The sequence below is a fragment of the Misgurnus anguillicaudatus genome, chromosome 22, assembly GCF_027580225.2.
Source record: "Misgurnus anguillicaudatus chromosome 22, ASM2758022v2, whole genome shotgun sequence".
Taxonomy (NCBI): Eukaryota; Metazoa; Chordata; class Actinopteri; order Cypriniformes; family Cobitidae; genus Misgurnus; species Misgurnus anguillicaudatus.
Genome location: NC_073358.2, coordinates 18,998,370 through 19,070,458, shown reverse-complemented (window position 1 = coordinate 19,070,458; position 72,089 = coordinate 18,998,370). Strand labels below are relative to the sequence as shown.

The window sequence follows — 72,089 nt, the reverse complement described above, 5'->3', positions numbered from 1 at the left end:
CGGAGGCTGCAAGCCGACCTGCGAGCCTGTTCTCTGTGCTTCCCCTAACGAGGAAAGAACACGAGAGGAGACAGGCTCGACACGAACACTGTAAAATCTAATGAACGTATTAGGTGTCGCCCAACCAGCAGCTCTGCAGATGTCTGTTAGCGAGGAACCACGAGCGAATGCCCAAAAAATGAGGCAACACTTCTAGTAGAGTGAGCTCTCAAACTAAATGGACAAGGAATGCCCTGCAGATTATAAGCAAGGGCGATAGTATCAACTATCCAATGAGACATCCTCTGCTTAGTGACAGCTTTCCCTCTCTGCTGACCACCGTAACAAACAAAGAGCTGATCTGAGGTCCTAAGGCTTTGTGTGCGATCCACGTAGATGCGTAACGCTTGTACGGGGCATAATAAAGCCATGGTTGGGTCTGCTTCCTCCGGGGGGCAGCGCTTGCAAGCTCACCACCTTATCTCTGAAGGGAGTGGTGGGAACTTTGGGCACGTAGCCTGGTCTGGGTCTCAGTGAGACAGCAGGACCAAACTGAAGGCACGAATCGTCAACAGAGAATGCATGTAAATTCCTTACTCTTCACGGAGACCAATGCTAGTAGGGTCAGAGTTTTCATTGACAAAAACTTCAGACTCGCAGACTGCAAAGGCTCAAACGCGGAACCTGTAGTAGGGCTTCAGCACCATGGACAGGTCTCAGGAGGAATAGAGGGAGGGCGCGAGGGGTTTAGCCTGCGAGCGCCTCTTAAAATCTAATAACCAAATCATGCTGGCCAACTGATCTGCCGTTAATAAGCGAGTGATGAGCAGAAATAGCGGCGATATCAACTTTAATAGTGGAGGGTGACAGCCTACCATCTAACCCATGTTGAAGATATATAAAAGCACAATGTTAAGCATTCTCTGGGGTCCTCGCGTTGCGAAGAGCACCAGGTGACGAAAAAGGGTTTCATTTAAGCGCGTAAGCCCGTCCTGTGGACGGTGCTCGTACCGCGTCGATGGTGTTAGATACCGCTTGCGATAAATCACCTAAACCTTGCGCGCACTCAACGACCATACATGGAGATTCCACAGGTCGGGGCGCCGGTGCCATAATGTGCCCCTTCCTTGAGAAAGAAAGTCCTTCCTAGGGGAATTCGGCTGTCGTGAGGAGCATTAACTCTGAAAACCAATTCCTGGTCGTCCAGTATGGGGCGACTAATAAAAGGCTCTCCTCGTCCTGCCTGATTTTGCACAGTGTCTGTGCGATTAAGCTCACTGGAGTGAATGCATATTTTCGCGTCCCCCGCGGCCAGCTGTGTGCCAACGCATCCACGCCGAGGCTGCCCTCGGTTAGTGAATAAAAACCCGCGACAGTGGGTATCGTCCGGCGACGCAAACAGATATATCTGCGCACGACCGAACTTCTTCCAAATTAGCTGGACCGTCTGGGGGTGGAGTCGCCATTCTCCGGGGCGCGCAGCTCGGGAAAGCGCATCTGCCGCTGTATTGAGCGAACCCGGGATGTAAATGGCACGAAGGGACCTCAGATGCTTCTGACTCCAAAGGAGGAGATGACGGGCGAGATGTGACAGGTGATGAGAGCGCAAAAAACGCCTTAACGGTAAAAAACGCAACAGTCGCAATGTTGTCGGCTAATATATCCTTCCCTCGCATCTCCATAGCGGAGCGTACAAGTCCCAGATATACAGTGCACCGGTCGCGGCAGTTGGGGTGCTATGCACACCCCTGAGACTGCAAGGCCGTCATACGTGGCTGCTCATCCCGTGCTGGGGGCATCGTATGTGCTACAGAATACCAGGAGACCCGACTCAGGGGCATATCTTGCTATCAGAAATGCTGGGTCTGACACGGGGTAAAATTGAAATGACACGCAGGTGTAATGGTTACACAGTGTATGCCGTTGCGCCACGCTCTCCTCAAGACTCGATCGTAAAACCAATGCTGAAGCGGTCTCATATGAATCAGCTCGAGCAGTGTCACAGCCGCAGCATGCTGTCATATGTCCAGGAGCTTCTGAAATTGTTTCAGAGGGACCGCGTACTTCCCTCGAATTAAACCGAGGCAAGTCAGAACTGACTGGTTGCGCGTTCTTGGAAAACACACCAATAAATCGATCGAGTCTATTTCCATACTGAGAAAGGATCCTCTGCACGGGGCAAAGTTGCTCTTTCCCAGCTGACCTGATGACTTAAACGAGCGAGATCTGAAGCATTAAATCTCTGTTTTCGCGCACGTCTGCCAAGAACGAGCCATTATAGTTGACGTAAATATAAGCAGAATGCGAACAACGCTCTCTCTCTCTCTGAGATTTTAATGCCGTGACTAGCACTTTCATGGAGACACAGGGAGAGAGAGACAGCTCGAATGGTGTACTTAGTATTAATATGCCCACCCTACGAAGGCAGAGCGAAAAACGGTCTAAGGCGAGGGGAGATGGACACATAAAGTACACGTCTACAGGTCTAAGGCTGCAAACCGATCTGAATATTGAAATACGAGCCTCGGCGTATCATCCTAAAGGATCACATTTGTAGAGCCGGTGCGTAAATAAATCGGTCGTAACCCACCGCGTATTTTGGGTAATATGAGATAAAGGCTGGAAAAACCTTATCATCATTCTCGGTAAGAGGGACCGGCTCGAAATGTCCTTCGCCAGCAGGACATCGACTTTTGCACGCAGTACATGTGCATCGGACGCTTTCACTATAGTGAAACGAATGCCCGAGAATTTGGGGGAGTGCCGGTAATTGTATTTCGTAACCGAGGCGGATAGTGCGTAAAACCCAACGAGACGGGCTGAGAACTGAAGCGAAGCGTCCAGGGACCGTACAAGGAGAATTAACGACACTACCGAAGTACCCGCGGTGGGGCAGCGAAGCGAGACAGGTAGGACTGCCGGTGCGTTTGCTGTGACAGCATAAACATCTACAGTATGTGTGTGTGTGACACTGACCTGAGCCCGCTGAGGGTGACGGTCGTCTGGTCTCCTGCGCGGAGAGCGCAGACTCCGGAAAAACACCCGCTGGCGATAGAGGAGAGGTAGGGTGAGCTGGTGTGCCCGCTCACGGCTCTCTCGATCCTCTGGAGACCTGGAGAGGGAAGAGGAATGCACTCTTATGTGTGGTTAAGTGGGTACCGGCTGGACAGCCGGTAGAACAGATGCAAACCAAGGATTTTCCACCCGACCGTCTCCGGAAGAGTGATCCTCTGCCACTCCGGGTCGCCCGTCTCTGGCCACAAACTCCCGATTTTCACGGGAAGCGGCTAAGCGAGTGGGGCGAGCTGCTGACGACCGGTTCCCAAGCGCTGCCGAGATGGGGTCCGAGGAGGGGAACAGAGGTGGCCGCCGCAGGACGCTGACGGCGAGAGGCAGACTGAGGAGCCGGCGTGGTGGACCAAGGGCAGCTCTCTTTCACCGGGGCATGACCTAGGAGATCGCCTCAGTCTGCGCAGCGGAGCTGTACGACTCCACGGGCTCGCCGAGGAGGCCGGTCTGTGAGACAGGAGCATTCAAGAAGTTGTTCTCGTCTGCGTCCGTCATGTAAGCCAGACATAGCCAAAGGTGGCGATCTTGAACACTGTGGTGGACATCGCACGACTGAAGGTCGCGGCCTCCCTCGTAAACCTCTAAAGCCTTCGCTTGGTGAACCTGCAGTAACGTTATTGCGTGCAGGGCTGAAGCCGCGTCTCTGCATGCCTGATGGGCAGCGCCCGTAACCGGACGACTGTCTATACAAACACGGGAGGGAAGGGTTGGGTGGTCCCTCCAGGAACGCAGCTGCATTGCAACCCCCCGCTCCACTGAAGGGATCCCCCCCTTAGCGGCTCCGTTGGTGAGGGAGGTGAGGGGTGAAAGCTGCAAATCACGTCAGCTCTTCGTGCCATCGGGAAAGGCAGGCACAGGAGGTGAGGACCGTAGAGGCCCGGGCAGCTCCGAAATACCAATCATATGGGTGGGACGGTTCGGGCGGAGAGGGATTAACCCCTCCAACTCTACCGTTTCCGCCGCTCGAGCAGGCACAGCCGCCATCTCCGGGACGACTCCGCCTCGGAGGGAAAAGATGGACACCCCTCTGATGCTGCAGAAGTGACGGGACCAGAAGGAGGTCCAATGGATTCGGCAGAAATCGCAGAACACGACTCTGCAGTCTCCACCGGAGCCTCAACCGGCTGAGGATGAGAAGGCCGGTAGGTGAAGGACGCATCCTCCGTCCTACTCAGCGTAGTGATGCGAAGAGCGTCCTGCGAGCGCTTGACAGCCGCACCATGGCGGCGTTCAGCATTGCAAAGGCGCGGACGTCGTTCCCATAGAAACGACAGTCGTCTCCGCAATCCAAGAGAGTTATGCTCTCTCAGAGAGAACAAAAGCTCTCCACGAACGCAGCCTCGGAGTGCTCGATGCGCAAGCACGAAGACAGCGCTCGCCGTCACTGGAATCCCTGTACTTCTCGCACCCAAGATCGCACGGAGGAAAAGCTATCCTGAAAAGGACGCTGATCTCCGAATATACAAGAGAGTGGCTGTCTTTAAAAAGACACAGAGCTCTCACGTATCACTCTTTAGGGAAATCACTCTTTTGGTGCTCAGCTGATGATGCGCACAGGGAGAGGCAACGAACACACTAAACTCAAAACAAAAAATATGCAGAGCAGTGGAATACTGCGAGCGTCCGCTGTGTCAGTACTGCTTGTCAATCAACATCAGCAACAGTTCCCAGAAGAGCAGAGAGTAGCTTCTTAGCAGATAATCCGGCTTTCGAAGCGAAAAAGCTAATTTCCATATTTGCACCTGTGGCTTATTTGCGCACCTGGCGGGGCGGCGCCAGCATTATGCAAATATCTCAATGCCAAGTTCATTGGCGTTTTAGTAGAGTACAAAGCAGATTGGTCTCTCTAAGCGAGTTCCCAATTCGTCGGTCACAACGTGACGTCGTAGTGACCGACTGAAAGGGAACAGGTGATAATCATGAAACAGTAATAGGATATTTAACGAGGAAACAAGGGGGCGGGTCAGGAAATGAGACAGAAAGCACATGGCAGGCAAAAACACAAACAATAGCCAGTGCTTCCATACAAAACATGTGGGGCTGTCATAATCCTGGCACTAGACTAGGGACACAACAACAAGAAATCCAGAACCATGACAATACCAAGCAATACCATGTCAAAAAGGGCAGTAGATAAGAAACTCAGGAATGAACAGGCAGGATTCCGCAAAGGGAGGGGGTGTATTGATCAAATATTTGCACTTAGAAACATCATAGAACAATGCACAGAATTGTCACGGGGTGACTCAAGAGCGGAACCAAAAGTGGCAACCGATGGGATGAATCGATGAAGAGGTGGGGTATAAAAAGAACATTGGAGGAAGAGGCTATTGTTATTCTTCAGCACCGTTGCAAAACTGACTAGAAATAAAGAACAATCAGAAACCAATAGTAAACTTCAACACAATAGTAACGACTTCATGAACTTCTTTTCTAACAAAATTACGGCTATAAGGGAAAACATCGTAGCTACCCAGGCAGCCACCACTCTACCCGTTAGTTCACTTAACACTAGACTACCATACGAACATCTTGATTCATTTAAACCTACTACAATAGATGAGCTCTCTAGACTAGTGACATCATCCAAATCATCGTCCTGTATATTAGACCTTGTTCCCACAAAACTACTTAAAGAGGTATTCCCTGTAGTGTCAACCCCGGTTCTAAATACCTTTAACTCATCGCTAGCAATAGGATACGTTCCAACAGCTTTCAAAATAGCAGTTATTAAACCGCTGATTAAAAAAACACAGCTTGATCAGGGAGAGCTTAATAACTTTAGACCAATCTCAAATCTCCCTTTTCTTTCAAAAATATTAGAAAAGGTAGTGGCAAGCCAGTTACGCACATTCTTGACAAATAATAGTACATATGAAAAGTTCCAATCAGGATTCAGGCCCCACCATAGCACAGAGACAGCGTTGCTTAGAGTTACAAATGACCTCCTATTAAAGGGATACTTCACCGATTTAGCATTCAGCTTTGTATCTGTAGAAACCCGGCAGTATTACTGAATGACCATGTTTCCCTCCATCATTTCCCCCTAAGAGGAGAGATATCTGCATTTTGGTTCTGCAAAAAAGTCCTCCGATGATGCAAAAATCGTCATATTACATCATCGGAGGACTTTTTTGCAGAACCAAAATGCAGATATCTCTCCTCTCAGGGGGAAATGAGGGAGGGAAACATGGTCATTCAGTAATACTGCCGGGTTTCTACAGATACAAAGCTGAATGCTAAATCGGTGAAGTATCCCTTTAACATCCGATCGTGGTGAAATCTCAATTCTTATATTATTAGACCTTAGTGCAGCCTTTGACACAATAGATCATACAATCTTACTCAATAGACTAGAAAACTATGTTGGTATCAGTGGTCAGGCGCTAGCCTGGTTTAGGTCGTATCTAACCAATCGCTATCACTTTGTTTATGTAAACGAGGAAGAGTCATATCACTCCCTGGTTAAATACGGTGTACCGCAGGGATCGGTTTTAGGTCCTATCCTGTTCTCGTTATACATGTTACCTCTAGGAGACATTATCAGGAAACATAACATAAGTTTTCACTGCTATGCGGATGATACCCAGCTTTACATCTCCTCACATCCCAGCGAAACACACACGTTTTCTAAGCTAACAGACTGCCTTAGCGATGTTAGTGACTGGATGGCACATAACTTTCTTACGCTGAACTCCAATAAGACAGAGATACTTATTATTGAACCGAATCGCTACAAACATAATATGTCAGATTACAAGTTGCACATAGATGGCTGCACTGTGGTGCCATCTTCCACGGTTAGGAACTTAGGTGTGATGTTCGACAGCAACTTATCCTTCGATAGTCATATCGGCAACGTCTGCCGCACAGCATTCTTCCATCTTAGAAATATCTCGAAAATACGCCATATACTGTCTACATCTGACACAGAGAAGCTTATCCATGCTTTTATGACCTCTAGAATAGACTATTGTAACTCGCTACTCGGGGGATGCCATGCAAATCAAGTAAACAAGCTTCAGCTAGTTCAAAACGCTTCCGCAAGGGTACTTACTCGATCTAAAAAGTACGACCACATAAGCCCAATTCTGGCATCTTTACACTGGCTACCAGTTAAATATCGCATACAATTTAAAATATCACTAATCACCTACAAAGCTTTAAATGGCCTAGCACCCTCATATCTTAGAGAATTACTATCAGAATACAATCCATCACGCACACTGCGGTCGCAAAATTCTGGTCTCTTGATTATCCCTAGACTATCAAAAGTGTCTAAAAGTGGAAGGTCATTTTCCTACTTAGCCCCTAAGCTCTGGAATGATTTACCAACCGATGTCCGAGAATCAGACACAGTCGATGATTTTAAATCTAGACTTAAAACTTTTCTCTTCAACAAAGCATTCGCATAATTTGTCTAGTAAAAGTACTTAACTCGAAATAGTTATCTGTACGGAACAAAGCACTCGCGGTCATAACACAGACCAACCAAATAAATAAATAAAAACCTTATCTTAACCTATAGTCGGATTGCGATTGTGGAACTTTCGTGTTTTTGTGAATAGTATGCTATACAAACCCGTTTGCCACTGAACCTGCATTAATGACGACAGTGGGGCCTCCAGCCTTAGTCAAACGGGTTGGCACGTATGGTTGGGTTGTGATTTTGGCGCTTTCTGTGTCATGTGAATAGTATGCCATACAAACCCGTTTGCCACTGAACCTGCATTAACGACGACAGTGGGGCCTCCAGCCTTAGTCAAACGGGTTGGCACGTATGGTTGGGTTGTGATTTTGGCGCTTTCTTTGTACTGCGAATAGTATGCCATACAGACCCGTTTGCCACTGAACCTGCATTAACGACGACAGTGGGGCTTCTGGCCTTAGTCAAACGGGTTGGCACGTATGGTTGGGTTGTGATTTTGGCGCTTTCTTTATATTGCGAATAGTATGCCATATAGACCCGTTTGCCACTGAACCTGCATTAACGACGACAGTGGGGCTTCCGGCCTTAGTCAAATGGGTTGGCACGTATGGTCGGGTTGCGATTTTGGCGCGTTCTTGTGTCTTGTGAATAGTATGCCATACAGACCCGTTTGCCACTGAACCTGCATTAACGACGACAGTGGGGCCTCCAGCCTTAGTCAAACGGGTTGACACGTATGGTCAGGTTGCGATGTTGGCGTTTTCTCGTGATCTTGTAAATAGTATGCAATATAGACCCGTTTGCCACTGAACCTGCTTTAACGACGACAGTGGGGTTACAGGCCTTAGTCAAACGGGTCGACAGGTTTCATTTTCTCTTAAAAATCGGAAGGTGACCCTTAGTTACCATATATACCGTCGCAGTGGGCCCCCAATTTGCAAAATCCTCAACTGTGGATAATATAATTATGCCGCAATAGTTAGTCTGTCTGAAACTAAGCTGATTAAACCACATCACTGCGTGACACTTGCATTACATGTGAACGGCCCCTACGCTAATATGATTTTTTTTTTCTCTCCCGGTCTCGTCCCTGGGTCCCATTGACCCTGAGGACAATGGGACAAACAGACCCAGTTCCGGTAGATGTGAAAGTCGGCACACCTCTGATCTACTGGTCATCCTTCAATGTGATGCCCAGCTGATGCCTGACCAACGACCACCGGCAGGACCCGCTTAATATCCGCTTAATCTCTGCTTAATCTCCGCTTAAGCTCCTTATCCGTTTATATGTGTGTGTATACATGTATATCTCCCAAGGGTTTTTCCCTCCTAGGACTTTTTATTTTTATTTCCTCGGCTAAACAACCCGGGGTTTTTTTTTTTCTCCTAGGGGGTTTTTTACCCCGGGGAGGTAGCCTGCTTGGGCTTAACTTAGCTTCTTCTCCTAGACGTTACATTAGTAATACGCTCGCTCATAATGTCGCGTCATAGCCGCAGCAAATTTGACTGCTTATGCTATTGTGTATTTTGTTGTGCTATCTGTCGTTTTTCCTGTGCTTTTACTGCTTCTATTAATGTAAAGCTGCTTTGAAACAATTGAGTATTGTGAAAAGCGCTATATAAATAAAATTGAATTGAATTGAATTATTCCGGTCGAGACTGGAGGTAAGACGAAGCGACGAGTGGGCTGAGGGAGAGAGACGTAGCAAGGACATTGTGGATTTGGTAGCACACACGAAGGGGAATCGATGGAGTAGTGAGTTGAGTATTGAAGAAGTTTCCATTGTGGCCTTGTGTTTACATGCACTGCTTGCTCTACAATCTCCTGTATTGATCGACGGCGTCACTGAAGGATGCGTTGGGGAGGATAAGGAGTGTGTCTCACCTGTCTGGTGCTTTGTGGATATCGAACAGGAGAAGGAAATTGTCGTGTGCCGACGAACCCGTGAGTACGCATTGTTACAGCTCTTTGAATGCTTTGTATGAACGGTGTGTGCCAGCATGACCTGATAAGGAAAAGCAGTGTGGATTATGGCCGCGGGGTGACGCCCATCTAGCCGTCCTTCGTGTCAGCCTTTCTGTCTGCCATCCCGGGCTTACTCCTAGCCCATGTGGTGGTGCGGCCTTAAATCACAGTGAGTGTGTGGATTGCTGTGGGTGAGTCTTGTCATTGCTGTGTTTACACTTGAAGATTTGAGTGCGGTGGTGTGTAAATGTTGTCAGCACTCGCCCCCGAGGCTGAAGAGGAAACTCTGGATATAGGAGAGTGAGCTGGTGTCGTTGGATGACCGATACCTTTATACATACTCGGACGGTGACTGGTAATCCTGGTAAGCTGTCTGCATCAGATGCAGAAAAGCTTATCCATGCTTTTATGACCTCTAGAATAGACTATTGTAACTCGTTACTCGGGGGATGCCATTCAAATCAGGCAAACAAGCCACAGCCGGCTCAAAACGCCGCCGCAAGAGTGCTTACTCGATCTAAAAAGTATGACCACATTAGTCCAATTCTGGCATCTTTACAATGGCTACCAGTTAAATATCGCATACAATTTAAAATATTACTAATCACCTACAAAGCCTTAAATGGCCTACCGCCCAAGGAACTACTATCAGAATACAATCCACCACGTAAACTGCGCTCACAAAATTCTGGTCACTTAATTATCCCTAGAATACCAAAAATGTCTAAAGGTGGTAGATCCTTTTCCTACTTGGCCCCTAAGCTCTGGAATGATTTACCAAATAATGTTTGAGTATCAGACACAGTCGATCAATTTAAATCTAAACTTAAGACATTCTTCTTTAACAAAGCATTCACATAAAATGTCCAGTAAATGTACTTTTCCTGCAGTAGTTATTTTGTCTAGAACAAAGCACACACATACCTCATATGGGTAATATACTGTTGCCGCAATAGTTAAGCCTGTCTGGAACTGAGCTGACTTAAACCACTATAATGTATGACACCTGCATTACATGCGAACGGCCCCTATGATAATAGAACTTTGTCTTTGTCTCCCTGTCTCGTCCTCGACCCCGAGGACAATGAGACAAACAGACCCAGTTCCTGTTGCTGTGAAGGTCATCGCACCACTGATCTACTGGCTGTCCTTCAACTTGATGCCTAGCCGATGCGCGACCAACGACCACCGGCTGAACCAGTTTAATCCGCTTACCCGCTTCCTATCCCTACCGTATCTACATATATGAATATATTAATTTCTCCCAAGGGTTTTGTCCTTCTAGGAGTTTTTCCCACCGGGTTTTCTCCTAGGGGGTTTTTTCGTCCCAGGGAGAGTCAGCCAACTTTGGCTTAACTTAGCACTTTACTGTATACGTTACATTATTAATACTTATTATTGCTTGTACGGTTTAACCTTAGCCGCTATATTCTATTTCCTATATTATCTATTGATTTTCTGTGTTCTCATTACATTAAACTGTGATTTAAATGTCATTAAGTGTTAATACTATGTCAAATATTATTAATACTCGATCAAATAAACATTATGAACTGAAGAATATTCATGACACTGTTAAAACTATTTAACAGAGTATTAACACTTAATGACATTTTAATGACAAATTCAATTTGTAACACTGGTAAAAAGTGGTCAGTTATGTTGTCTTGGTTAATCTAAAGTTTTCATGACAAGTTATAATGTATGGGTTAATGTCAAGTTGTCATAACAAAGACATCTCAAGCAATGTCATCTTTGCAATAAAAATGACATAACTGAACAAATGACACTTAATGACCCATAAAATCTCCTTCATATTCATGACACGTGTCATGTCATGATTATGAATGTTATGTCAGCCTTATGAACACCCATTCAAGTAAAGGGATGTTTTATAAAAACATCATAAAAACTTTTTCATGTGTCGTCGACCCACAACCTAAACAGTTTATATGTGAACAAATCCACGTATTTACTTCTCACGAGACGAGTGTTTGACAAATTATTTGTAAGTTTTGTATGTTTTGGTATGTGTTCTGGTTGTGTTTTGGACTTTTATTTTGACATCCTGTTCTGTTCTCGCTTTTATTTTGATATTCATCATGCCATGTCACGCTTCACACTTCCTGTCTGTTTTGTACTTAAGCACTTCCTGTATACCTGTTCACTGCTGATTATTACATTCGTAAGCCCAGCCTGTTATCTGTAACCTGTTATCTGTAACCTGTTATCTGTAACCTGTTATCTGTTTACCTGTTTCCTGTTACCTGTTTCTGTATCTACCTGTATTTGACCTGTGCCTGTTATTTGGATTTTGCCTGTTTTGCCGCCTTCCCTGACACATTGCCTGTATTTGGATTACATTTTGTGGATTTGCCCTTTGGATTTGTTTGCTGGGTCTTTTGGGATTTACTATATTAAACCCTTTAGCACATGGATTAATTTCTCATTCGCTTTCTTTAAGCAACACCCGTTACAGAATAATCAGCCCATACCGGAATCCAGCGGAGGTTAGTAATTTTCCCACCAGCATCATGAATCCGATATTTGCTTTGCTTGGACTTCGCCAGAACCACCGCCCCATTTAGGATTACGTGAAGGATTTCTTGGACTTGAGTTACCAGGTACACTATGACGATGAAATGCTTAAACCAATTTTTTATAATGCCCTGTATGAACATTTGCGTCTGTGTATATGTCAGTTTGGTCCCTGGAACAGTATATTGATTTTGCTTTGTTGTTATGTGGCTCTCCCTTCACTGTGGGTTTTGTGGATAGCAAACCAGAGACTATCCATAATATACCAAACCCTGTCATGCCTGTTCTGCCCAAGCCTGTCCAAGCCACGCCTGTTCCTAAAATGGCCGCCACCATGCCTGTTCCCAAAATGGCCACCACCATGCCTGTTTCTGCACCTGTTTTTGAGAGAGCTACCATCATTCCTGCACCTTTGTTTCAGCAAGCCATCGTCACCACCACACCTGCACTAATGAGGGATGTTATTAACCCTGCACCTGCCATCAAGATGGCCATCCCACTTGAACCCAATGCTACCGAGGTATGTCTCATCCATTTTATACTTCCTGAATTTGCCATGGCCCTGTGGTGTGTGTGGTCTGCCTTCTGTTCTCTTGTTCCCTGTGTTCCTCAAGACCCTGAATTCCCTGGCTTACCTGAGTCGCCTGAATCCCCTGGTTCACCTGAGTCGCCTGAATCCCCTGGTTCACCTGAGTCGCCTGAATCCCCTGGTTCACCTGAGTCGCCTGATTCGCCGGGTTCACCTGAGTCGCCTGATTCGCCGGGTTCACCTGAGTCGCCTGATTCGCCGGGTTCACCTGAGTCGCCTGATTCGCCGGGTTCACCTGAGTCGCCTGATTCGCCGGGTTCACCTGAGTCGCCCGATTCGCCGGGTTCACCTGAGTCGCCCGATTCGCCGGGTTCACCTGAGTCGCCCGATTCGCCGGGTTCACCTGAGTCGCCCGATTCGCCGGGTTCACCTGAGTCGCCCGATTCGCCGGGTTCACCTGAGTCGCCCGATTCGCCGGGTTCACCTGAGTCGCCCGATTCGCCGGGTTCACCTGAGTCGCCCGATTCGCCGGGTTCACCTGAGTCGCCCGATTCGCCGGGTTCACCTGAGTCGCCCGATTCGCCGGGTTCACCTGAGTCGCCCGATTCGCCGGGTTCACCTGAGTCGCCCGATTCGCCGGGTTCACCTGAGTCGCCCGATTCGCCGGGTTCACCTGAGTCGCCCGATTCGCCGGGTTCACCTGAGTCGCCCGATTCGCCGGGTTCACCTGAGTCGCCCGATTCGCCGGGTTCGTCTGAGTCGCCTGGTTTGTCTGATTCGGCTGGTTTGTCTGATTCGCCTGGTTCGTCTGGTTCAACTGATTCGTGTGGTTCATCTGATTTGCCTGGTTCATCTGATTCGCATGATTCACCTGACTCGTCATTGCCTGTATTTGGATTACGTTTTGTGGATTTGCCCTTTGAATTTGTTTGCTGGGTCTTTTGGGATTTACTATAGTAAAACCTTTAGCACATGGATTCATTTCTCATTCGCTTTCTTTAAGCAACACCCACCCAAGTCTCGTAGGTTTACTGAGGAACCTGCAGGTTCAGCGGGTTCACGCCGTAGAGTAGAGCCATCCGAATTGCAAAAGTGTAAACAAGGCTTCAGCTGCACAAAGCTAAAAAGAATCAGCAGCTGTGTGCTGATTCCACCACTTGCCGCGTCACATGTGAAAGGGCCTTTAAAGGAAAACATCACATTTTTTTCTATATTTTACTATGTTCTTACCTCAACTTAGATGAATGAATACATGCCTATCTTTTTTCAATATGTGCACTTAATCTTTGCACAGCGTGTCATGAATGTGTTAGCATTTAGCACTAGTCCCATTTATTCCTTAGGATCCAAACAGGGATGAACCCAGAAGCCACCAAACACTCCCATGTTTTCCCTATTTAAAGACTGTTACATGAGTAGTTACACGAGTAAGTATGGTGGCACAAAATAAAACTTGATTTTTAAGTGAATAAAAAATGAGAACTACATTGTATGGCGAAAGAGCACTTAGTTTGCTGCACTTCAACCTCTGGCGCAGTAACATCATCACTCCTGTGAAAATGTTACTGCGGGCTGAGGTCAAAATGCTGCAAACTAAGTGCTCTTCCTCCATGCATTGAAAATAGATAGTTATGTATTAATTTGTCAAAGTTGAGATAAGAACATAGTAAAATATATTAAAAAAAATTGGTTTTCCTTTAAGTCAAAAGTGTAGGCCTATTTGTCAGCGTTCCACACTCTGTCTCAGTCGTGCAAGTGCAATTGCAACGTGCAACTGCCTGCCAACGTGCAAGTGTGAATTTGAATTTCCTTTTGCAACAGTTATAATAACACAAATCACATCACACCCAATAATTCAATCGCACTTGCTTTTTTCCAACTCCAACATTTCAATTATTGCCCACTAAAAGCTGCACAGATATATTTGCTTACCTGAACTCTGGTGTCTGGTCTGAACGCATGAAAACAGCACCCTGACTGGTTGACTGGCTCAAAGTATTTTGAGTATTTTAAAAATACATAAATACTCATCTTAAATGTATTTAAATACAAATTACATTTCATTTTTTTCAAAGGCTTTAAAATACAAAATACAATTTTGTATTTTAAATACGTATATTAAATACATGTATTTGAAATACTGCCCATCCCTGCTTATAGTTATAGCGCCACCAGCTGGCAACAGGAAGTGACATGTTTACAATGATTATGCAATGTCTGATTTGTCCCAAATTTTACATGATTGACAAGAGTCCTGGGGCCTCATTTATCAAGCGTGCATACAAACAGAAGTGTGTGTAAAGTGTGCGTAGGAACAGTTTTACGCAAAGTGTGGAATTTATCCAATTACACTTATACATAGAAATGTGTGTAAATATACGCACACCTCGGAGTATGCGTACGCAGAGCATCTAGTGGTAGAATAGCGATACTACACAGGACCGTCCATCCCCAGCGTCAAAAGAACAGCTTTGTCTATTTATTATCCACCCCCAGGTTTTAAAATTATTACTGTTAATAAAGTAACTGCAAATCAGTGTTGACGTTAATTAATTAAATTATTGTCTAACCCTATATAAGAAACCTCTGTCAAATGCATATATAGATCAGTGGATCTGCCTTACATTTTACATGATCAATAAGAGTCCTGGACTGAACACATCTACGTGCCAATAATTACATGTAGTCACTCACACTCACTCACTCACTCTCACACTCACTCACTCACTCACTCACACACACTCACTTACTCACTCACTCACTCACTCACATTCTCTCTCTCTCTCTCTCTTATGCTATCTTACACGATGCTACCTCGCTGTCATTTGTAATTAGCAACAGGAAATGTGGCACATTATACTACACTTTTAAATGGTTTACCTATGTTTACATGCTTATGCCTATTTAGGGGTCAAGCCCAGAATGGGCGAAGACCCCTATTGTATCTGTTAGTTTTCTTTTTCTTCCTCCGCCATTGCGGTCTATGGCAGCCTATAGAACCGTACGTGGGAAAGTTATGAATTTGGCACACTGATAGAGGACTGTCCAAAAAGTCTCCACAGCAAATTTAAAGTCTGTATCTCTAACCCGCTAGCGCCACCAACAGTCCAAATTTGCACTTATGTATTTGCTTATAACTTCTGACCCGTAAGTCCTAAAAACTAAATTCTCTGATTCCTTGGCTCAAGACGATTCGATTGGACCCTATGACGTCATTTTCCGTCATAAAAATTTTTCCGCCATTTTGATTTATTCATAAAACCTACTTTTGCGAACTTGTCCTAGAGATTTTGCCTAATTGCCACGAAAAATGGTATGTAGCATCTAGAGACACTCAGGGCAAAAAGTTATTGAAAGAATTTTGATAAACCATTCCGTTTTAGTATAGCGCGTCAACAAATTTTATAAAGAGCGCAAAAAAACTGGTTTTAGGGCTCAGTCACACCAAAAGCGTTTATGGCAGTTGCAGGCGCCTTTTTTGAATGATATTCTATGGGCAGGGCGCGTTTGCGCGCTGTTTATGCGCGCCGAGCGCCTTGCGGTTTTCTGCCGCCTGCCGCGCACGCGTTTTTGAAGGAGCGCTGAGAGCGGAGGAGCGCCTGACGTCATTCGCGTCTTCCATTGTCCAATCGAATGAGGGGAGAGGCGGGCCTTACGTTGTGGCGAGGGAAGTTTACAGTTGCTTTGAAGAACCGGACTCCACTCGCTCACTCTCTCCTGCGTGTTTGTGCTCCTCTTATCCTCAATCAAGGTCAGAGCAAGCGCCCTCTTTTTAAAGTTTCTGCTAATATGACAGTTAACAGCAAAAGAGCGTTCACGCTTCAATTTTGATTGACAAGACAGCTGACTCGGTGGTTGCTTAGCAATATTAAAAGCCGCGCTGCACTGCTCTTTTTTAAAAAAGGCAGTGCGTCGCGCCTTGCGTTTGCAAGCGTTTAAAGCGCTTTTGGTGTGACTGAGCCCTTAGTGTGTATCTTCGCCAATCTATTGTCTCTTGACGCCATACTTGGTAGTTGTGATGCCAGTGAGGATCTGAGGGGGCATGCAGAGTTTTGTCACAGCGCCACCTAGTGGTCATACGAATGTTGTACATGCTTATAACTTTGGCTGTGATCAACGTATTTTCACAGGACTTGATTTTTTGGAGTCCTGAATAGTTGCCAAGTCCAACGATACCAAACATGCCAGAATTCGCCTTATGGTTAACCCTACGCAGCAAAATAGCACTTAAAAAACACGCGTGAATATCTCCGCGACCGTTATTCAGGTCGACTCGAAAACACCATAGTAAGAAACTAACCTTACCTTCTGAACAAAAAGTTATATTGGCATTATATTAAAACTTTCATCAGAAATGCCCGAAAATTGCAAAAAACGAAAAATTACCTTCAAATTTTGTGTTTTTTACACATAAATGGTTGTAACTTCGTAACGAAAATAGATTTTTTTCACCATATTTAATACGCTGATGTATGAGCACATTCTGAGGCCACACAAAAAATTGTATGCTTTCACCACTAGATGGCCTTATAATTGAACAAAACCTTTGATAAAAAGCCAGCCTTATGGTCATACAACTGTTTCTTAACTAAACTAAATTGTATAGTCATAAAACTAGCTAGATGTAACAAAATCATGACCTGATGTTGCATGCACAATTTTGTCATTGCGCCACCTACTGGTTTTGAGATAGAATATGGCATTTTTTGCCTAAAACTACTGCAACAACACATCTAAAACCATGAGTCATCATGGATTATTCCTTTCATGGCTTTGACTATAATCACTGGTGGTTGCCAATTCACTCCCTAGCAACCATTGAGAATACCTTATCAACCGTTTTTGCAAAAGCTATATCTCTGCATCAGAACATCGTAGAGACACGGGGATGGTCTCTTTTGACTAATTAAACTTGTTGTAACATGATGTTTTGCCACTGCAAACACCACTCACATGTCCTTCAGTGCTCTAATGTTCCATGATTGTCAATAACAGAATGACAATTGCAGTAGACAAGAACATAGATTATTTTTATTGATAACTTTTTTGTTTTTTCATCTAAAATTATTAGGTTTACCTAGGTTCTTCAATCTGCTTATCCAATCTCAATTCTACATCCTTCTGTGCCCTTTTCGGCTTGACCCCGGCATTGCTGCTTGGAGCTATATTTACTAATGTTCCCTTTAAATCTTATGACACGGCGTGGCGTGGCCCAGGTAGAGAAGAGAAAAATGGTATCTGAACATCTCTACTTTGCTGACAGACATCTGCAGAGTTCACTAGGTTTTATAGTGTTCGTGTCGAGCCGGCTCGCATGTCGGCTTGCAGCCCCGTACCGACGCTACACTGTATTGCCAGTATGGAAGGCCATATGGTCAAAAAGCGCAAATGTTTTCTTTGACCATCCTCAACTGCCCTGGCAGCTGTGACCGACTGAAAGGGAATGTCTCGGTTACGTATGTAACTCTCGTTCCCTGAAGAAAGGGAACAGAGATGTCACGTCCCGTCGCCAAGGTTCGCTCTTCCATGGCTGATTACCGGCCAGGCACTAATGCTCGGCTTTCTCAGCGGAAATAGCTAATTTTGGTATTCTGCACCTGCTGCTTATATATGCACCTGGCGGGGAGGCGCCGGCATTATGCAATGCTAAGTCAATTGCCGTTTTAGTAGTTGTCGAAGTAGATTGGTCTCTCTAGCGAGTTCCCAATTCATCAGTCACAACGTGACATCTCCGTTCCCTTTCTTCAGGGAACGAGGGTTACATACGTAACCAAGACGTTATTACACTACAAGCAAAACATTTTATCTTTAAGTCTCCTCAAATTCATTTTAGCACAACATTCCTCATTGAGGTCCTCAGGTGTGAATCACATAAATAGTATTGGCCATCGACCCTTCATTGCATATTACCTGTACACAACAGAACGTGTCTTAGAAAAGTATATTATATTGTTTGTATTGAGTGGGTTAAATGGTTTTTACATCTTTTTGTAGCAAATTCCAGGGGGTTAACGTTAGTTGTTAAACAAATCAGAATCGTTGCTGAGGAAGACAAAATGAAGTCAACATAATTAACAAATGGCAACAGCAACTATTTATACAAATCAGTTAATTAAGAACGAGTGTGGATAATTAGATATTGTCATGGAGATATTATCAGTAGTCCGGAGATGTTGATCTCTGCTGATGAACTTGTTACATAAACCCATTTGCAACAGTAACCCAACTCACTACACAACATTCTATAACACACAAACAATTTTATCATTCAGCCAAACTGATGAACAGCCAACTTCAGGCATGTTTACTATGTGTTTTTTATCCACCTGAATGCTTAATTACCTAAATGAACTAATTAAGTGCTTCATTGGACAAATCCAACACTTTTGGCCAAGGTCAAATCTGACAAAGATTTAATGTGACCCTATAAAACCAGTGAGACAGTGAAGTTTGTGCACCGTGCCACTGGTTGTTATACCCGAACATGAAGGCCAGTCTCAAATGACAGAAGACAGCAAAAATAGACCAAACTTGGTAGAAAGAGCCATATAAGTAGGTTATATGGTTAAAGAAATGTAGTGTAAACATTTTAATTAATCTTTTCTTTTTTCCTTTTAAAAGATTTTGAAAGGGTTTGAACATCTTGCAAGAAATGTTGAAAGTTTAAGTGATCCATGTGATCTATTTATGTGTTCTGTGTATCTGCCTAAACAAAGAAGATGTGTACACAACATGTTATTTTTGTAGAAAAAAAGAACAAGATATTTTTATATCATAGCTGCTATGAATACTTTGTAAAAGAAGAGTCAATACCTGGTTGCCCCGTGAAATGGTAAAATAATGGGACTATTTAACATATTAGCTGATTTAAAATGAAAACTCAACCAGGTAAAGCCAAAACCACAAAACAGCTGTTTCCTTAATCACAGCTTGCTAACCCTCACATTAAATTCTGTGACAGTTATGTCTCAGACAAAATCAAGTCTGAAATGTAGGGCACTCTGTGTTTTATGCCCAGCCCTGATGTACCTCTCTTCCCAAATCTGGTCTGGAGCCGTACTACTGTTCCCGGGGACTATGGGGAAGGACAAGTCCTGGCTGTCCTGGCTCTTGACAGGGGAAATAAATCACCACGCACACCGGAGGATAGCCTTCTAGGCTGCAAGCTGGGAACTTCATTATCCCGCCCCTGCTTCTTATTACTATGCATATCGGCTCTGATTGGTCCTGGGCTCTGACACACTGCAGCCTACTTCTGTCAGCTTTCGAGGAGCAGGGGATCAATCTTCTGCCATAGGCAGTTAAAAAGCATGAGTGGGGGAGATGAGTGCAACTTTGAATGCACCAGGAAACACTGGGAAAGATGGCGTACATGAAAGTAAAGACCAACAGAGGGATAAAAGTGATTGATAGTCATGAAGGAGTAAACATTACACTTATGGCAGACACTCTTACCAAAGGTGAGTTGTAGTTCTTTAAAGGCAATGTAATCAATCAGTTGTGTTCCCCAGGGATTCAAAGCCATGATTTTGGCATGTCATGTCACCAGCTGAACCAGTGAAAAAGGAAAGAGAAAGGAAGATTCAAAAGTATAAGATAAGAAAATAAAAACTTAAGAAAAGACATGAATTCTTTAGGAAGCTGCTGACTTTGAATTAGTTGGAACTGTATTTTCATATTTGTTTGAAAAAAAAACTACCCAGCAAACACAAAAACGTTATAAAAACGTTTTTTTTCACGTTGTGAAAAGATTGTGATAACGTTATTTTCCAACGCACCCAACACGACCAAATGTCGGGGTTTTTGAACGTTATAAATACGTATTTTCACAACGTTGCAAAAACGTTTTGATAACGTAATCTAAACGCTTTTGCAATGTTGTAAAAATACGTATTTATAACGTTCAAAAAACCCGACATTTGGTCGTATTAAGTACGTCGGAAAATAACGTTATCACAACCTTTTCACAACGTGAAAAAACGTTATTAATACCTCTCATGTTGCACGTGCCGAAACACGCTGGGCGTTAACAGAAAGAACGCATAAATCATCAAACCTGTGAGCTCTTAATCCTTCTGGAGGTAGACTTGAACTGTAGGTTCCACAAAACCTGTCTTCCATTATTTTATTGAAAATGTAGTAGATTTCCAGTAGGCTTTGAACTCATTCTTAACAATTCTTCTTAGGGCCCGTTAGCTACACTGACAAATCATTGGAGAAAATATCTTACGGTAAGAACAACAAGGATTTAATTTAATGCAACCCAATATGACAAAACGTCTAACTGACATATACTAATAAATATTATAAACAATGAAATAATGTAAAAAAAAATAACGTTTAATAGCTTGTCAAAGACGCCATAACATACATATCAAGTCAAAATAAATGTATACAAACACTGGAAACGTTTACTAAAAACAAAACTAAACAAAATGCCAACACTTTACATGGTAATTAAAAGTATTGTAACGTGTTAAACCATATATTTAATAATACCACTTATCTCAGTTCTCAATAATGATATATTTATTTGTCAAACAAGTATGAGGATTTTAATTAAGCAATATCGCTCGAGTAGGAGTGTGATATAGCTCTATATCATCACGGCTGTGATTAGGCCAGAGGCACGAGGCCGCAGGCTGCTTTGAAGCTCATAACAACTCAATGGACGGAAAAGCCGTTACTTTATATTACCGTTTCTTGGTCACAAAGTGTAGTTTTAAGATTAGTTCAGTAGAGAATGTATCTGTGTTATATTTAAATCTGCAGTCGATTAGTAAAGATAGCGCCTGTTTGAACGTTTTGCTTAGTGAGATTCGGTACGAATGAGAACCAAAGCATGAGCGGACGTCAGTGTTCACTCGCCCCGCTGACCACCGCCCTCTCTGGGCTACATCTCTGAAAGGGATTCCCTGGCTCTCATGTTGGCCTTGTTTGTTTATGATCGTCAAAATGAGATCAAATCAGCAGTATTTGGTGTCATGATCAAACTAGTACTTGTTTTTTTATTCATATTTAGTGTCTTTTGTGTTGTTATTGTTTTGGCGCGAGGTAAAAGTAAATAAAACTATACTTGTGTAACGTTACTATTGCTTTCTCATTTATTCTTAACGCGATACGAGCACTCGATTATTATTATTAAACTTTGTTCTTGTCAGTACTATACAAAACGGTTTTTTATAAGTGTCAGAGAGATGTTTTTGCATGCTGCTTATAAATATACCAGTGGCGATATCTCATAACATGTATTAATAGTCACGTCACGATAAAGTAAATGATCACTGTCCACATTTAAAAGCTGCGGGGCTTACCTGCAGTTCCACAGTGTTTTCGCGTTCTGATAAAAGATATAGCTCCAGAAAAAAACGAGTGTTTATATTCCTCTTTCCAAGTGTTAATCGTCCACACGACGTGACAAGACATTTCTCCTATTAACTTTAACGTAACATCCAAGAGCGCTGATCTTTGACGGAATAATAACTTCTGATTGGGGATTCACAGAATGATATATGAGCTAGTAAACTAATGAGACACACGGAGAGTGATTCAAACAGCGCGTCTGTGTTTTTCCATTCAGAGATGAGCCTGCTTAGGACCTCCATTCACTAGGTGGCGGAATAATACGAAAGGTGAAGCGGTTACAGTGCCGTTATCAGCACAATATCGCATAGCTCTTAGCCAATCAGATTCGAGAACCAGAAAGAACTGTTGTATAATAATTATTAAATTCATACAATAGTCAAGCAAACTGTAATTTTATGCATTTGGTTTATTTTCTGGGCTAATCTGCTTGGTATGTTTTACCGCCCCTCTGTGCTACCTGATCCCTCCCACCGGGAAACGACCTGAACAACGTCACTCATTCAAGCTGTGATCACTGGTAGTAAACATCAGAACAGAGATTTACCAAGCAGTAAACACATAAAGGCTTGAAGGAATGAACAATTACAATTATGATTGTAATTGACGTTATTTACTTTCACAACAACGTTTGGCATACGTTTCCCCTCATGAGCTTCAAGAAATGACTTTATAAATATAATTACTTTGACCCGTGATACGCGATACTAAACGGCTAACATTCCAATGCCGACCGGCAGCATGGGCATGTTGTCAGACTGATAATATCATATTTATGTAACACCTCACACAATCTTTGTAAATATAATAACTTTGACCCGTGATACGCGATGCTAAACGGCTACCATTCCGATGCCGACCGGCAGCATCAGCATGTAGTCAGATTATAATACTATTTATGTAACACCTCACACAATCTTTGTAAATATAATTATTTTGACCCGTGATACGCGATGCTAAACGGCTAACATTCCAATGCCGACCGGCAGCATCAGCATGTAGTCAGATTATAATACTATTTATGTAACACCTCACACAATCTTAGTAAATATAATTACTTTGACCCGTGATACGCGATGCTAAACGGCTAACATTCCGATGCCGAACGACAGCATGTACTCATAAAAAGATATTTATGTAACACCTCACACAATAAAAGTATAAATAAGTGCGTACCTGTTCAACAAAAGTCTGCCGTGTCGGCGTCGGTTTTCAGCCCCAAATCTCCCTGAAGCTTCAACGGTCAATGGCGGACCATATATTGATTCTACTTAGAGTCCAGCGTTTTTCAAATTTTTTTTAACCTCTGCTCTTTCTTCAACAGACTTCCTTTTTCTTCCAACCTTTACTGTAGGGACAAGCAGGGGCTGCTTGCTGCTGTCGTTTAGTTTTTTTTCCATTAGTGAGATGTTGCTGCTTCACTAGCTACCATACACTGACACAAATTTCATGTCGCAGGCAGGAGAGGGGCGGGTGGTGTGCGATGGGGTGGAGACGCGAGCACGAGGTGGATTTTCAAATGTAGCAGGGATTGGATGAGAGCAGTTAACCAATGTAAGCTGTCCGGCCGGACAGTTTACATTGGTCAACTTATCTGCTACCATACACCCAATAGACTGAATGGATTTTTTAAATTCTTTTTTCTCTTCATATTGTTAGGATGTTACTGTAGAACCATAACCAGCATCTAAACGAGGTTATTAATAATGAACAATCTTTGAAATCGTAGACCATAGCTTTAACTAAGAATTGTTGATACATCCCTCTATCATCTGTGTGCGTGCACGTAAGCGTTGGATTTAAAAGAGGAACTATATTTTATGGCGTAATAGCACTTTTGGGAGTACTTCGACTCAGCGGAGTAACACCCTCCCTCTCCCATTATGAGAGTGAGAAGGGGAGCGGACTTTTCAGGCGAGTCGAAGTACTCCCAAAAGTGCTATTACGCCATAAAATATAGTTCCTCTTTTAAATCCGCTTAGAAAAGCGCTACATTTTATTTTGTACCACCAAACTTGCTCGTATAACTACTCGTCTTAAATAGGAAAAACGTTGATGTGTTTGGTCACTTCTAACTTTATCTCTAAATGGTACCATTGAATGAATGGGGCTAAGCTAAATGCTATCGAAGCGTCGCAGCGCGTTCCAGCGCTTACGTGCACGCACACAGATGATAGAGGGATGTATCAACAATTCTTAGTTAAGGTAATAACATATTTTAATATTGAAAACGAGTAGACTATTCCTTTAATGCATTAAGAAAATACATAAAGGCCTGGTTTCACAGACAAGGCTTAGCTAAAGCTAGACTATGCCTTAGTTAAATTAAGATGTTTAACTCATTCAACGCCAGCCTTTTTGAGAAAAGTTGCCCACCGGCATTTTGGTGATTTTAACAAAAGTTTCACAAAATTCCTTGCAGGAAAAATTATCTTCTATAAATATATAAACATACAAATTATATCAAATTAAAGAACACACCCTCTGCTTTCAAACAAACAATAAACAAATAAACAAACAAAAAAAATGGGGAAAAAACGTTTCATTATATATTTACTTTTTCCACTTAATTTAACCACTGAAATATGGATATTTCTCTTCAAAAATACAACATTTTGAGCAAAAAGCTTAAAAAATTGCGTTTTCGTAAAGGAATTTATGTTAGAGATCAGACTCAGAATGACTATTAAACATAAAGGCAGTTAAAATAATAATTTTAACTTCCGTTTTTGATAAATTCGGTTTGGCGCCATCCAGTGGATAAAAGCGGTATTACACTTTCACTTTGAAATTCGTCCAGAAAGGCATATTTATTAGTTAAATATTAACTCGTCAATGGCGGTGAATGAGTTAAGTATCTTTAATAAACATGCCTTAGAAAAAAATCTTTAGAAAATCACTGGCACTGGCTTATTTTAAAATCTCGCATTGAAAGTTCTTTTCTATTGAGACAGCTCAAACATGTGTCTTAGTCTAGGACTATAGTCAAGGACTATAGGCTTAAGCCTTGTCTGTGAAACTAGGGATAAGCATTTATCTCATTAAGTAACAAAGTAATGTTCATATAGCAATCATATAGCTCTAAGATAATACAAGTCATGTGTTTCACGTCATGCTCAGTTAAACAGACAATTATGATTATAGAGGAAGTTTACAGATTTCCAACCCACTTTGTAATGTTACAATGTCTGTAATATATGTAATCTGTCATTTGACAGAGTATTGTCAAGAACTAATTGGGAATTTAAGTTTAACTCAAGAAAAAAAAGCGTAAACATTGTCCGTTCAAATACCCCAATTTATTGTAAAAATATAAAGTGAGTTGAAAATCTGCAAACTTATGCTTTGAGGCAGTGATTGCAATATATATATATATATAATGTTTGGCAGTTTTGTATGTCCATCCAGTTGCCATCATCTGAAGTCTCTGAGAGTGCAGGCATCATCTGATGTCTTTACAAGTGAGGCTGGATCCATACTGGAGCTTCTGTAACCTGTATGGATCTGTTTCGACCTCACTCTGACCGTCACTACGGTCTAAAAAGGAATGATCACCTTCGTTCTGCCTATCACCGAGACCATATGTCAACAAAGTCATGTCCATGACCTCCGGAAGCAGAACGACCCGCGTCTATAAATAGCAGAGAATGCTCCCGGTTCAGTCTCTCACCTTGATCGCCTCATACGAGACCGTGAGTAAGAGACTACGTATTCAGGTAAGAAATTCCTGACTATTTTCTTGTTGCATTCCACTAATTCGCTACCTAAACGGTGCGGGTGCCTTGTGCCCCCGAGAATTGTTGTGGTTTGTCTATTGACTTATTATTTTTAGGTATATACCTTTCATTTGAACTTATATGCACTAGATATCCGGGTAATTTAAGTTGTTTATCCGTGTGCCTCTACTGCTGTTCGCAGCCGTGGGCTTTGTGCGAGCCCACTAAGTGCGTTCGCGCGCTGGTGTGGGCCGCCATTTTACCTGTGTTTGTATTTACTGCTGTTTTCAGCTGGTATATTGTGTCTGCTGCTAGTGCTATTTTTTGTTGAATTATTTGGCTGGGGGCTGTTTTTTCCAGTACATTATAACAGCCCTGTTATTATTGTGTTTCCTGTTCACTATTTCAGTCTGTTAGGTGCGTTTACGTGCTGGTGCGGGCTGTGGCAGTATTTCCCCACACCCTATACCCCTGTTCACAGCTGGTAAGGGGTTAGTGTGTGCCTGCTAAGTGCATTCGTGCGCCGGTGCGGGCCATCATAATACTGTGTGCTGTGCTTTTCTGCTCTTAGGTACTTTTTTTCGCCTTGAGTGGCGGCTACAATCACACTTTTTCCTGCAATTCTCCCCTCTGACACACCCTATACCCCTGTTTGCAGCTGGTGGGGCTAGTGTGCGACCGCTAAGTGCATTCGTGCGCTGGTGCGGCCCACCGTATTACCTTGGCGGATTGCTGGAGGAGGACTCCAGGCATTATATTGGGATTCTGTGTTGCTTCAATGGCTTCCCACTACTGCAGGATCTGCAACGCCTCCATGAGTTCTAGGGATGGGCACAGGGAGTGCCCCACATGCCTTGGAGCTGCCCACGTGCTGGAAGACGTGGACAATCCCTGTAGTGCAGCCTGCGATCTCTCCAGGGACGAGCGACGGCGCCGGGCCGGCCAGGTGCGCGGCCATGTGCGTGAGGAAGGGAGCGGGAAGCGGCGCTCCCCTGACCAGCCGTCCCTCTCCAGTAGGCATGGGCATAAACACAAGCGCAAGCGTTCACGTTCGCATGATCGACAGCGGGATTTCCCCCATGGAGTTACCCAGGTTGAGCCACCCAAATCTGTTAAGCCCCCTGCCTCAGCTACGGTGGCAGAAAGCAGCAACACGGGGTCACTCGAGATCCTTGCGGCTCTCCAGGCTCTGTCACGGAGGTTGGACAAGTTAGAAGGTAACCAACAGCACTTATTACATGAGGATCCCCTCTCAGTCAGGCCCGAGAGCTTCGGCGAGGAGGAACATCAAGACAATGTAGATGTGTTATCCCTATGCGCTTCACACACAGTGGTGGACGACACCACAGGTGGCGACGACCTCGAAGGGGAGCTACTTTCTAGCTCTGCTGAGCCAGCTGACGGCTCCACGGAGCCAGGAGAGGCCCCTGTCAGTTCCCTGATGTCACGGGTACTGAGCGCTGCCAAGGTGTTGGGCCTTCAGGGGCCTACATCTGCCCCGGCTCCCGCTGGAGGTGTTTGGGAGGGCATCTCCCGACCTGAACCACGGCCCTCTATACCTGTAGCAGATGACTATACTGCAATGCTGAGGTAACCATGGGGTACAAATTCGAAACGGCCCCAGTTTAATGCAGGTTGTCGCCAGCTGGCAAATGCTAGTTATCCGGTTGAAACTGGACTGGGGAACATGCCACCAGTTGAGTCGCCTATGGCTGCATTGACGTCTCTGGGGTTTTCCCGTGTATCCTCCGATCCACGGTGCCCTCGCAAGGAGTGTGCCAAGACGGACCGTCTGGTCACTAATTCCTTTAACGCATCAGCTCGAGCGGCCCGTATGGGTAACGCTCTAGCCATCACCCTGGCGGCTCTACGGAAGACACTGGGCCCAGACGATCATGATTCCAGGGCCCTGGTCGACGCGGCTCTGTCTTCCCACTCCCAGCTGACACGTGACGTGGGGGATGCTATGGCCTCTGCAGTGCTGTGTCGCAGACAAGTTTGGCTGGCACAAACCTCCCTGCCAGATGCCATCAGACAGGAGTTACTCAACCTCCCTGTGGTACCAGGACACGTCTTTCACCCTGGATTCCAGGAGGTGCTTGATCGGATTGAACGGACTGCAGCATCTAGGGAAGCTGTCCAGAGGGTTTGCTCTAGGTCTGCTTCAACTGCCGGCCGCCCACCTGTCAGTAGGTATAGGCTGCGGCAGCCTACCCGGCCTCCATCAGCAGGTGACAACCCAGAGGCACGGGACTGGCGATTTCGTGCACCTGACCGACGTACAGCCTCAAATTCCAGAATTAAGGGACGACGAGGACCACAGCGGGGCACAGGCAGGGGTGCAGGCCGCGGTGGCGGTCCTGCATAGGAGTCCCGGGTCGCCCGTCGATTGTCCTTCCCAGCTGTCACGGACCTCCTGGGAAGACATTGTGCCAGACCCTTGGGTCGTGGCTACGGTGGCTCGCGGCTACCGATTACAATTTCGGCGGCGACCCCCAACGTTTTCAGGGATCAAGATAACGTCCGTAAAAGACCCTGTTTTAATGTCCGTCCTCGTCAAAGATGTCCAGGAGTTACTTCTGAAAGGGGCCATCTCAGAAGTACCGCCCAGCGCACAGCTCACTGGGTTTTACTCCAAATACTTTATTGTTCCAAAAAAAGACGGCGGTCATCGGCCTGTTCTCGACCTCAGGCCCTTGAACCGATATCTCAAGGTGCTACCCTTCAAAATGGTCCACACAAGGGTGGTGATGCAGTCTATCCAGCAGGGGGAGTGGTTCACGTCCCTGGATCTGAAAGACGCCTACTTCCACGTCCCAATCTGTCCAGAACACCGGCCCTTCCTGCGCTTTGCCTTTCAAGGCAGGGTATTCCAGTTTCAGGTCCTTCCCTTTGGTCTTTCTCTGGCCCCAAGGGTCTTTACTCGCGTGGTGTCAGCTGCGCTGTCCCCCCTCCAGGCTCGAGGGTTGAAGATCTTGCCCTACCTGGACGATTGGCTCATGTGCGCCCCCTCTCAGGAGCAGGTAGTACGAGACACGAGCACAGTTCTGGCCCACATTCAAATGCTAGGCTTCACGGTCAACCACAGAAAGAGCAACCTGCAACCCCGCCAACAGGCAGAGTTCCTCGGCATCTTTCTGGACTCGGTAAGCATGACTGCATCTCTCACTTCACAAAGAGCAGACAGCTTGATCAACATGACGAAGCAGTTCCACTTGGGCAGCCTTGTCACAGCTCACAGAGTTCAAAAGCTACTGGGCTTGGTGGCCGCAGCAGCAGCAGTGATTCCTCTGGGCCTGCTGAGGGCACGCCCCCTGCAGTGCTGGTTCAATGCTTTCCATCTTCACCCCAGAGACGACAGGCAGATGAAACTGCGTATATCTCAAACCTTCATCAAAGCCCTACGCCCTTGGAGCAACCGGGAGTTCATTTTACAAGGTGTCCCACTGGGGGGCCTTCCCCACAGGAGACAGGTCATCTCAACGGACGCGTCCCTGACAGGCTGGGGGGCTGTCTGGGAAGGAAGGGCAGTGAGGGGCACATGGCAGCCGCTGTGGATGAAGGAGCACATAAATGTCCTCGAGTTGAAGGCCATTCATCTTGCTCTTCAGAAATTCCTGCCAGAGTTGCAAGGCCAACATGTTCTGGTGAGGACAGACAGCACTTCGGCAGTGTATTATATCAATCACCAGGGAGGCACGAGGTCCCAGCGATGCCTCCAGGTGGCAGAGGAGTTGCTGATATGGGCATGGCCTCGATTTTCCTCACTGAGGGCAGTGCACATCCCAGGTGTGGAGAACAGAGCGGCCGACATTCTCTCCAGGACAGGGCCACTCCCGGGAGAGTGGAGGTTGAACACCGACGTAATTGTTCAGATCTGGATGCGTTACGGTGCGGCCCAGATGGATCTCTTTGCTTCAGCGGAGACAACACACTGCCCAGAATGGTACTCCCTCATGGGGCAGGAGGGCAGTTCGGGCCTGGATGCTCTGTCGCAAGACTGGCCAACAGGCTTGTTATACGCTTTTCCTCCACTCCCTCTCATAGCTCAGGTTCTCCGACGGATCAGAGAGGGCCAACACTCAGTCCTGTTGGTCACGCCACGGTGGCCGGCGAGGCCATGGTTCCCAGAACTCCTCCGGATGCTGCAGGGTCAGCCATGGCAGTTGCCGTGCAGAGCAGATCTCCTGACGCAAGCAGACGGGCGGATTTGGCATCCGAACCCGGGAGCCCTGCGTCTATGGGTTTGGCCCCTGCAGAGCCCATCGATGGACAGCTAGATATGGCTGTACAGGAGACACTTAATAATGCCAGGGCCCCATCTACCAGAGCTGGCTACGCACTCAGATGGAGGATCTTTTCAGAGTGGTGTTTTGGCTTGGGCATCGAGCCAACGGTTTGTCCTGTGCCACAAGTATTATGCTTCTTGCAGTCCCATTTTGATCTGGGCAAAGCAGCCAGTACGATTAAAGTCTATGCTTCGGCCATTTCAGCTTTTCACCAGGGGGCAGATAACACATCCTTGGGTAGGCACCCTCTGATTAGCCGGTTCTTAAGGGGAGCCCGCCGGTTACGTCCAGGTCGCACTTTGCGTGCACCAAGCTGGGACCTGCCTACAGTTCTGACATCTCTCACTGAAGGTCCTTATGAGCCTATTGCAGACGCAGATCTACGGTCTTTGTCTCTTAAGACAGCATTTCTCTTGGCTCTCTGTTCAACCAAACGAGTCGGGGAGCTGTGTGCTCTCTCCGTTAGTGATGACTGTTTGAGGTGGCAGGCAGGGGGCACTGGTGTGTCACTCTGGCCGAATCCAGCTTTCCTGCCAAAAGTGCTTGATCAGCAGTCCATGAACAAGGTGTTGGAGCTGGCCCAATTCCAGCCTTCCGCTGCCTCACAGGCAGAGCATGACAAGCTTAGCACATTGTGTCCAGTCAGGGCCTTGAAAGCCTATCTGATCCGTACACAGGCTTTAAGAAGAACGCACTCTCAACTGTTTGTCTGTTATGGGGCGGCAAGGCAGGGACTGCCGCTTTCCAAACAGAGGCTATCCCATTGGCTGGTGGAGGTTATTTCCCATGCCTATAAGGCTCAGGGGATACCGGTCCCAACAGGTACAAGGGCTCATTCTACTAGGAGTATGGCTACATCTTGGGCTGCCCTCAAGGGTGTGGCAGCAAGCGACATCTGTGCAGCGGCTTCATGGTCTACGCCATGCACTTTTACAAGATTTTACCGGGTGGATGTGACTCGACCAGCTCCGGTCGGCGACGCTGCCCTCATGTCTGTGACTGAGCGAGGTTCTAATTGATCCTGGGTTCCTCGCGACTCTGTTGGTATGTGTCATCCCTTTTTAGACCGTAGTGACGGTCAGAGTGAGGTCGAAACAGATCGTAGGTTACGCATGTAACCATGGATCTGTGAGACCGAGGGATGACCGTCACTATCCTTGTCGCTCTGACCATTCTGAGGCGCTCAAGGTAGGAGACTGAACCGGGAGCATTCTCTGCTATTTATAGACGCGGGTCGTTCTGCTTCCGGAGGTCATGGACATGACTTTGTTGACATATGGTCTCGGTGATAGGCAGAACGAAGGTGATCATTCCTTTTTAGACCGTAGTGACGGTCATCCCTCGGTCTCACAGATCCATGGTTACATGCGTAACCTACGGTATCCTGATAGATAGAAACAGGAAAACAAAAGGATTACCATAGCTGCTGTTCATATTATTTTTTACACCAAAAGATGATTATGTGCACTTGATTAATACTTTTCATTACTTGAGAACAAGGTTATAAAATCTGTTATGTGAATGCTTGGCTAAAAAGGTAGGACTTTTTCTAGATTTACACTGGAAGAGTTTGGGAGTAAAATGTGAAAAAGCTCTGCCTCCTTTTGTGGACTTTGACATCCTGGGTACTACCAAGAATTTTGTGACCTTATTAAGCAATTATCTGGTTCAAAATCACAATCTGATTTTTTCTGGATCCCTTAGTAAATTTGTCCTCATTATTTCGGGAACCTCTATGGAACAAACTACATTTAGTAATCATTAAGTTGGAGGAACAAGCCATCATAATTATAATTTACAATACCTTAAAAGGTTTATGTTCAGATTTTTTTTTACATCTTTTATTATATGAATATATTGTAAGTTGTAATTTATTCCTGTGATTAATGTTGAATTTTTAGCATCATTACTCCAGTCTTCAGTGTCTCATAATCAATCAGTGTTCATTCTAATACGCTGATTTGCTGCTCAAGAAACATTTTCAATTATTATCAAAGTTGATTGTTGTGTTAACAAATACTTTAGTGTTACCTTAAAATGGTAAAGAAAACAGCTCATCTACATTGTGAGATAATTTCACAACATTTCTGTTTTCAAATAAATAAATCACAGTCAGCCTTTTGAACAGTAGTGTTTAAGTTTGAGGTCTTACTTACTAGCCATATGGTTCATACATAGCCCCTTAGAGATGTCTTCTGACAGGTTTGCTTGAACTCTGCTGCATGGCCATCAGCATGGACAAATCTACAAACATAACATGCAACTTGTCACAGAGCAAACAATATTTAGGATGCAGTGCAAAAGGACACAAGCAAGAGTAGAGTTGAAACGTTAAAAATAGAATAGAATATACAAAAATAGCTGAATTTTAGGTTTTAGGTTTACTTATTCATTTAATATTGTGCAGTGTCACTCACGTTTGTCAAAACCCTCTTTAAATAACTGTAATACAATTTTTAAAGGAAAATAACAAGATGCAAGTTTACGTTGTGACGTGCATATGAAGTGATTGAATGAGCTTTTTCAACTCACCTGAGTTTTCAACATCTCTGTCAGCAGCTCCCTTCGAAAATGCTGAAATTTTGAGCTTCTTTTTTATTATAGAGGGGTTATTTTGTCACTCCTGAAATCAGAGAACAACTTTTATCTATATTGGTTTACGATAAAACATTGTTTGTAATACTTTCAGCTAATTTTGACGTCCCATGTTAAGCTGCTACGGTTGTCTAACATAACAGTACATCCACCCTGCTGAAAAAACCAGCATACCAGCAAGACCAGCATATGTGTTTTGGTGCTGGTTTGCTAGTGAACACCAGCTAAACCAGCATCAGCACCAGCATTAGCACCAGCTAAACCAGCATCAGCACCAGCATTAGCACCAGCTAAACCAGCATTAGCACCAGCTAAACCAGCATTAGCACCAGCATCCCATGCTGGTCATACCAGCATATGTTGTGTTTTGGTGCTGGTATGCTGTGACCACCAGCTAAACCAGCATAGACCAGCATAATTCCCATGCTGGTCCATGTTGGTTTGATGCTGTTTTTTTCAGCAGGGCACTGTGAGTACATCGCATGTTTTTAGGATAAACAAATTAACTTACTTCCAATAATGCATTGACACCCTTTACAACACTTTTAAAACCTCCCAATGACACATTTAGATGTTCTCAATCGCCCAAACTTTCATAAACAAGCGCTTAAACTATAGCGCTAGCACCATGCTAACGGATATGCTAACAGACTTTTCTCGAAGACACAAGCCATTTCAATGAGGTATATTCAACAAAAGCGTATCAATTAGGTGTCAACCACAGTTGTGTGTATTATTTTTGTAGTTGGAGGGACGAAACTTACCTGAAAAAGTGAAGAAAACCATAAGACACACGGAGCTTCACCGCTTTCTGTTGTTCCTTTGAGCCTCGTTTCCATGGTAACTGATGTCACTTCAACGGATTTAAAGGGGCAGCACCCGCAGCACACACCCACACACACACAGCATTTACATAAATAAACATCTTAGGAGACTACATAAACAATTTAAATCGCATTAAATTATTATTAAATTGTTAATTTAAAACTTTTGGTTGTTCTTTGTCATATAGGATAATTTAATCTTTCTATTTAATCTTTTTATTTAACTTTTTTTAGCTATTACGCTAGTATTTTATTCTTATCCTAAGATTCTAAACCTGTATAAATGTATTTGCTCTAATGAACATGAATTTGAGGATGTTCGTAATTTAACCGTTCGGGAGCCACATTTACTTACATAGTATACTTTTGTCCTACTATGGAAGTGAATGGGGCTTATTAACAGTTAAATTACAAACATTCCTCAAAATATCTTAAATTTTGTTCATCAGAACAAATACATTTATACCGGGTTGTAGCAACATGAGAGTGAGTAAATGATGACAGAATTTTCATTTTTGGGTGAACTATTCCTTTACTGCTCAACGTGTTATGGAGGCATATGCACATGTTGTTTTTCCATTTCTGAGTTGGGTGTGTAAGTCACCAAATCCAACTTTATAGCACAATTTTGTTCTTTTAAAAAAATCCTACAACTACCCAACTTGAAAACGTTTCTTTAAAAAGAAAAGTTAAAGTAACACAGTGTTACAACTAATCCATCAGTTTACAAGATAATGAAAGAAAACAATGTAAATTTCATTAATTAAAATTAACTGTAAATACAATATCACATAATTAACAATTATGAATTTTTTTTTGTGTGTGTGGCCCTTTCAAAAATACTTAAGCTATTCATATGCAGTGATCCAAGGATGCTTATGAGGGAGACATCAGTATGTGGATCGCTACAGTATGTGGATATCTGTTATAAACAAAAAAATCATTCACATCTAGCATGTAGATAGAATAGTACTTCATTATTTTTAAATAGAATATCCAGCAAGTGTTACAACCATTTTAATTATCTGTAATGTTTGCACTTCTGTCAGTTTAGCTAAATAAAAATATATCTGGACTTTATAAGGACTAAGTATAAGTATAAGCAACCACACGCAAAATCTGAGCTGAGCCAGTTCAGAGTTGTATCTGCTTATCGAGATTTGTGTGAGAGTGAAGGAAATCCCACTGCACCCTGCTGAAAAAATCAGCATAGACCCGCATAATTTCCATGCTGGTTTGGTGCTGGTTTAGCTGGTGGTCACCAGCATATATCAGCACCAAAACACAACATATGCTGGTCTTGCTGTATTTTTAGCAGGGTATGCCATCGCGTATTAAAGTTGCTTTATTGCATCAATAATGCGCCCACGGCATTAAAATAACACAAATGAACTCTAAAGAAGAGAAGTATGTTATGTTATATCTAAAAGCTGCGAATGGGAACTGTGCAGCTTTTTAGCACCACCTTTGCGCTTTGGTCTGCCCATTTTGAGAGAGAGGGGTGGATAGAGAGGGTAAAGCGATATTTTAAGCGGAGCAGCTATTGCGTCTGTGGCGGGTTTAGTGATCAACAGAAGGCAAGCCACTGGCCCTGCATGATGGAGCAGTCTTTGGCAAAAATCAATGCCGTATCGGCCCCCAAAGTGCGTCGGCCCACCAGCAAAATGCCTACCTACCCAGTCATGCCTAAAACAAAACGTTGCAAAAAAACATTGCTTTTTGATTTGGTTTTGTTTGCGTAGTAAACAGACGTTATGTTTACGTTTTATTCCAACGTTATGATAACGTTATTTTGACACCTAAATAAAACATCTCACAAATGGTTTATTTTGGTCTGGTTTTATTTTCGTAGTTAACGGACGTGGTATTTACGTTTTATTCCAACATTATAATTACGTTATTTTAACACCTAAATAAAACGTCCTACAAATGGTTTATTTTGGTCTGGTTTTATTTTCGTAGTAAACGGACGTGATATTTACGTTTTATTCCAACGTTATGATTACGTTATTTTAACACCTAAATAAAACGTCTCAAAAATGGTTTATTTTGGTTTGGTTTTATTTTCATAGTAAACAGACGTGATATTTACGTTTTATTCCAACGTTATAATAACGTTATTTTAACACCTAAATAAAACATCTAAAAAATGGTTCATTTTGGTCTGGTTTTGTTTTCGTAGTAAACGGACGTGATATTTACGTTTTATTCCAACATTATGATTAAGTTATTTTAACACCTAAATAAAACGTCTCAAAAATGGTTCATTTTGGTCTGGTTTTGTTTTCGTAGTAAACAGACGTGATATTTACGTTTTATTCCAACGTTATAATTACGTTATTTTAACACCTAAATAAAATGTCTCAAAAATGGTTCATTTTGGTCTGGTTTTGTTTTCGTAGTAAACAGACGTGATATTTAAGTTTTTTTACTACCTAAAAAAAACGTACTTATTAGGTGCCTTTACAACGTATTAAAAATGTATTTTTTTGGTTACATTGTTTTTTAAAATTTAGGGTGATGTTTTTAAAACGTTGTGCTGCAACATTACCTAATTACATCCAAAATACAACGTTGTGAAACGTTGTAAAAACGTTTTGTGTTTGCTGGGTAGGTAGCACAATGAGGAAATTCTTAGTGATTGCTGCTTTGGGTTTGTGGTGAGAGTTTAAACACAACTCTAACACTTCATTTGAACACTATAGACATTAAAATGACACAATGCATTGATTTGCATAATAATTTTGTAATTGGCACCAATAGTGATTTTGAGCAACGTCTAAAAAACAACTGTAATTTATGATTCATATTGGTTTTATTGATTCCTTTTTTTTCATGAGCATAGGGGTTTGTGTGAAGAACTTACATATAAAATGCAGTATTGTTGTTTGCCTGTCTCAATTTTGATACAAGTAGGATAATATTATTTAGTCTGAGCAGAGGTAAAAAACATGTTTACACAAGGACAATATCAGGCTGATAAAGTGTTGCTGGACATACATTTGGGACAGTCAAATCTGAGATTGGTGGAGAACAATACATTGGGCCCAATCATACACCTGGTGCAATGCAGCGCAATGCGCAACGCAAGTGTATTTTGCTAGTTTCAACCCGCCGCAATTAGCATTTTTACTTTTAGCACCATGTTGTTTAAATAGCAAATGCATTTGCACCCAATTTTGGACCCATGGGCGTTCTGGTCTGAAAACAAGCAGGCGCACTGTTGGCACATTGCAGGGCTGATTGAAGGAATTTGGGGGCTCCAAGCAAAATGGAAAGCCTACAGCAGTGGTTCCCAACCATTTTAGCCCTAAGTACCCCCACAGCCCTATCAGTAAGGCTCGAGTACCCCTTCCTTAAAACTAAACCAAAGTTGTGTTTTGAAGACAAATAATTAGTAATATTAATTAAATTAAAAACCACTGACTAATGAAGCATAATTATTTCAACAAACCACGATCATTGTGATCAGTGTTTGCATTTTTATCAGCTCATTTGCATTTTTAAAGGACACACCCAAAACAGCAAATTTTTCTCAGGCCTACAAAATGGCAATTTTGACATGCTAATTAATTATCTGTAGGGTGTTTTGAGATAAAACTTCACATACGGACTCTGGGAACTCCAATGACTTATTTTACAAATAAAAAAAATTCATCATATGACCCTTTCTTGAGTTGGACATCGCCAGTCGCATAGCTATGGGTGGGCCACCTGTCAGCTAGGCCCATCCACCTGCCTATCCAGTAAAGCCTATTAGTTATCCTAATGAGTAAATTATGTTGCAATTATCACTATACTTGACCTATAAAATAAATCTTTTTTAAACTCTTGTTTGCTATTATAATAAGGAATAAGTTAATTTTGTAAATAGTAGTGCAATAAATAGCGCATTTCGAACAGCCTCCTCGCCCCTCCTAGACCCCACATCATAGAAATGAACACCCCGTTTAAGGCTGCCACATGAGAGCTGCGCTGCTTCATTGTCTTAGAATGAAGGTCACGAAGACCTTCGGTGAGAAGACTTTATTACAGCTTGATGGTGCACCCTTTAATATTACCGTTGAGGATTCTGAACATGAGGTGTTGGTTCAGCACCTTAAAAAAAGAAAAGTCTTTGCCCCCACTTTTGCGCCCATGAGCCTTCTGGTCTGAAAACGAGGTGTGTTCAGGCGCATTGTTGGTGCGTAGCTATTTTGAAGCAAATAAAATAGACTATGTCACTGACCAACTAAAACCTGCTCTTAAGTCAATGGAGCAATATTGCTTTTGTTATTTAATGAGCGCGTTAGTAATATGCGCCTACGGGACGACAACGCGCATTTGCTTATCACATGGATGCACAGCAGCACACAAACATTTAAAATATGAAAAAATTAAATGATTAAAATGTTAAAATGTTTAAAAACATTATTATTGAGTGTCTTGGACATAAATGAGGACCGAGTATGAGATGTTAGAAGGCGTATAAAGCTGCTTCACCTGTAGCCTGGTAAGTAATTAAATGTTTTGCTTTAAACAAATGCAAATATTGCATCTATTTTAAAAATGTTTTTTTATGCTAACCCACATTTATTGTGATGAGAACTGTTGTTTGTAATGCTTTTTAAGCACTCATAGGCCGGCGCTGTCCGAGTGCTAAAGGCTCTCCACACGTTTGTAAATTCTTTATCTTCTGTTAGTTACAAATAAAGTATTTTTAGAGTACAAACATGTTCTTGCCTATTTGTATTATTGTTTTGAGATTACACTGATCATAATAGGCTATCCATTTAAAGCATTTAAAGGCCTGCTAATTTTACTTCCATGACTGAAAGAAACTACTTTTAAATGTTTTAATACAAAAAATAACAACGTCAATACAAACGAAAAAATTTGTTTTGTTTTTTTAAATATCAATCTTAAACTGGTGGACTTCTTACTTAGTTTTTGAGTTTACAAATTCCACCATCTAAATAGGGAATCGGCATGGTGCCAGCGCAACTGGCTTTTAACTCATTTACCGCCAGCCTTTTTGAGAAAAGTTGCCCACCTGCATTTTTGTGATTTTAACAAAATTTTCACAAAATTCCTTGCAGGAAAAATCATTTTCTATAAATATATAAACATACAAATTATATCAAATTAAAGAACACACCCTCTGCTTTCAAACAAACAATAAACAAACAAACAAACAAACAAAATTCTACTTAATTTAACCACTGAAATATGGATATTTCTCTTCAAAAATACAACATTTTGAGCAAAAAGCTTAAAAATGTGCGTTTTTGTAAAGGAATTTATGTTAGAGATCAGACTCAGAATGACTATCAAACATAAAGGCAGTTAAAAAAAAATTATTAACTCTTTTTAACTTCCGTTTTTGATAAATTCGATTTGGCCATCTGGTGGATAAAAGCGGTATTACACTTTCACTTTGAAATTCGTCCAAAAAGGCATATTTATTAGTTAAATATGAACTCATAAATGACGAGATAACTCGTCAATGGCGGTGAATGAGTTAAAGGGGATGAGAGCTGAGACTCTCATTGGTTTATTGCACGTTACACCCAAAACACACCCATTACTCATTACGAGAATAGGAACAACCCTTTCAGACCGTGCATTTGGCGCAGAAACAATTTTTCTCGTCTGTAAATTAGCAAAAGTGGAATCAGACTGTGCGCTTTAGATAATGCACTTAGATCGTTAAAATAGGGCCTGTGGTCTTCTTACTTCGTTTAATTTTTTAGTTTTAGTTTACAAATTCTGCCATCTAAATAGGGAATTGGCATGGTGTCAGCACAACTGGCTCTTTCCCCACCAGCGTTTTTAAAAAAAGTTGCCAGCTAGCACCAGCATTTTTCATGATTTTCACAAAAGTTTAATGCCTTCCAGAAAATGTTCTTCTTCAAATATATAAACAAACAATATATCAAATGAATGAACAGACCCTCTGCTTTAAAAAAAAACAGGTTTCATCTTATCTTCATTAGTTCTCTTTTTATCACCTCTCAAATATCTTTTCAAAAACACCCAATTTTGAGCAAAAAGCTAAGATAATTCCATTTTTGTGAAGGGCTTTTGATAGAGATCAGATGCAGTTCGATCTTTAAAACATACACAAAGTTCTTTCTCTTTCATGTGGGTACTTCCGGGTCGTATATAATTGCGGTATTGCGGAAAGCCGGAAATTGTCGTCATTTGCAGGGAAGTGTTTTCTCTTATTTGACGAGTTATCTCGTCAATGGCGGGGAAAGAGTTAAAGGCGATGGTTTATTGCACGTTACACCCAAAACACACCCATTACTCATTATGAGAATAGGAACAATCCTTTTAATCACAAACCATTTTTCCTGTCACTAAATTAGCAAAAGTGTATTCGGAAACGCCTGTTTAGACTGTGCGCCGTGCACTTTAGACAATGCGCTTAAATAGTTTAAATAGGGCCCATTATATTGTTCACACACAGGTATAAAAATGTACAAAGATTATGTTATTACTGTTTGTTTATCCTGGGGTAATGAGTCACGTAAGCTGTGTTCCCAGGAAATAACTTTTAATACAAAATATAAACATACTACTATTCTACCATATAGATTATTATCACTACATATAGATATGAAAATTGCAAATTTTTTTATGTATTTAATGTATTCTGACGTATTAACACCGTTTAAGAGTTGGTTTCCTCATGCTAAACATAGGCAAAGTCGTCACCTTGGAATTATAAGGTTCTATCTGCGTTCTGAGCAGTTTTGAGATATTGAGCTTCAAAGTTTTTGCATTACATATAGGAAAACTTACATGGGAAAGAAGTTTCTTTCAAACATGAAAATAACAGGGACCCTAAATGCATTCTAAATATACAATATCAAAATCCTCTCAAATTTCTAAATGTGGATTTTTGGAAGGGGTCAAATGCAGATAGAACCTTCTAATTCTAAAACAACACTTTTCGCTAAGAATTATAAGGTTCTATCTGCCAAAACATTATTTAAACATTAAATATAAAATTAATGTTGTAACAATTTTTCAACATGTGTAAGAAAGTAACATTTTAATCCTTTCTATGACATTTAATATTTTTATTTTAGCACTTTTATCTCTAAAAGTCTGATTTTACATTGCTACTTTACAACATTGCTTCTTCCCTCTTCTGCCTCAGTTTCTCTACCATCCTCATGTATATGTCGGGTTCATTACAAAATAGACAATTTTGTTTTGGCATGTTATACCATTCCCTACTGAAAAATCCAGCTAAGACCAGCATAAGCTGGTGAGCTGGTTTGAGCTGGTCTCAAAACTTGGTTTTAGCAGGTCTCCCAGCTTGGTTTTAGCAGGTATTGCTGATGTAGTAAGCTGGTCTAGCTGTGTTTTGGTCACTTTTTAAGCTGGTCTAGCTGGACTTAGCTACTGCCACCTTAAACCAGCTAAAACCAGCTACCAGCTTATGCTGGTCTTTGCTGGATTTTTCAGTAGGATTAAGCAGCTACAGGCTACAATCATTCTGAAATAATTTTAATACTGAGGCAACTGCTTTAACAATCTTTCACATGTTTACATTTTGACATAACAATCATAACTTACTGTAAACACACTTTTTTTGGGTAGGATAGGTTAGTTCGTTTTTTCTGTATTTTTATCTTAGTGCTTGCCTCTTAATATCAGGAACTAAGAAGCTAGCACTGCTGGCTAGTGTGGTGTCTAACTATGAAAACAATCTCCTCAGCAAGACCTGAAAAAAAGCCTGCCCCTACTGAAAAATCCAGCAAAGACCAGCATAAGCTGGTAGCTGGTTTTAGCTGGTTTAAGGTGGCAGTAGCTGGTGTAAGCTGGTCCAACCAGCCTGGCAAAGCTGGTCAAGCTGGTGGGTCATCTGGTCTTCCAGCATGACCAGATAAGTCCAGCTAGACCAACTAAAAAAGTGACCAAAACACAGCTAGACCATCTTAAAAAGTGACCAAAACACAGCTAGACCAGCTTAAAAAGTGACCAAAACACAGCTAGACCAGCTTGCTATACCAGCAATACCAGCAAAAACCAAAATGGGAGACCAGCTAAAACCATCTCACCAGCTTAAGCTGGATTTTACAGTAGGATGAACTTGCCTAAAATTCGGACTGTCGATCTTAAGGTTTCTTAAAAACTTTGCGTTGCGTGCCATAATCCTCACAGATATTGTGTGTCTCTGATTTTTCCTGTCGTCAAGGACAAAGCCGGCAACACCACATATAGGGACAGTTTCACGGACAGGGATTAGACTAGTCCTAGAATAAACTAAATGTACGAGCTGTCAAAACTGAAAACAACTTGCACTGACATATCTTAAAATACATCAGTGCCCTTTGTTTAGCCTCAAAATGCACAAAAGTAATACTTTTAGTAAGGCATGTTTGTTAAATATTTTCTAATGAAACTAAATTCTAGTTCTGGCTTAAGCTAATCCCTGTCTGAGAAACCACCCCATAAAGTTGATCCTGATTGGTCCCCTTCTGTGCATTCGAAACGCTGATTAGCTCACGCAGATAGAACCTTATAGAGCCAACTTAGAGTTCAATTTTGTAGATAGAACCTTTTTGTTTTTTTAATAAAACGTCCCAAAATGTACAAAACTTAAAATAAAACATCACATAATGTAAATAAGTTGTCACAGAGTAAGAATATGTGAATAACTCAATTTTGACAAAAATGTTAGATAGAACCTTATAATTCCAAGGGGACGAAGTGTCAAAAAAGCAGTTGGATGTGTTACAGAGTATTTCTGTGCCGAATGCACTTTGAGGGTTCAAACAAGTTTCTGAAAGTTTTTTCAAACATGGGTCCAGCTGACGTATCATGGGTAGGCCTTACGGATAATTTCTTTTTTGGGCACTTCCCCGTGGAAAATCATCCTCACACGTCAATCAGTGGGAGAGCGAGAACAGAGAATGCTAGAAGTCAGGCATTACTTAACGCAACAGCTTCTTTTATATAAAGACTCAACAATGGCATGAAAGAAGAAGTGTGTTTTTGGGTGTAAGGGAGTAGTAAGCCAGCATTATGGAACATTATATAGTTTGTTTATCTGGGTTAACAGCAGAGTTTTGTGTGTGTGTTTGTTTATCTCTGGGTTTTGTTGAAAAGTCTCAACCAGGTCATGAGTTGCATCCCTGCTGAAAAAAACAGCTAAAACCAGCTTAAGCTGGTCAAGCTGGTTTTAGCTGGTTTAAGATGGAAATAGCTGGTTTTAGCTGGTCTCCCAGCCTGGCCAGGCTGGTCAAGCTGGTCTCCCAGCCTGGTCAAGGTGGTCTCCCAGGCTGGTCAAGGTGGTCTCCCAGGCTGGTCAAGCTGGTCTCCCAGGCTGGTCAAGCTAGTCTCCCAGGCTGGCCAGGCTGGTGAAGCTGGTCTCCCAGCCTGGCCGGGCTGGTCTCCCAGCCTGGCCAGGTTGGTCAAGCTGGTCTCCCAGGCTGGTCTCCCAGCCTGGCCATGCTGGTCAAGCTGATCTCCCAGCCTGGCCAGACAGGTCAAGCTGGTCTCCCAGCCTGGCCAGGCTGGTCAAGCTGGTCTCCCAGCCTGGTCAAGGTGGTCTCCCAGGCTGGTCAAGGTGGTCTCCCAGGCTGGTCAAGCTGGTCTCCCAGGCTGGTCAAGCTAGTCTCCCAGGCTGGCCAGGCTGGTGAAGCTGGTCTCCCAGCCTGGCCGGGCTGGTCTCCCAGCCTGGCCAGGTTGGTCAAGCTGGTCTCCCAGGCTGGTCTCCCAGCCTGGCCATGCTGGTCAAGCTGATCTCCCAGCCTGGCCAGACAGGTCAAGCTGGTCTCCCAGCCTGGCCAGGCTGGTCAAGCTGGTCTCCCAGCCTGGCCAGGTTGGTCAAGCTGGTCTCCCAGCCTGGCCAGACAGGTCAAGCTGGTCTCCCAGCCTGGCCAGGCTGGTCAAGCTGATCTCCCGGCCTGGCCAGACTGGTCAGGCTGGTCTCCCGGCCTGGCCAGGCTGGTCAGGCTGGTCTTCTAGCCTGGCCAGCTTGAACCAGCTAAGACAAGCCAGCCTGACCACCAAGCAGGCATGACCAACCTTCAACTTTGACAACGGTGAATGGTAAATGGTTGCAAAAGGTTAATACAATGCTTAAAAATCAACGTTGAAATTTGGTTGAAATAATGTCAGTACGGTGAATGGTAAATGGTTGTTTTATGACATTTTAATTTGTGAATCCTTTAGATAAAAATGTAAAAACTCATTTTATGAAAATACTTATATTTTTAAAATTTAACAAAAGTAATTGATCAAGTTAAAAATATATTAGACACATGCAAATAAATCATCTTTGTATCTTTATTTTTCCCTTTCAAAACAAGTGCCTTTTTGGTAAAAATGTTTTAGGTTGCTCATATTATATAAAGTTTAAGAAGCTACAAATATTTTATGTATTACATTGATTTTAACACTGGTGGGGCATGTGATTTCCATATGATGAATTCAGGAGATGGATTAGGCTATTTTTGTAAGCATTATTATGGTTGTTTTATTTTTAGTATATTTTCATCACAATGTCTAAAATATAACGTTTCAAATATAAATTTTAAGAATACCATTAATAATGTAATAACATCCAACCTTTTCTCGGCTTTCTTTACTGTGCCACAGACAGCTCCCTCAGCCTTTTGTAAGCAAAACATGCCCATGCGGTGTGGGCAGGGCAGGGCAAACTCACACCACATCCCAAATGGGCCCCACACACTGACTTTGCCCTTTTGAGCCCCATGGGGGTTTTTAGTGGGCATGCCCACAGAAAACCCACACATGCCCCATATTTTTTTTAGCTAGCCCCCATTAGTTTGCCATTAATCATAGTAGGGCCTAATACTTTTTTAAAAATATTTTAATTATTAAAATAAGTATTATTATTAAATTATTAAAATAATTATCATTGGTTGTTATTATCTTAGCAGATAATTTTTTTATGTTTATTGTTGTTGTTAAATCAAAAACCAGTTACTACACTTTTATTATAATAAAAACATTTATTTTATTTTTTTATAAAGCTCTGTCCATTTAGAACAAAATGTGCATGCATGTTTATGAAATAATTGAACCCACCCCCGGATGAAGATCTAAAAAGCTATGTTTTAAAAGCACAATATTTCTGTTTATTTTAATAGAAGAAATATTTATTGTTAAACAAGTTCTAATTTTCAGTTCCGTCTGGACGTGGGACATCTTTTTTACTATCTTTATTGTTTTTTTAACATTTTGTCTTTTGTTATGTGTTATTAGCTATGGTTATTAGTCATGTTCGACTTCATGATGCGCTGCGAGAACCGACATCATACGTTGATGACGTCAATGTATCGCGAGAGCGAGTCAAGAATTACACTCTCGCGGTACATTGACGTTATCAACCTGTCAGCGCAGCAAGAAGTCGAACACACGTATTTGCGGGCGCGCGCCTCCGTCCTCGTGAGTTCAAAGTGGATTTTAACCGTTTACCTCAGACGACAGTTTTCATTTCTATGGCAAATTCTAAGGTAAGTTTTTATTAATTCCTGGTTAAGTCATTAAAATAAGTTCACAGTTATGTTTGTTTTGTTTTTAGTAACAGTTAATTCGATATGACTCAAATATTCTGAACTTTAATGTTGAATGTTGATGCAGTGGTTTGACTGTGCTCGTGACGCATCTGAGCTAATGTAGTGCAGATCTTTTATTTGTCTTTAACGTTACCTTCTATAAAAATGTGTTATCCTCGTTCTTCAAATTTATTTGACATTGTTTAGTTAATTATAACGCAAGTTATTTAAATGTAGAGTTTGACGCATAAATGTAAGATTATTTAACTTACAGTACGGGCACAGTTTACAGTAACGTTAGCCTGTTAAAACTGTTAAGAATTTAAACAGAAGCCATCAATTCTGGATTAATAACTATTGTATATTTATGTTCACTTTTCTTTACAGGTCATTTTCTTGTTGTGTTTTGATGTTTTCCATTGGCTGAAGAGTAAGTATTACTTTGTGTTTATATTTGCATCCAAAACACAAGTGCTCAAAAAGTGCATATCTGGTTTATCATTGTCATTAGGAAAATATAAGAAAATAATTTAGGATACAATGGTTATTGTTCAGCACAGCAATTCATTTCTTTTGTATGTCACTATTCCTTCTACAGTATGTAAGTTAGGCTTACATATTTCAAACCCTTTGTTTTCAATAGACAGAGGCAAAAGTTAATTCATAGTTCAGAGTGGATGTTGACATAAGTTTTAGAGAGGCTTCATATTGACATATAAAATTGGTCTTTGTGGTGGTGTACATAACAGCATTATTTTCTATCTTTATGTATTATGGTTTTAATCATAATTTTTTAAATGATGGCTATGTCCATGAGCTACCACCCACCATTGTAACGCACCACCAAGCTAGCATTTTGTAATAGAAATCAATCATTTACAATTTATTTTTGAAGCATCTCCCCTACAACATTACAATGCATTTGTATTTGTTTTGTATTCAGGTCAAATTCTACTAATTATAATAACTAAGATACAGTGTTTTGTATTTCACAATTTATATTTTCTTTTGAAAAGGGGCCATTATTTGTTTTTTATTTTATTATGTGTTTTATATTGTAGGCAGATTACCATGCAATTTGAAGAAGTGTAATAAAATACACAGAGGTGAAGTCATGTGTCTTTCCAGATGCCCAATCTGTACCACTCAAAAAGTAATGAAGTGACAGTGTACCATGACAAAAAATGTAAACATTCTTTATTTCTTTCAAAGTTGTACTTGGGCCACAGTTTTTTGTATTTCTAACCAAAACATTACATTTATGATTGTATTCTAATGAAATATGTTTTTCTTTTTCTGAACTTTATCAAACGCAATGATAGCTAAGATGAGCCTGAAGAGGAGATTTGGGAAGATGCTGTTTATAAGTCTTTGCTTTGCCAGATCACCTGTGGTAAGTTTGTAAAACATATATTAAAAATAGGACCAGACCATTATCTAATCAAATTTTTTGATCAGGTCGAGATGTCTGCTAACAAGATGCCTTGTTGGTCTGGGCGAGTTTGAAGTCTCTCACAGACAGTCCAAAAGGCTGTTTGACCCACACGTAAAGCAACCAGTCAATGTTTGCTCTGTTCAGCATCTCTTTGGGGGGGGGTTTAAAGTTGATATGACCTAAGTATTCCGACCCTTTACTCAGTACTTAGTTGAAGCACCTTTTGAAGTAGCAGTTACAGCCTCCGGTCTTTTTGGGTATGACACAGCAATCTTTGCAACTCCTGGATTTATTTTTAACCAAAGCGATCAGAAACACCATTCACTTCTATAGTATTCTTTTATCCTACTATGGAAGTCAATGGTGCTTCCGGTCAGTTTGGTTACAGACATTCCTCAAAATATCTTCATGTGTTCATCAGAACCCATCAGCAACCATCAAGAGAAATTGGAGGCAGCTGAGCTAAATTGCAGATATTGATGCAAATGATCTGTATAATGTAAATATAATATTTCTTTTTTTCATACATTTGCAGAAGTTTCTAAAATTCAGTTTTTACTTTGTCATGGGGTATGTATTGTAGATTTATGAGGAAAATATCTAAACAATTACAGTATCATGCAACTACCTTAAAATTTAAATGTGAAAGGGGTCTACCCTGAATACTTTCTGAATGCACTGTAGGTGATCTTGATTGAAGCTTATTGTCACCGTAAACACAACAGCTTTCTTCCTTCATCAGATGGCTATGCTATGTTTCTAGACAGACCATTAAAGAACACACACACACCCTGATGTGCAATAACAAGATTTTTTTTATACATGGGCTAAAAATGCATCATTTTTGAAAATGAAATAACTTTTGTTTTCTCTTTAGATGCTTTCATCGGGTTTTAAGTACAGTATGAGCCAGAATGGAAGGGTGTTGGTGGCCATAAGAAGACTGTGAGCTAAACCTACAACAAAATTCATATTTGCAGTTTTCCTATATATTTTTTTCTATTCAGATGAATAAAATGACTTTTAAATATTATTTTGTTTTCATATTTTATGTTTTTATTCTGTATTTGGAATATTCAACTTCCGCACTACTAATTGGAAACCTAACTGTTTGAAAGAATTTGTTTTTATCTATAAAAGATCAATTTTAACAGCTGCTTTCATGTTTATTTAGAAAGGGTAGGCACATGCCATCGTTCACATTCAAACTTTACCTACTTTAGGTGTTTAGTTTTATGGATGGGGTTGTACTGTAGGTAATGAGCAGCAAGTTGCATTCTTGTAATAATTATACTAAAAACATGATATGTACAGCAAATCATTTGGTGCGTATTGAAATTTAAAGTGAAAATCTACAGTGGGGCAAAAAAGTATTTAGTCAGCTACCAATTGTTCAAGTTCTCACACTTAAAAAGATGAGAGAGGCCTGTAATTTTTGTCAAAGGTACACGTCAACTATGAGAGACAAAATGAGAAAAAAAATCCAGAAAATCACATTGTCTGATTTTTAAAGAATTTATGTGTAAATTATGGTGAAAAAAAGTATTTGGTCAATAACAAAAGTTTATGTCAATACTTTGTTATATACCCTTTGTTGGCAATGACAGAGATCAAACGTTTTCTGTAAGTCTCCACAAGGTTTTTACATATTGTTGCTGGTAGTTTGGCCCATTCCTCCATGCAGATCTCCTCTAGAGCAGTGATGTTTTGGGGCTGTCGCTGGGCAACACGGAATTTCAACTCCCTCCAAAGATTTTCTATGGGGTTGAGATCTGGAGACTGGCTAGGCCACTCCAGGACCTTGAAATTATTCTTACGAAACCACTCCTTCTTTGCCCGGGCGGTATGTTTGGGATCACTGCCATACTGAAAGATCCAGCCACGTTTCATCTTCAATGCCCTTGCTGACGAAAGGAGGTTTTGAGTCAAAATGTCACGATACATGGCCCCATTCATTCTTTCCTTAACTCGGATCAGTCGTCCTGGTCCCTTTGCAGAAAAACAGCCCCAAAGCATGAGGTTTCCACCCCCATGCTTCACAGTAGGTATGGTGTTTTTTGGATGCAACTCAGCATCTTTCTCCTCCAAACACAAGAAGTTGAGTTTCTACCTAAAAGTTATGTTTTGGTTTCATCTGACCATATGACATTCTCCCACTCTTCTTCTGGATCATCCAAATGCTCTCTAGCAAACTTCAGACAGGTCCGGACATGTACTGGCTTAAGCAGGTGGACACATCTGGCACTGCAGGAATTGAGTCCCTGGCTGCATAGTGTGTTACTGATGGTAGCCTTTGTTACTTTGGTCCCAGCTCTCTGCAGGTCATTCACTAGGTTCCCCCATGTGGTTCTGGGATTTTTGCTCACCATTCTGGTGATAATTTTTACCCTACGGGATGAGATCTTGCGTGGAGCCCCAGATCGAGGGACATTATCAGTGTTCTTGTATGTCTTTCATTTTCTAATAATTGCTCTCACAGTTGATTTCTTCACACCAAGCTGCTTACCTATTGCAGATTCAGTCTTCCCAGCCTGGTGCAGGTCTACAATTTTGTTTCTGGTGTCCTTTGACAGCTCTTTGGTCTTGGCCATAGTTGAGTTTGCATTCTGACTGTTTTAGGTTGTGGACAGGTGTCTTTTATACTGCTAACAAGTTCAAACAGGTGCCATTAATACAGGTAACAAGTGGAGGACAGAGGATCCTCTTAAAGAAGAAGTTACAGGTCTGTGAGAGAAAGAAATCTTGCTTTTTTGTTATTGACCAAATACTTATTTTCCACCATAAACCGCAAACAAATTCTTAAAAAATCAGACAATGTGATTCTCTGGATTCCCTTCCTCACCCCGTCTCTCATAGTTGAAGTGCACCCATGACGAAAACCACAGGCCTCTCCCATCTCCCCAAGTGGGAGAACCTGCACAATTGGCGGCCGACCAAACACTTTTTTGCCCCACTGTATATTTAGTGTTAAAAAGTGCGTTAAAACTGCTTTGCGATATCAACCTTGATTCACCTATGTTGAAAGTGTGACGTTGAAACAACATTGAAATGTTGTGAAATCAACATTGAAACAACGTGAAGTCAACTTTGATTCACTTTGCAAAACCAAAAGGTAATTCAACGTTGATGCAACTTTGGTCCCTGAAGTTGATTCAACGTTGAAATGCCGGCTGAGAAGCTAAGACCAACAGAAACCAGCTAAAACCAGCCTGGCCAGCCAAGACCAGCCTGGCCAGCTAAGACCAGCTAAAACCAGCCTGACCAGTTTAAACCAGCCTGGCCATCTTAAACCAGCCTGACCAGCTAAAACCAGCCGGTTTTAGCTGTTTTTTTCAGCAGGGATGCGGTAATGAAGACTTCTGTGTTGTTAATAAATCGGCACGCAAGTGCATATAATATAAATCCCACGAACATGTAGTGAATCATAAGTTATCCAGTGTTTTATACAGTGTTGCATGACTTGTGACTCGCTCCTCCCACAGCTTGTGACTCCTCCTTCCCAGTGTTTCCATGCTTTGTTGAAAAGAATCACTAGAGCTGATCTGTCTTTTATGAATCTTTTAAAACTAAAGACTTTTCTGAGATATGAAGGAAGTAGTACTCTAGATTAACATCAGATATGCAGAAACAGCGTGTGTTATGGCTTTAATCCACTTGGAAAGCCAACAAGACTGATTTGACAGTTCTGGGTAGAGGGGATACAGCTACGACATAAATCCTGTGAAATGTTGGGTTTCGCGTTAGGATTGAGGGTAGGATTAGGATGAAAATAGCGCTCATCCAGCAAGATTTCACAAGAGTTTGGCCGTAGCTGTATCCCTTCTAGACACACCCCTGATTTGACTCTGTACCATTAACCTATATTTTTAGTGCATGCCAACTTCACTGAGAAGCATTAAAAAGTAGAGTTCTTAACTCTTTCGCCGTCATTGACGAGTTATCTCGTCAATTAGGGGAAAAGGCTTCCCTCCCAATTATGAGTATTTCCGGCTTTCCGCAACACCGCTATTATCCACCAGCTGCAACTTTTTAAACCTGGAAGTATTGCCCTATGGCAAGTGGCTGCATGTCCGTGTCTGTTTTAAAGATCGCTCTGAATGGGATCTCTAACAAAAGTCCGTCACAAAAATAGAATTATCTCAGCTTTTTGCTCAAAATGTGGTGTTTTTGCAGAAACCTACCCATATTCAAGAGCTGATGTGAATCATCATCATCATCATCACGAACACTTCAAAAGCATTGTAAATTGTATTAATATTCTTAAGAAATACGTTGAAACTTTGAAATAGTAGTTAAAATGTCCAGTTCATGTACTGTCACTAAACACTTACACCCTACGTTATAATAGCCCTACTTTGATAAAAATTATTTTGTGGTGAAGTAAATAAAGTTACTACAGAAAAAAAAACGAATGTAACCCTACAGGGCTCCAGACTGCGAGTAAATATTCGCATTTTGTATGTAAGAGCTTTCTCTGATATTTCAGCGCAGTTGATGAAATAATCTCCCCACAACCTCCACACGCTCCCAAAATGACACTAATAAAAGAGGTGGAGATCAGCTGCTTTAGTTTTATCAATGAAAGCCTAAAAATAGCGCTGTACACTACGTATTCACGCTAGAAGTCAGAAGAAAACGTAATACATTGTGCTCAGTACCTCAGATTACAAGTCCTGGCCAAATGATATCTTCAGAGTGTATAGGGGAGACATTTTGTAGTGATTACAGCACAAGAATGTGATTTCTTTACTCAAGTCCGTGTTAAAGTAGCCTAATGATTTTACAACAAAGTAATAAAAAGTTGATTGTAAGTTTAATGGTTTACAGTAAGGCAAATATATGTTAAATATAAAAGTATGGTTAAGTTAAAAAAATCATGTATATAAAGATTACAATCATTTGTATTTGTAATGAATTTATTAATGCATTAAACATGTTTGGACTTAGGTTTTAATGAATTATTAATGCATTAAATGTTTGGACTTAGGTTTTAATGAATTATTAATGCATTAAACATGTTTGGACTTAGTTTTAGTGTTTATTTTTTGTTTTTACACCACCCAGTGACTGGTGCCACCAAATTGAGGCCCAGCGCCACCAGCTGCACAACTTGGTGGCGCCAGTGGAACCTCTCTCAAATGCTAGTCTGGAGCCCTGCTGATATTATGTTGGGGATGTTTTCGTCCACTATGGGGTGCTGTTGAGTCTCAATTTGGCCACAACTTTCAGCAAATGGAATGATTTTTGGAGAAAAATCTTATGTTGACACATATTTTGGGAAAATGCTTTGAACATTTTTCAAAAATTCAACAATACACTGTGGGAAAATTCACAACCCTTTTGTTATGTTTGTGAAGAAAACATCAAAGAAAACATATTTTTAATATAAAAAGTGATTGTAGACTGTATTTTTTTTACCTTTTATCACAGTCTTGGGTATGTGAAAGATTAGTAACAACATTGGCTTTGATGCATTGCTAGTTTTTGTGCAGCATCAGATTTAAATAATTTCTCCCTCATTTACTGTTCGTGGCTGTTTTTGCCCCATTGATGTAGTCTCTATTGGTTTGTGTAGTGCTGCACTTTGTGTGACCTCTGCTTTCCATCTTCATTTTGTAGTAAAAAAATACCTTCGCCTTGGGCCCCCAATTTGCTAAATCCGCCACTGCATTCACTCACACATTCATACACCGACGGCGTCAGCCAAGTAAGGCGCCATCCAGCTTGTCGGGAGCAGCTGGGGTTAGGTGTCTTGCTCAAGGACACCATGACACTTGGTCAGGTGGAGCCGGAATTGGACTACCAACCTTCTGGTTTGTAGACCTACATGAACCACTGAGCCACTGCCGACCCATGCAGATACGTGTATATATAAAAAAAGCTTCTAAATAGCACTAAAAGTGGTTTACTGGCTTATAATCATAGGGAACCATTTTAGTGCTATATAGCACACATTTAGCACCTGTGTAGAACTCCTGAATCATAAGTGGTGCTATATAATCAATTATGGATCTTCATTGGTGCTATATAGGTTCTATATAAAAAAATTTCCCCTGTGATTACAAGCTTTAAGTGCTATTTAGCACCAATATTTTTAGGCCACATTAGCTTTTTTATTTTTTGGATCATTGTGTTGTCCCAGAATCCACCCATCTCTGTGTTATTATTGAAACAACACATTTGTGTTACTTTTAACACAACTTGCGTTTTATTTTAACACAAAATCAACACAAAACGACACATAATGGGTGACACATAATGTGTTAAAAGTTTAACGCACAGAGTTGTGTAAAAAATTAACACATCCTTTCTAAGAGTTTATGCTTCTATGGTGACTTTGACAAAGGGAACTTTAATTAATCTTGAGAGAGTATTTTTACAAGACGTATGTTAAAGAGACTGTAGACAATACTGTTAAGTACTGTATTAATGTATTTTAAAAGGTCTCAGTGGATAGATAGATAGATAGATAGATAGATAGATAGATAGATAGATAGATAGATAGATAGATAGATAGATAGATAGATAGATAGATAGATAGATAGATTAATGATGAGTGTATCCACACCTCTCTCCACTCACCAGGAAGAATTAAATGGGAGATTGCCTCTTGCTTCCTACCCCCAACCTACACACCCATTCTAGTCACAGTGTGGGAATCCCTGGGGCTCAGCTGGGCTAATTAGGGTGAGTTGTTAGGAGAGAAACACAGGTGTTAGGCTGAACCACTCACTGTATGAAATGATGACTGTTCCCTTACCCCGCGCACCCTCAGTAATTTGTTTCTACACTGTGTAACCATGCATCTCTCTGCTCCACATCTATTCACATTTCATTATTTCTCTTTATGTGCCTATTCATTCTCATTATTTATTGCCCACACAATGGTAATGCCATTAGCAGGAACCACAACAATGACATTGCCTGTGTAGTCTTTACTTGAACCACTGGGAGCTTTCTGGATGTGGTTTATTGGGTCAAGGTTCTGTGTGGTAAAGACTGGGTATGAAGCATTTCTGAATAAGTTTTATCACACATAAAGCGTTTCTCTTGGAGATCTTTCAGTTTTCCTCACTTTTGCGACAGCTTGTATTTCCATATCTTTGATACAGCCAGTGCCGGTCTTTTCTATACGCTAATTACACAATTTCCATAGGGCCCCGCATCACTAGGGGGCCCCTTGATCTCAAGATAATATAAAACTATATTACCAAATCAAAATTATTATTATGTTAAATGAAAACCAGACGCTATAATTTAAATTATTAGCGAACATGCATATTTATGTGGGTTTTTAAAAACTTAATGATTTCATTATTTACTGATATGTATTAGGACAACATGCAGGCCATTTCTTAATCGGAAGGCTGCAGCCTTCAGAGGTCACATTTGTAGGCTGCAAGTGTCATAAAAACGTATTTCAGAATATTAACAATTATAAAGTTGACTATTATTCTTAGTAAACGATTAATTGTTATATTATGCTTATAACTTGCAAATGAAATGCTTATTTAACTTAAATAAATGACAGCTTGATGACGTGCAGCGCGCATATGCGACCTCTGGAGGTTGCAGCCTTCGCATTTAGAAACGGCCGCGTGCATGATGCAGGAGCGTGATGTGCTAACGATGCGCATACAATTATGCCCAACTTTGCTTTAAAACAAAACTATCCGTCTGGAGCAGAATAAAGGAAAAAACGTGAAGCAAGGGAACAAGAGGATGTGTTTGTAATATTTTAAAGTCTTGTTAGTATTGCCAAACAGTGTAATCTTTTCAAAATAATAGCCTACTCCAGTACAGTTTTCCAAATTCAAATTTCCAAATTGTTTCATTTGCACTTTATGGGTAATTTTCAGTAATTAATAATTTGTCAGTAAATAAAGTTAACCACATGTATGCACTTTAATGTGTTTGTCTTTCAGTTTGTTTAGGTTTGGTAAATGGGTAACATTTTAAATGGTTATTTTTTACTGTATTAACTCTTTCACCGCCAGCGTTTTTTTTTTAAAAGTTGCGAGCCAGGGCAAGCGTTTTTCATGATTTTCACAAAAGTTTAATGCCTTCCAGAAAATGTTCTTCTCCAAATATATAAACATTCAATATACCAAATGAAAGAACAGACCCTCTGCTTTCAAACAAAAAAAACTTTTCATCCTACCTTCAGTAGTTCTTTTGTAATCAGCTTTTGAATATGGGTAGGTTTCTGCAAAAACACCACATTTTGAGCAAAAAGCTGAGATAATTCCATTTTTGTGACTGACTTTTCATAGAGATCCCATTCAGAGCGATCTTTAAAACAGACACGGACATGCAGCAGCTTGCCATAGGGCAATACTTCCGGGTTTAAAAAGTTGCGGAAGGGCTATAGCAGTATTGCGGAAAGACGGAAATACTCGTCATTGGCGGGGAAGCGTTTTTCTCTTGATTGACGAGATATCTCGTCAATGGCGGGGAAAGAGTTAAGAGTGTGTATTTATATTTCATTTGATTCATTAAATTAATTTAAATCAGGTTTATTTTTTGTGCTTCTCACAACACATTTTAAATCAAAACAGCTTTACAGCAAATACATGTTTCATGTTATAATCAGAAAGTTTATCAGTCAGGGTTTCAAAGAAATATGCATATGGAAAAATATACAGCTTTAAGATAAAATAAATAACAGCAAATAATACATATAACAGCCACATTGAATGGTTTTTAAAATTGCACTGACCAGAGGGCCCGCCACAAAGGTTTGCTTTGGGCCCCCCAGCATCTAGGACCGGCACTGGATACAGCAGTACATCTTACTGTTATTCTTAAACCAAATGGTTTCAGCTGCAACAACATAAACAAGCGGCTTCGGTGGCGTTAACTTCCGGTCTTTTAGGTATTTTAGATTTTTATTTTCCACAAGGTACTTGTTCCAGTGGTCATTTTAGTCACTAGCCAGACCAATAAACAAGCACAGACTGGCGACAATGCACGGAACTGTCTATAGCAACCGTATTTACATATCTGCACTTTGAAAGAAATGTCCAAAAACTCCACATGAATTTCCAACTTCTCCTCACACTGGCTTGGGAAAGATTTTTCAAGTGCTCCATACTTTTGCTGCTTCAATAATACATACAGTTCATCATGCCATATTTATAAACACAAATTGTGAGTTGAAAAGGCAGCAAAAAGACAGAGAATCCCAGCAGATTCACTTAAGAAAGAGGATGGAGGAAGGATGGATGGATGGAGTGTGGAAGAAAAGGGTATGAGAGAGGCACACACAGAAGATGTTTTAACGTCAGTTTGCAGGCATTGAGGCAGAATACGAGTAAGTTAAGAAACTTTCAAAGCTTTCTCAGCTTTGAATCTATCCTTACGCTCAGCAGTGCTCAGCCAAGCAAACGTTTTAGCTCTGACTCAGCTCATAAAGGGAGAAAAGCATTCCTTCTTTGTGACGGACGATGAATCTATTGCATCATGTTTTCTCAAGAGCTTCTATTCAGGTGTGTCGCGGAAAGGAAAATGAATAAAATATATATTTGCAGCCCTCTATGTGTATTTGCCTCCAGACAGGCTTGAATCTGATGTAAAAGAAGGATTTCAGTATTTCAAAACAATTTCTAGCACTAGTATGTGAAAATTCTATGAAATGAAAGCTTTAAATATTTATGAAGATGTTTACCTTCTATTGCAGCATTCTCACTAGCCTGGTTTACATTACAGATTTGCGCAAAACTTTTGCACTTTTTTAAATGCCCGACAATAATACCCAAAATGTCAGTTTTTTTTAAAGAGATAAGCATGTAAAATCAACTGCATTTAACTGGACGGGATGACGCAATGACACACTTTCATACTGCGTGCGATCAGCGGCGTGAGAAAGCGTAGATTTTTTCCAACCTGTGTGTTGATTGTTTTCCTCATCGTAGCACAATGACATGCCCCCTCAAATTAGATTTAAAGGGGCCATGGCATGAAAATCTGACTTAACCATGTTTAAGTGCTATGATTGGGTCCCCAGTGCTTCTATCAACCTAGAAAATGTGAAAAAGATCAACCCAGTAACTTAGTTTTGGTAAACCATTCTCTACAAGCACATAAAAAAAGGGTCGTTGAAATTTGGCTCTCCTTATGAGGTCATAAGGAGCTCTTATTATAGTAATACCACCCCTTAAAGATGGAATACGTAAAATTCGCCACTAGATGGTGCCAAAACGGCAATATCAACTAATGACATTGATTAATGATGCTCTGAAGCAGCGTGGAATTATGGGATTTGTATTCTTTAAAGGAATAGTCTACCCTTTTGCCATATTAAAATATGTTATTACCTCAACCTAGACGAATGAATACATATCTATCTTTTTTCAATGCGTGCACTGTACAGCGCGTTGTGATTGTGTTAGCATTTAGCCTAGCCCCATTCATTCCTAGCCTGGTAATACCATCCTCTGCTATTTTGCTTCACTTCATAGACAGAGTCTGGCTGGGCATAATTGACAATCGTTTTCCTTCTCGTGGGAGGGGCTTGTCTGAAGTTTAAAATCATTGGTCTAAACGTAAGCCAATCACACATAACATTTGGATATAATGTGCTTTATGCCCCGGATCAGCCGCATCGAATCTCTGCTGTAAAATACACGTATGATGTGAAAACAAACCCATTGAGCGAAATACCTGAGTTAACATGGCTATGAACGACTTTTGCAGATTATGTAAAGTAAATCGGGCCAGAGCTAGTTGAACACTATCCTTACGGTGGCTTTCCACTCACGTCTAACGGGAGGAACGCCCCTCTCTCCTCTCAAACTCTTCCACCAGACAACCATAACCATATGTAAATTAAATCTTCCTACCTTATTTTCTGGTTAATCAGGAATCTCACCAAAGAATGCTTGCCCACGCGTCCTCCACCATTAACTGTGAATATAATTCCCTTCCATGATTTCTCGATCGTTGTGCACGTCAAGCTGTGCTGCACACAGTTTCTCGCTGACGATCGGTAAAGTTGATAAATTAAACTTTTCCAAAAACTTGTCGGGAGTAGGGCAACAACATAATCTCCATTCAAATGTTTAACAAACACTTTTCTTGTTCGGGTTTAAGTTGGCAAGTGCCGGTTCTCTAGCCTGGTAATACCATCCTCTGCTATTTTGCTTCGCTTCATAGACAGAGTCTGGCTGGGCATAATTGACAATCGTTTTCCTTCTCGTGGGAGGGGCTTGTCTGAAGTTTAAAATCATTGGTCTAAACGTAAGCCAATCACACATAACATTTGGATATGATGTGCTTTATGCGCCGGATCAGTCGCATCGAATCTCTGCTGTAAAATACACGTATGATGTGAAAACAAACCCATCGAGCGAAATACCAGAGTTAACATGGCTATGAACGACTTTTGCAGATTATGTAAAGTTAATCGTGCCAGAGCTAGTTGAACACTATCCTTACGGTGGCTTTCCACTCATGTCTAACGGGAGGAACGCCCCTCTCTCCTCTCAAACTCTTCCACCAGACAACCATAACCATATGTAAATTAAATCTTCCTACCTTATTTTCTGGTTAATCAGGAATCTCACCAAAGAATGCTTGCCCACGCGTCCTCCACCATTAACTGTGAATATAATTCCCTTCCATGATTTCTCGATCGTTGTGCACGTCAAGCTGTGCTGCACACAGTTTCTCGCTGACGATCGGTAAAGTTGATAAATTAAACTTTTCCAAAAACTTGTCGGGAGTAGGGCAACAACATAATCTCCATTTAAATGTTTAACAAACACTTTTCTTGTTCGGGTTTAAGTTGGCAAGTGCCGGTTCTCTAGCCTGGTAATACCATCCTCTGCTATTTTGCTTCGCTTCATAGACAGAGTCTGGCTGGGCATAATTGACAATCGTTTTCCTTCTCGTGGGAGGGGCTTGTCTGAAGTTTAAAATCATTGGTCTAAACGTAAGCCAATCACACATAACATTTGGATATGATGTGCTTTATGCGCCGGATCAGTCGCATCGAATCTCTGCTGTAAAATACACGTATGATGTGAAAACAAACCCATCGAGCGAAATACCAGAGTTAATATGGCTATGAACGACTTTTGCAGATTATGTAAAGTTAATCGTGCCAGAGCTAGTTGAACACTATCCTTACGGTGGCTTTCCACTCACGTCTAACGGGAGGAAAGCCCCTCTCTCCTCTCAAACTCTTCCACCAGACAACCATAACCATATGTATATTAAATCTCCCTACCTTATTTTCTGGTTAATCAGGAATGTCACCAAAGAATGCTTGCCCACGCGTCCTCCACCATTAACTGTGAACAATATAATTCCCTTCCATGATTTCTCGATCGTTGTGCACGTCAAGCTGTGCTGCACACAGTTTCTTGCTGACGATCGGTAAAGTTGATAAATTAAACTTTTCCAAAAACTTGTCGGGAGCAGGGCAACAACATAATCTCCATTCAAATGTTTAACAAACACTTTTCTTGTTCGGGTTTAAGTTGGCAAGTGCCGGTTCTCCACAACAGAGCTTTCTGTGTCTCCATGTCCACAACAGACTTCAACCGTGATTCGGCGTTTAGCGTCTACGTCACGGCTCTCAGCCCGCCCTCTGTTCGTTGATTGGACGGTCGTTTTGAGACCGGTGGAAAACGGTTTGAATGGGAGGTATCTCAGACTGAGTACAGAAGCGTAATGAAATTTAGCGGAAGTACGAAGTCTGACGTAGTCAGGCTACCGGTTCTCCACAACAGAGCAAATAGCTTTCTGTGTCTCCATGTCACGGTTTAGCATCTACGTCACGGCTCTCAGCCCGCCCTCTGTTCGTTGATTGGACGGTCGTTTTGAGACCGGAGGAAAACGGTTTGAATGGGAGGTATCTCAGACTGAGTACAGAAGCGTAATGAAATTTAGCGAAAGTACGAAGTCTGACGTAGTCAGGCTAATTCATTCCTATGGTACCAAAAAAAAGTTTTATTTTGTGGCACCATACTTACTGGTATAACTCCTCATGTAACAGTCTTTAAATAGGGAAAACCCTTGAAGTGCTTGGTGGCTTCTCTGTTTGGTAACATAGGAATGAATGGGGCTAGGCTAAATGCTAACACATTCACGACGCGCTGTACAGTGCACGCATTGAAAAAAGATAGATATGTATTAATTCGTCTAAGTTGAGGTAATAACATAGTTTAATATGGCAAAAGGGTAGACTATTCCTTTAACTCAACCGCTGATGGCCATTAATCAGACGCGAACGAGAAATCACGTTGACGCATAAGGTAATTAAGTCTTATAAATGTTGCGTTTGATGACATCATTTTATTTCAATATAAAATGTTATATTTGATGTTTAAAACGAAATTGTTAGTCAGAGGTGTTACAGTATGAGTCCAAATTCGTGTGTTAACACAGCACAAAATTAAGTGTTCAAACTTACAATCTAAAATGATTTTTCACATAATGTATTGACAGTACAAATCTTATTGTGAGGTTATGATGTAAAATTATGATAGACTGTACAGTACCAAACTCTACTCTATTAGGCAAGGCAAGGCAAGTTTATTTGTGTAGCGCTCCCCTCAGTATTTATATTAACTAGGGCAGGGTTTTTTGGTTCTCTTAATGTTTTAATTAAATGTGTTAACCCTTATTAACTCAATTTAGATATTATCTTGGATTTCTCTTTTAAAATACACACATGAAATGTTTTCTTTACCTAACTATGAAGTTACCTTTCTTAAGTTATATTACTAATAAAGATTTTAACCGTGTGTCTAGGTATGTCTTTCCCCAAATAAAACAATAACCTCTTTCCAAGTAAATAATAAAATAACACAACACAAAGTTTAAGAAAATATATCTTAGTTATTTACTCAAAAAAATAAGTTATTATCTCAAAAGAAATAAACAAATTAAATAAAAAAATATAATTGTTCTTTTTAAACCTTCAACATAAAATGTTCTTCTTTTTTCAAATGTAAATACTGTAATTGAATAGTCTCTCTTACTTACACAACAATGTAAACAATGTCAATACTGTACCATACAAATGCACAGAATTCAATGTAAACTATGAACCCTCTTTTAAAACAACAAATGTAAACACAGTCAATACTGTATCATGTATAAATGCACAGAAAACAATTTAAACTCTATTAACCCTCAAATGGATTAATTCAGAAAACCTCTATATACATTTATCACTTAAATCACACTTTTTGGGGGCCCACAACACACCTTAATGATAAAGCCGGCAACCAAAGTTATTATCAAACTAAAATACCGTAGCAGGCCTGATGCGTTGCTTGTGTTCGTAGTGGCCCAAAAAACTGCGGTAAAGTTGGTTTTATATGCAGACATTCGGACTTCAGGGGTCAATAACTTTCTTAGTAGACATGGCAGAAGTTTAATCTTAGCAATTTCTAATTACCAAGTGTCTTGCCTATAACCTACATTTTTCACAATCGCTTAAAATATCCTAGTATCGTTGTAATGTCCTACCTTGTTGCGAATGTCTGTTGAATATCCAACTGGGTGCTGAGAGAAGTCTAGGGACCGTCTACAAAGTGATATTTTTCTTCATTAAGTGCGACCACTTAATGATTGAAGCCGTTTTAATTACCTATATAGACCTATCAGAAACTATCAGCTTGATTTGTTATGTCTGCTAATGATGTTTAATGACATTTTTAGCAAGAACATTTACATTACAATGATATGTCGAATGCCTAGAGAATGGAAGATATAAAAATGTAGAAGAGTAGTTATTTGTAAGCAGTCCAGACAGAAAGTCAAGTGTTACCTCAAGAACAAAGATAATCTCTGCATTTTACAACTCTTTATATGTTTCTGTTTGTCTCAAAATAAAGAGGCACTGTGTTGGTTTTCTTAATCATATGTTTCTGTTCAATAGGTTTGAAAGAAGAAGCCTGATTACCCTGAAATTTTCACTGGACCCTCAAGAAAATACTTCAGGCCACATTTTGATGTTTTATTAAGTTCTAAATTTGCGGTTGTGAGTGTGGTAAAGGGCAGTTATATTATTAAAGCATGTAACGGTGTTCTCAATAAATGAACTTATGAATTTACTGTTTATGATTTTTGGGTGTATTTGTTTTATTACTTGTATTTCTAAAAAAAAAGAAATTGTCACAGTTTCATAATTTTTGTGCATGTATTGATTTTTAACATTCTGCAAAACAGTCCCCGTCCATGGTACTGAACATCATGTTGTTCACACTTAAAATTGTAGACAAGCAAAACGTGTGGCATCAACCTGTATGTTTATTTGAAGTGAATGATACCCAAACTAGTTTTCAACATGTTTAAGATGTGTAGTTGAGAATTATTTGTATTAAAGTTTGACTAGAAATGCAGTATGCATTTATTTAATGACACATGATACGGTTCAATAGCTTTTCAAACGTGGGATGCATAATCTTTATTGAACTCTAAAGAACATACTATATCTCTTCTATGTACAATTATTTATAGTACAACTTATAACAGCACATTTCTCTATGGGAAATCCCTATGCAACTACATTATTTTCAATAACTTTACAGATAAGGGGTTCACCGCTCAATACAAGGATGGGAATTCATCAATGTGCTCCAGGGAACATATTACAACTCTCAGATGTTCACTTATTTGCTCACAACTGAATATTCATCACAGAACATTTCTCTATGGGAAATCCCTATGCAAATACATTATTTTCAATAACTTTACAGATAAGGGGTCCATCGCTAAAAACAACATGGGAATTCATCAATGTACTCCAGGGCCCGTATGTATAAAGCCGCTCAGAGTAAAATTTTAGTCTTAACTGTGTCAAAATTCTAAGAATGACGTCATTTTACTCTTATTCCTAGACTTAAGAATACATTTGATTTATAAAGCATCCTAAGTGTTAAGACTATGTCTCAGCTCCTAAATTATTTAAGAGAGCTGGAGAGGTCTCTTAACCTAGTTAAGAGTAACAAGAGGGCAGCAGAGAGGCAGAGGATCATGCACTTTACAACAAAAAATTTGTTAGAATTACTTTAATTCAAATGTATTTCTATAGTACTTTTGAAAAAAAATATTGTTGCATTGTTGCAGAGCAGAAAATGTACAATATATACATGTTAGTAGTATATAGACAGTAGATAGAAATTAATATAACATGAAATATAAAGAGTATAAGGTTTTTATACAATGTATATTATATTACACAATATAATTACAGTATAAGATGTATATTAGTAAAAAAAACATATTTAAGTGCTAGCACAGTACCAAGAATTTTTATGGGATTATTAAGAGAGCAATTGTATATACTTAAATGGTATATAAATTATCTGAATAAAATACACTGTAAAAAGTTAAAGTTGAATCAAATTATTGATAATGCCTAAAAATGTCATGTTTTTTCAACTTAAATCTTTCAGTTTAAGTGAAATAATTAAAGTAAAAAATGTTTAAATATTAAGTGTTACCAATTGAAGTAAGTTTTTAAGTAGAGCCGCTTTTGCGTTTTACAGTTTATGATAGGTAAATAAAATATCATAAAATGTAAATAAAATCTACAATAGCATTATCAACCTCAAAAATTGCGAAGTATATAAAAGGTTGCAGTGACATCATTATGTAAAGTGATATTAATAGAGTATAAAACCCTGACCCAAAACATGATGTTAGCAATGTTAGCAGTGAGCAAGCCAAAGAAAGCGACAAAGATTGCAAAAATTAAAACTTGGAGAAGTGGAGAAGTCCAACTTAACTTGATCATTTTGTTCAGGCTTGATCATGAAAGTATTTTTTTTTATCTAAGTGTTTGCAAACTTTAGCCTTTTTTTATAAACAGCTTGTGAGTAAAATCAAAATGATATTATTCATCATCTTCATTTTTAAAAAAAATAGTATTACGTTTGTCTATTTCATTAACATGTTGAATCTTAATCAAAATTGTTCAAAATCGTGTAAAATAAATGCATGTACTTATTTGTCATATTGTTAAACATTTCTTTAAGCTACTCCTTACTAAGAATTTTTTGACACTTAAGTCATAGCTTAAGACTATTCTTAAGAGCATTTCTGAGATGTTTTATACATACGGGCCCAGGGAACATATTACAACTCTCAGATGTTCACTTATTTGCTCACAAATGAATATTCATCACAGAACATTTCTCTATGGGAAATCCCTATGCAAATACATTATTTTCAATAACTTTACAGATAAGGGGTTCACCACTCTATACAGGGATGGGAATTAATCAATGTACTCCAGGGAACATATTACAACTCTCAGATGTTTACTTATTTGCTCACAACTGAATATTCATCACAGAACATTTCTCTATGGGAAATCCCTATGCAAATACATTATTTTCAATAACTTTACAGATAAGGGGTTCACCGCTAAAAAACAACATGGGAATTCATCAATGTACTCCAGGGAACATATTACAACTGTCAGATGTTCACTTATTTGCTCACAACTGAATATTCATCACAGAACATTTCTCTATGGGAAATCCCTATGCAAATACATTATTTTCAATAACTTTACAGATAAGGAGTTCGCCGCTAAAAAACAACATGGGAATTAATCAATGTACTCCAGGGAACATATTACAACTCTCAGATGTTCACTTATTTGCTCACAAATGAATATTCATCACAGAACATTTCTCTATGGGAAATCCCTATGCAAATACATTATTTTCAATAACTTTACAGATAAGGGGTTCACCGCTAAAAAACAACATGGGAATTCATCAATGTACTCCAGGGAACATATATTACAACTCTCAGATGTTCACTTATTTGCTCACAACTGAATATTCATCACAGAACATTTCTCTATGGGAAATCCCTATTCAAATACATTATTTTCAATAACTTTACAGTTAAGGAGTTCACCGCTAAAAAACAACATGGGAATTAATCAATGTACTCCAGGGAACATATTACAACTCTCAGATGTTCACTTATTTGCTCACAAATGAATATTCATCACAGAACATTTCTCTATGGGAAATCCCTATGCAAATACATTATTTTCAATAACTTTACAGATAAGGAGTTCACCGCTAAAAAACAACATGGGAATTAATCAATGTACTCCAGGGAACATATTACAACTCTCAGATGTTCACTTTTTTGCTCACAAATGAATATTCATCACAGAACATTTCTCTATGGGAAATCCCTATGCAAATACATTATTTTCAATAACTTTACAGATAAGGGGTTCACCGCTAAAAAACAACATGGGAATTAATCAATGTACTCCAGGGAACATATTACAACTCTCAGATGTTCACTTTTTTGCTCACAAATGAATATTCATCACAGAACATTTCTCTATGGGAAATCCCTATGCAAATACATTATTTTCAATAACTTTACAGATAAGGGGTTCACCACTCTATACAAGGATGGGAATTAATTAATGTACTCCAGGGAACATATTACAACTCTCAGATGTTTACTTATTTGCTCACAACTGAATATTCATCACAGAACATTTCTCTATGGGAAATCCCTATGCAAATACATTATTTTCAATAACTTTACAGATAAGGGGTTCACCGCTAAAAAACAACATGGGAATTCATCAATGTACTCCAGGGAACATATTACAACTCTCAGATGTTCACTTATTTGCTCACAACTGAATATTCATCACAGAACATTTCTCTATGGGAAATCCCTATGCAAATACATTATTTTCAATAACTTTACAGATAAGGAGTTCACCGCTAAAAAACAACATGGGAATTAATCAATGTACTCCAGGGAACATATTACAACTCTCAGATGTTCACTTTTTTGTTCACCGCTCAAAACAACATGGGAATTAATCAATATGCTCCAGTGAACATATTACAACTCTCAGATGTTCACTTATTTGCTCACAATTGAATATTTATCACAACCTATATCTCTATGGGAAATCCCTATGCAATAGCTTTGGAAACAAGGGGCTTACTGTTCAGAAGCATGATCTGAAAATTATCATTGTACTCCAAAGAAAATATTACAACTCAAAAATGCACAATTATTTGTCAATTTTTTAATAACACAGTTCTCTATGGGATTCTTCATTGCAAAATCATTTTGCTCAATAATCTGCTCAATAATCTGCTTTTCTTAAACTAGTTGGGAAATGTTGATTAGACCATCAATAACATATTACAAGTTTAAAATGTACAATTATTTGTTTAACATATCCAATTTATAATAACACAGGTCTCTATGGGATTCTTCAATGCAAAATCATTTTGCTTAATAGCTCTTAAGAACAATAACCTGCTACTCTAAAACAAGATGGAAAATGCTTATTGGACCCTTAAGAACATAATACAAGTTTAAAATGTACATTTATTTCCTTAGAATTCATTATTTATGACAGCACATTTCTCTATAGGAATTCTCTATGCAACATCATTTTCTTTACTAGTTCTTAAGAACAGGAACATGCTTTTCCAAAGCAAGATGTGTTTTGGACCCTGAAGAATATATTACAACTTTTAAATGTACAATTATTTGCCTCAGTTGTTTCATTTCTTATACAAATCAAAGGACCTCAACACAGTCTTAATGCAGTCCAAGATAACATGAGGAATTAGCTGACTGGTGCTTTAGGCCACCAAGTCATGGTGGTCACCACTGTATTTTGCAATATTTATTTACAATGTCAAACACCTTTTCCCATGGCAGTTTGTTTTCCATGACTTCTTGGACTTGATCTTTGTTACTCTCATATGAGGCATACCTCTTCAGATTTAGTTAAATTTCTTTATCATACTACTTCAAAAGGGAAAGGGTGCAATGTAGGTGTCAAAAGTAAGTTTAGAATTTCTGGACAAAGGTACAGATTGTTTTCACTTGACATTGGCTTGTGTGACTGTCGTTCCAGGATCTCTTCAAACAGCTGAAGAAAAATGCTGTTAAAGGTTATTGACTTGCTTTTAAGTGATCCGCCTTTGGTTTTTCAAATGAGGCATTCACATAAATGCATAGTTGGACACTTTTTATATTATGATTAATCAACAGGACAGTTCACACAGCAGGGATTGGCATTGGAATTGCCTGATATGAGTTGAGCAGAGCTGCAGTACAGTGTATTGCCTGTAAATTTATTATTTTCTTCCCCCAGCAAATTATATGCTTTGTACAGATTAGTGTTGGGCAGAAAATATTATATTTTACCCATTATTAGTTACTACTAGTGATGAGCGAGTCACTCGAAACTCGGATCATTTAACCCGATCCCTAAAATGACTCGAGAACCATGAGTCCTTAGTGACCCGAGTCAGTTATGTCCTCTCAGATTTTGCTTTAAAAATGAAAAATTTGATCAAACACAAAGCTCTTCAAATGTTTACAACAGAATTACAACATATAACTCTACATAAGCTGCCATTTGTTCTATAACTTGCAACAACGAGTTAATTTACATCACCAAATGTCGACTGGGGGTACCGAGTGAGCCAAAATCTCACTCGTAATTTTCTGCAGCTCCGAGTCTGAGTACAAAGGGATGCTTGCGCGCGACAATGAGTTGGTCGGCGGCTCGGGATTCACACAGAGAGTGACTCAACTCATAGAGCTTGAATCCGACGACCTTGCTCGTGTTATTAACCCATGTAAGCTAATCTGTTGCAATATTTGACTGGCACAATGTTTTGGGTAGAAGCTGCAACTGTTTAAAAATTTTAAATACGAGGACTGTTGCAGCAGTGCTGCTGTAAAGATCCGCCACCGACGGACGTACACGCCTCCTCTTGACTGAGTCACTCAGAGTGACGTGAGTGGTTCACTCACAGGACCCGTGCAGGAGCGGGCGAGCGGCTCTGTCTGGGACTCACTCACAAGATCATGTTCTTGCGCGGATGAGTGACTGTGTGGCTGCGTTAACGGAAGCCTATCGTGGATCTTGTAAGTCAATCTGAAACAGGATATGTTCCTCTCACGGCCCAATTCAACAAATCCTCACATCTTTTAAACGTGGTGTTGATATATTTGTCGTTATGAAATGAAACTAAACACACACACCGAACTTTTACAATTATGTTATTGATAATGTTACCACGGACATGCATGTTTTTTTACAAGTTCCTTAGTTAACATGAGCCCTTTTTTGCGAGCAGAGAAGTCGTAGACTCGTATGCGTGATCTGAGTTGCTTGGTTGCATTAGTATTAGCGATTGGAACTGGGAGATTTTGACCAAGTGATTCAAGTGACTCAAGTGACTCGCACAACCCGGATCATATAAGTGAGTGACTCAGATTAACCCGAATCCTTTAAAAGATCCGGGTTGACCATCACTAGTTACTACTTTCAAAAATAAAATGATTACTTATTACTGCAGCCAACAGTAATTAGTTACAATACTAGTTACCATGGAAAATAATATTATTACTGAAACTCGTTACTAGTAACTTGTTACTGCCCAACACTGGTCCACATAAGAAGTAATGTTTCCCTTATTAAACACTAAGAAAACAATTTGCAGCATTACACATTTCTATTCTGCTTCTACATTGTAGATTTGCAAATGGATGTACTTAATGCAGGGAAACCCACATCAAACAAAATCAAAATTCACTCAAAAAAATAAAATGTTGGGTTTAATTAAAAATATTATGTCAACAGGTTCCACGCAATTTGTTTAAGTAATCTAAAAAAAACAATAATTTAGTTAATTTTACAAAAGATATTTAAAGGAGCATTTCACCCGTAGAAACATTAATCTTTATTGAAAGTGTGTCATATTTGTAGTCAAAATGTAACATAAATTTCGATTTGGTGCCTATTTGACCGAGAAAAAGGGGTGTTTGTAGTCTCACCCCCTCAAAAAAGATATTGGACTTCCTTCTTTCAATGATGCAATATGATGATTTTTACATCATTGAAAGAAGGAAGTGCAACACTGAAATCTGTATTTCTCCTGTCTCAGGGGAAACTGAGAAAATGATGCTTGACCATTCAAAAACATGACTGGGGTTCTAACTATACAAAGCTTAATGCAAATGGGTGAAGTGTCCCTTTAAGTAAACTTAACAAACCTTAGTAGAGTCAACAAACAAAAATTTAGTTATTTGTACATGAAAAATGTATAAAAAAAAAATTTTTATAATGCCATTTTTAGTGATGGGCGATTTCGAAGCACGCTTCATAAGGCTTCGAAACATTTGCAAATCTTTTGTTTCGAATCATTGGTTCGGGGCTTGTTTCAAACTGGCAAAAGTCACGTGATTTTAGCAAACGAGGCTTCATTACGTCATAACTGTTTCGAAACGTTTCGAAATTCCGACAATTCACCACTACGGGGAGTTGATCACAAATGACCAGTGTAGGTGAACTCGGGTCAGTTTTTTATAAACGTTCATAAACATTCATCCGTCTGACTAATAACACTATCATTTTGTCTACTTTTTTGTTTATAAACAGATTTAATGACAAAAATGTGCATAATTAAAAAGGGAGTTCGTTTTAATGATTTGTTTGCCATAAATAAAACGAAAAACACAGAATACACTTTTAATTATGTCTTAATTAAATTAAATAATTTATTTTTCTTAAAAACATTTTTTTAGAACAATCTCGCTATTATTTTGTAAAAAGTGCAAAATGTTTGGACAGATCTTGCTGCTTTTACATTTTACATATTTTGACCAGCAGGTGTCGCCAAGCGTGTATGGTCGTTTTCGAAGCACTGCTTCATGAGGCTTCGAAATATTTACAAATCTTTTGTTTCGAATCAGTGGTTCGGAGCTTGTTTCAAACTGGCCCAAGTCACGTGATTTTAGCAAACGAGGCTTCATTGCGTCATAACTGTTTCGAAACGTTTCGAAAGTCCGATAGTTCACCACTAGGGGTAGTTGATCACATGACCAGTGTCTAATATGTTTAGGTGAACTCGGGTCAGTTTTATTATGAAAGTTCATAAAACATTTATCCTTCTGACTAATAACACTGACATTTTGTCTACTTTTTGTTTATAGACAGATTTAATGACAAAAATGTGCATAATTAAAAGGGTAGTTCGTTTTAATGATTTGTTTGCCCTAAATAAAACTAAAAACACATAATAGACATTTAACTATGTCTTAATGAAGTTAAATTTTTTTTAACATATTTTAATACAAATCTTGCTATTATTTTGTTAAAAAAAAAGTGTAAAATGTTTGGACATATCTGCTTTTACACTATTTTGACCAGCAGGGGTCGCCAGCGTGTGTGGTGTTTCGAACTGCTTTGAAAAACTGAATCAATTTTGAAGCAATTGGTTCAATTGATTAAAAGCTTCAAAAAGCTTAATTTGTCCCATCACTAATTACAGTTTATCTAACACATCAAAAACTAATTTGAAAAATAAAATTATATTTCAAACCTTTTGTTTGTTTGTTCAACAAACATCCCAGAACGAACTTATTGCCTAAATATATAGCTATTTATCACTCACATACCTATCTAATGGTGCTACACTTCTGCAAGAGGGTGCCAGAACAACAATTACCCATAATACACTGCAAAATCCTCAGCCAATGGGATGCAAGTCTGTATTGGTTACTTAACCAAAAATGTTTTACAGGCGTTTTGCCAGTTTTTACAACGCATTGCATTGTGGGTGCAATAACCCCTGCTGCACTCTGTCACTTTTGCCACTCTATCGCCATCTCTGTTTGAAACCTAAAATTACAACTTGTTTACAAAGTTATTTTCTAAACATGGATGATAAATTTCAAACTTCTAAACTGCTGTGAGAACAAGATAGTGCTCAACTATTTTAGCATTCACACATGTTATTTAGTAGAAAGATATTATTTTTCCACCAATTTTGTTACATTAAATTAACAGTTTTTGTTTGTTTTAGATTCATTTGAAGTCACCATTATCGCGATTACTGTTTCCTTTAGTTAGGCATTTGTCCCTTGACTCTTGCTGAACTGATTCTTCTCTTTCAGCAATTGCAACAGTGTATTATTAAGACTGCTTGCTAGCTGGTGGAGGAAAACATTTTTGCACATTAATTAAAAGGGCCATGGCATGAAAATCTGACTTTTTTCCTATTAAGCGTTATAATTTGGATCCAAATAATTCTCTCAATCTAGAAAATACGAAAAATGTCAACCCAGTAAATTAGTTTTTGTAAACCATTCTTTTTGCTTCGCAAATTGATTCAGTTTTTCAAAGTAATTCCAAACACCATACATGCTGTTGACACCTTGCTTGTGAAAGCAGCAAGATCTGTCCAAACATTTTACACTTTTACAAAATAATAGCAAGATTGTTCTAAAAATATGTCTTTAAGAAAAAATATTTAATTGAATTAAGACATAATTAAACGTGTATTTAATGTGTTTTTAGTTTTATTTATGGCAAACAAACCATTAAAACAAACTCCCTTTTTAATTATGCACACTTTTGTCATTAAATCTGTATATAAACAAAAAGTAGACAAATGGTAGTGTTATTAGTCAGAAGGATGAATGTTTATGAACTTTTATAATAAAACGGACCTGAGTTCACCTACACTGTTCATTAGTGATCAACTCCCCCTAGTGGTGAATTGTCGGATTTTCAAAACGTTTCGAAACAGTTATGACGTAATGAAGCCTAGTTTGCTAAAATCACGTGACTGGCCAGTTTGAAGCAAGCTCCGAACCAATGATTCGAATCAAAAGATTCGTAAATGTTTCAAAGCCTCGTGAAGCGTGCTTCGAAATCGCCCATCACTACTGTGCTGTGGTTGGATAGTGCAGTTTAACGGGGCGGTATTATTATAATAAGATGTCCTTATGACATCATAAGGAGAACCAAATTTCAATTATCTAATTTTTCATGTATTTGCAGAGAATGGTTTACCAAAACTGTTACTGTTTTTTTTTTTACATTGTCTAGGTTGATAGAAGCACTGGGAACCCAATTATAGCACTTAAAACAAGATCAAGATTTAGCTTCCAGACTAAAGAATTCCAGAGTTTTAGGAATTTGAAAGTGCATATCACATTTTCACCCCCCCCACACACACACACACACTCAGGGGGGGGGGGGGGATGACAGTTATAGGGTTAAACATGGAAAAAGTAAGATTTTCATGTCAGGCCCTTTAAACATGAAATGAGAAAAGATGAATAAAGCATATAAAGTAGATACTCTATAAATTACACTTTATTGAATAAGACTGATGTAATGCGTTTTGTTTTTTGTTTGTTTCTATTGTTTACCTATTTCCTTAAAGCCACTTTCTATTTTGTGTTGCTCAACAATCTTTTGCTGACAGTCTTTGGTTTTACCCATTGTGATAAATGAATTTGTTACATCATATTTATTCTCCTGTGTAACTGGAAGATATGACTGTTGGGCAACATCATGTTTCTAGTCACCTTGATGTAGAAAATGTTTATATCAATGGGAATATACTTCAGAAATATTTTACTGATAAAAAATTCAGTATTAGAGAAAACCATTTATTTCTTAGTGTAATTCCCCCCACACTTTTCCCCACAATTGTTTAACATCATATTTTTTTATCATATATTTATTCAAACTCAAAATGAGAAACATTGTGGGTTTATTTTCACAGCTTTCTTTGCTCCTATTTACCAAGGGGGGTAATATTTTTGTTCACAACTGGTACCTTAAAGGTACACATCTCTAATAAAATGGTACATGGGACCTTCTGGGTGTGTAAATCTTCACATTGTCTTGGCCTGCATTAAGACTGTGTTTAAGTCCTTTGATTTGTATTAGAAATGAAACATCTGAGACAATATTATACAATATATTTTTGATACCTTGTTTATTTAAAATGTTTTTCATTGAATAATCTCATAAAGAAGCATTCTTTTAT

At 40.2% G+C, this 72,089-nt stretch overlaps 2 long non-coding RNA genes across 3 annotated transcripts; one reads left to right on the top strand and one right to left on the bottom strand.

Annotated features, from left to right (window-relative positions):
- Positions 1-31,991: 31,991 nt before the first annotated feature.
- On the bottom strand, positions 31,992-33,901 carry LOC141358868 (uncharacterized). The gene is made up of 3 exons (XR_012365378.1): positions 33,238-33,901; positions 32,411-32,501; positions 31,992-32,122 (listed from the first exon to the last, which is right to left on the bottom strand). It is a non-coding gene; the product is annotated as an uncharacterized lncRNA (long non-coding RNA).
- A 9,322-nt stretch (positions 33,902-43,223) lies between these two features.
- On the top strand, positions 43,224-47,287 carry LOC141358880 (uncharacterized). Of its 2 annotated transcripts, none has more exons than XR_012365399.1 (5): positions 43,224-44,777; positions 45,207-45,249; positions 45,885-46,005; positions 46,142-46,212; positions 46,278-47,287. It is a non-coding gene; the product is annotated as an uncharacterized lncRNA (long non-coding RNA). The 2 variants fall into 2 exon arrangements; XR_012365398.1 differs by having other exon boundaries at positions 43,228-44,777; positions 45,881-46,005.
- The last annotated feature ends 24,802 nt before the right edge of the window (positions 47,288-72,089 follow it).